Source organism: Polypterus senegalus, chromosome 4 (genome assembly GCF_016835505.1).
Source record: "Polypterus senegalus isolate Bchr_013 chromosome 4, ASM1683550v1, whole genome shotgun sequence".
In the NCBI taxonomy this organism is placed as follows: Eukaryota; Metazoa; Chordata; class Cladistia; order Polypteriformes; family Polypteridae; genus Polypterus; species Polypterus senegalus.
This window is the reverse complement of record NC_053157.1, coordinates 147,733,655-147,798,042: the sequence shown is the minus strand read 5'-3', so window position 1 is coordinate 147,798,042 and position 64,388 is coordinate 147,733,655. Positions and strand designations below refer to the sequence as shown.

The 64,388-nt window shown below is 38.1% G+C and overlaps 1 protein-coding gene across 4 annotated transcripts; it reads left to right on the top strand.

Annotated features, from left to right (window-relative positions):
- Nucleotides 1-6,695: 6,695 nt before the first annotated feature.
- On the top strand, nucleotides 6,696-29,781 carry LOC120527712. 4 transcript variants are annotated; one of them, XM_039751445.1, is made up of 6 exons: nucleotides 6,696-6,826; nucleotides 12,370-12,459; nucleotides 15,846-16,217; nucleotides 26,733-26,843; nucleotides 27,773-27,870; nucleotides 28,514-29,781. In XM_039751445.1, the coding sequence occupies exons 1-6, from the start codon at nucleotides 6,772-6,774 to the stop codon at nucleotides 28,595-28,597; spliced, it is 810 nt and encodes a 269-aa protein (XP_039607379.1). In that variant the 5' UTR covers nucleotides 6,696-6,771; the 3' UTR covers nucleotides 28,598-29,781. The 4 variants fall into 4 exon arrangements, with proteins under 4 accessions (XP_039607379.1, XP_039607378.1, XP_039607381.1 ...); XM_039751444.1 differs by having other exon boundaries at nucleotides 26,730-26,843; XM_039751447.1 differs by lacking the exon at nucleotides 12,370-12,459 and having other exon boundaries at nucleotides 26,730-26,843.
- The last annotated feature ends 34,607 nt before the right edge of the window (nucleotides 29,782-64,388 follow it).

The window sequence follows — 64,388 nt, the reverse complement described above, 5'->3', positions numbered from 1 at the left end:
TGAGAAGACAAACCTGATGGTTTTTATAAATATTTGAATGATAAGTTAATAAGAGAATCAGATTGCTTATTTTGCATAGTAGCTGGGATGGCCCCCTAATGCAGAAATGCCATGGACAATATAGTATACTAGACATTAAGCCCGTTACAATAACGGCCGCTAGAACAGTATCGCATAAACAGTATTAGGAACAGTCTAAATTAAATGGCAAGGGACCTTGACCTCATTCTGTTTGTTGTCTTAATTTTTTTGTTAAAAATATTTTTGCAAGAAGCCTAAAGTAAAATAATATTAAAAATAAAATAGAAACGTATATGACAATACAGTAAGTATAATTAATATTGCCTTAGTGTAAAACTTTATAACAATCTGTAATACACAATATCTGAAGCAGATATTTAGGAAAATGTTTTTATTTTTTTACCTCAGGAAATTTTTCAATAAAATTTCATTATAGACAACATTTTTTGTAAACACTCTTGTTCAGGACCATCTACAATGTTGACAACAACATCTGTAAAACTTCTAACTCTTGATAATGCAACATATAACTGACCGTGGCTGAATACTGGTTCTGGCAAGTAAATGGCAACTTTTTCTAAGGTTTGCCCTTGAGCTTTATTAATTGTTATGGCAAAGGCTAATGTAACTGGAAATTGTCGCCTTCATATGGTAAAGGGTAAATTAGTAGAGGATAGAGCCAAATCAATACGGGGAATATTCTGACGGTCATTTTCTTTTTTACAATTGATCTATTTGCTCGTATTTTTATTTGTCTTTCAGCCTTTCTTTTGTTGATGTTTACTTGCTGAGCTGACCGTTCTTCCAGGAGATGTTGCTTATATACGATTTCAGTGTCTGTGTCTTTTGTCCTACTTGAAATGTCCTTTTTTTTGGGTGGCATGTTGTTAGTAGATAGTTAGTTAGTAAACATGCACGGAGCAGCAATGGATTTTATGTGCGCGGCCGCGACTACCCAATCTGCACTCTCCCCAGCAATGCTGTCCTTTATTTGCAACTATACAAATTACAAAGATTATTCTGAAAATTAAAGGCTGCTCATAGAGGGTTTTTAATTAAATAAATGAAATGACGTAAACCCTTAATTTATCAAAAGGAACAGAAAAATGTTTAAATTTATTGAGTGTTTTGCACAGTAAGCCATTCCCAAAAGCCTAAATCAAATTTACTAGAAATGGGACTTATTCAAATAATATTGGGTAAACAGCCATTATAGGCCACACACACACACACACACACCTTAACTCTCACTCATAAAGGACCCGTTTTAGAGTCCTTAAATGTTGGGGTGTGGGAGATAAACACATGTAAACACAGAAAGTAAGTGCCAGGTCCACACAAACTGTGTTCTGACCCAAGACTTGAATGTTTGAGGCAGCAACATGAATTACTGAGCCAGCAGTTGACCTCCCCATCCCAAATACACAGCAATCTTATAATGGTTTACGTGTAATGGTCGAGCAAGATAACTTATTTACAAACTCAGTCACAAACAGAATTGGAGCAGCCATTTAAACCTTAGCTTTGAGCTTTACAATTCAAATAACATGAATGAAGGAAAAGCTTTAAATGCTAAAATATGATGGGCAAACTGTTTTGTTCAGAGACATTTGTGCTCATGTCTTTGTATCTTTAAATAGAACTAAACTACCTACTGTATATCAAAAGAGGTTAATTTATATATATATATATATATATACTAATAAAAGGCAAAGCCCTCACTGACTCACTCACTGACTGACTGACTGACTGACTGACTGACTGACTCATCACTAATTCTCCAACTTCCCGTGTAGGTAGAAAGCTGAAATTTGATAGGGTTATTCCTTACAGCTTCCTTACAAAAGTTTTGCAGGTTTCATTTCGAAATTCTACGCGTAATGGTCATAACTGGAAGCTGTTTTTCTCCATTTACTGTAATGGAGATGAGCTTGAAACCCGTGGGGGCGGAGTTTCGTGTGACATCATCACGCCTTCCACGTAATCACGCAGTACATAGAAAACCAGGAAGAGGCCCAAAAGCGCTGAAGAAAACATGCATTATATAATTGAGAAGGCAGCGAAACAATAAGAAGCGAGCGAGTGACATATACAACCATATTCATGAGTTCTGCTACTTCGGAAACAAAGCACGATGTAAACCTAAACTTTAAATTAAGTTCATAGACAGGCTGTCGCTTGCGTTTGTAATTTAGTGCCTACCCATATAAGGCCGTCTGTCAGCGGCAATCCAATAGCAAACTGCCACGGGTAAATATTCACGGGTAAAGGACTGTCCTTATGCAGAGGAAAATGAGATGGTCAGGGTGGTGTTTGGCACAAACTCAGCGAAACTGCGAGAGAAAGTTTTAAGTGCCGGGACTTCAGTAACATTAGATACAGCCATGGACATAGCACGAGATGGCACCAGCACAGCTGGGAAACTTCGATGCATGTACACGAGCGCTCACGTGAACTGGCGCAGTGCACTGATAAAAAGCAACAGTTCCAAAGAGCGCTGAACAAAAAACGAATTACACAATTGAAAAGGCAGCAAAAAATATGAAGTGTCTGATACATACAAGCATATTCATAAATGCAGCTACTGTGGAAACAAAGCACACGGTGGAAAAAGTCAATGTCCCGCTAAAGGAAGACAGTGTAAAAAAAACCCTGTGCATGCAGTGTGTCGGGTCTCAGATAAAGAAGAAGACGAGCTGTTTATTGATGCAGTAAGAAACGAATCGATGAATGAAACCTGTCATCTTTACAACGATTGACAAACACGGAATGTAACTTGAACACAACACATCCTACAAATACGAACCTGATTGAAAGAAATAATGATAATCAAATCCTTGATGACAGCAACACTCAGTAACACTCACAAAACAAATACTGTATATTGACAGTCATGTTACGTTATTTTTAAAATGTTCCCTTTTCTTTTTCATAGCTTCTTTAACACACTACATCTCCGCTGCGATACGCGGGTATATATATATATGTATATATATGTATATATATATAACCCGATCTACATACTCGAATAATGGATACTTTATTTGCCATCAATGATTGTTTTGGTAAAGCCATACTCAGTGTATTCATTAGATGAACGGTAAAAAAGTAAGAGCGAGGGGAGGATGACTTATTGAGGCATGCAAGCAAAACCACAATAGCACGCGGGCTCGATGTACGAAAAAATATATCTTTTCAAGTTCTATTTACTCCATATGTGTCAAACTCAAGGCCCGAGGCCACATCCGCCCGCGTGTAATTATATCCGCCCGAGATCATTTTATATACTGTATTATTGTTATTAATGGCCCGGGGATATGAAGCACTGGTAACACAATAAACTACAGATCCCATAATGCAGCGCTTCAGCTGCCTTGCCGAACGCTTACCGCGTCCCCGCTGTCTCTTCAGTCGTTTCCTTACTTTGCGAAGGAAGCAGCTTTCTCAGAGCTTCTGCACTGTTTTATAAACGAACGATATATAAGAAAGTCCTTTCTCCTTGCCAACTAAGTAGCCTTTTATTTAATCCACGGGTTCTCCGCTGTTTCATTGTTCATTTATTACTATTTTTATAGTTATTGTGTAGGTTTTATTTAATCCACGGGTTCTCTTCTGTGTTCACTGCGGTGTCTTCTTTCGTTTGCGACCTTCGCCAAGGAAGCAGAAACTTACAACCACCGAAACTTTGTAACGGCACAAGACTTCAGGTCACATCTCTACAAAACAACCTAATTGAAGCAACTATATTTACTGGCAGTGCCTCAGGTGACACAGTTTTTATTCCTCGCATCCCCGTTATACCATCTAATCTCCCATTTTAATTCAAACGCGTTCAATTTCCAGTAAGGCTCTGCTTCGCAATGACAATTAATAAGTCTCAGGGACAAACACTACAAAAGGTTGGCATTGATTTGAGGCAGGATTGCTTTTCACATGGCCAACTGTATGTTGCATGCTCAAGAGTGAGCTCAGCACACAGCTTAGTCATATTACAACCAGAGAGCCGAACTGAGAACGTGGTATACAGAGAGATCCTTAACAATTAATTTTTTCATATTTTCGTTCAGTCTAAAAATGTTTACTTTTTTATTAATAAAAATATTCATTCAGTATTTCACCGCTGCAAAGCCGGGTATTTTGCTGGTATATATATATATATATATATATATATATACAGTACATATACTGTATTCTTATCTCGCACAGTCTGGCTGACTTTACCATATTATGATTTTAGTTCACTTGTGGATGTAATAAATCAGTTCCATTATGTCTATGTATTTTAGAAATTACTAAATATAAAAGTATACTGAATACATTACCACAGTCTTAGCTGAGACTTCTGTCGGCCACACAAACAACAATCTCAAATGTCACTGTTGCAATGTATGGACCCCCCCATACCTTTATCTGGACACCAGACACCAGGCTGACACAGGGGATGGTGTTGCCAAACAGTGGTCCCAGCAGGGATTGATGGGAGTTCCCTGCCATCATAATGGGTGGAAACTTTGAGGACATCTTGACCCAGATGGTTAGTGTTCTTTTTCCCAAATGGGTGGCCAGGGCATGTCGGCTGCCTTCTGTACATTTATCATCCTTCTGTGCACTGGAGAGCAACATCCCTTCAGGCGAGTCGGGTTTGGATACCCGCAGGGCAGCATGGGAGTTGTGGCTCAGTACAGGTGCCCTGTTGGGTTCTTTGAGCGTCACCAGGTGGAGCTATTGGGAGTAGTCACTTGGAGTAGTTCCGCCTGACATGGAAGTGCTTCTTGGTCTCAGTGTTTTTGCACATGATGTATTCCTGGATTAGGTTCTACACAACCCAGGTAGTAGGAGTTGGGAGAAGAACTGGACAAAGCTTGCATGGGAGGAGTCCATCCATCCATTATCCAACTCACTATATCCTAACTACAGGGTCACGGGGGTCTGTTCGAGCCAATCCCAGCCAACACAGGGCGCAAGGCATGAAACAAACCCCGGGCAGGGCACCAGCCCACCGTAGGGCACGCACACACACACACAGACCAAGCACACACTAGGGACAATTTAGAATCGCCAATGCATCTAACCTGCATGTCTGTAGACTGTGGGAGAAAACCAGAGCACCCGGAGGAAACCCACGCAAACACAGGGAGAACATGCAAACTCCACGCAGGGAACCCAGGAAGCGAACCCGGGTCTCAACTGTGAGGCATCAGCGCTACCCACTGTGCCAACGTGCCACCCATGGGAGGAGTGAAGGAAGAAATAATAAAAGAGATTTGATTGTGGAAGAAGAAGCCTGATTAAAGATATTTTGGAAAATAAAAACAATGGAAACACTGTGTGACAGAATAATTCAAATCTATATGTCACTACATTGGGAGCTGTCAGTTAAACGGTGTCCCTTTGGTGTATATGGAAACAGTTAACAGGCGGTAGGATAGGACTTGTCATAAACACCTCATATTGTTCACAGCAATTAGGCACAGAGCTATTCATGTATCAAAAACCTTTTATTATGATATAAATTTTACTTATATTACCCTATCTATCTATCTAATCGTACAGCTAGAACATTCTTTTATTTAAGAGTATTATCTCTGAACACTTATCCTTATCCACAGCATCCTATGCTGCCTCTACATTTTACCCATTATAGTATCTAAAGTCTGCAGATTTCTTAATGCTTGAAACTGTAGTTTGCAGCTTTCAGAAATCACTGATTCTGAATCAGAATCTCACCCCCCCGCCCTTTAAAATAATCTCTTGCATAATGTCTGTCCATGAAGCTCTTTCCTTCCTGACCTTCAAATACCCACTATTGCGTTGGTGCACTTCACACCTGCCCTTCCTGCATTTACTGTACTTTCTGAAAATGTCCATACTCACATTCAGTTAGCTCTATGCTTTGAGTGCAGTGTATTAAATTGTAGCTGAATGTCAGGACAATGGCATTTGTGTCAGTCAACAGTGAATCTTAATTTTTCTTGTTTTTTAATGTTGATAGTTTCCTATTTTTATTATTGTTATCACAAGGACAGTAGGGTATCCCAGAACGTTGTCTTCATTCACAGCTGGGTGGAGTTTGCATGCTCTCCCTGTGCTCATTTTTCCTTGACAATTCTATCACATTGACTGGCCTGGTGAGGACTGTGTGACCAATAGAATGCCCTGTGGACTGACATCTTGTCCAGTGACGGTTCTCATCTTGCATACTGTTTTAAAGGCACATGAAATAAGGTAAGGCACCGTCAGAAAATGAAGGAGAGGAGATCATAGCTACTGCTACCACTTGCCTTACAATACTTTGATTCTGTTTGTACATAATAGTGCTATAGTGAAAGGCACTGTATAGAAAATAAATCAGGCAATCTGAACATTAAAACTGAGAACCTTTATACCTATGTGAACTTGGATATGTCAGAAATTAATAATAAATCTTATGTTACATATTTATAGCAAAACTTGCAAAGAATACAATATTCTGTTTGTATCAGAAAGGGTTACGGTTGATGCATTTTTCACTTCATTTTAAAGCAACTCATTTTGTGCTTTGTTAAGCATTAGCATCAATTAGTTTTAACAGTTGCTGCCCCCTCACACTCAGTGTGCGTGTGTGCAACTTCATAACTCATTAGAAGAGCAAACCACAAAAAACCTGCTGCAGTCCATTTGTCACCTCCTGTCATACTACTTCTTGTGACAACAGCGACCTCAGGACATTCACATACCGCAAGATGCCAAGCTGAGCAGCATGTGGGCACAATGTTGCAGCTCAGGTGTCTTGTTGGAAGCCTTCTTATATTTTATCTTCTTACAGGTGAGTACATTTACAATATTATTACATGAACCTTAGAATATCAAATTGAAACTTCACAACTTTACTCAGACAAACAAAGCAAAGTGAAAAAATGTTTCATTAAAGATGATCTCACCAAACTGACTTTTACAGAAACCGACAAAGGAAATGTCTATATTGGGTGTGAATACGTGGCACACCCTTCTAAATGACAAATGTTTTTTAGATTAAAGCACTATAATATACACTGTTGAAGCAAGGGGCTGTAAGAACATGGAATCAAGCCCCCTGAAGAGAGTTTATTAGGATTAACACAGTAGTGTGTTTTCTTTCTTAATAAGTCAACCCACCAGCTTGTTGTGTTTGACCAAATGGTAAGACGTCGTGAAATTGTGAATTATTTTCCATGTTTAAAATACTTGAAGACTGTCCCTCATTTGCATAATTTGTGATCATAAATCATATAGCTTGTCACTCGCTTATTTCTATATGGCAAAATAGGCTTTTTATGTATTAAGGCATGCTAAAAGCTGGGGATGTACTTCAGTTGTGGCCATTTAAATGCCAACAAGAGTTTGATGTTTTTTGTAATATTTGTGAAATTTCAAAATTGATTTGAAAAGATTTCTTCCAAAACAGAAGAAAACGTCTTGTGAAAGTTTGCTTGCACAAAGTATGTACTAGGAATGAGACTTTCTAAAAAATAACACAGAAGGTCATTGCAGTATTTTGTGCAATTTTTATGTATTGTATATTTTTATAATCATCAAGCATTAATTGACAAACTTTGACACATATCTGGGTTGAAGGTAAGTTTGTTATAAAACACTCAGTTCCCATTGCTGAGTTTACAACAAAATAGGTTTTGATACAAATGCAGAAGATCATTGTTAGGGTGTTTTCCTTTTATTTTATCCTGCTGTTAATGCACTTAAATAAAGTCAAACAAAACAATGAAAATGTCTCAGAAATTTCAACCTAGACTTTTACTGCAGTTTAAGCTAACATCAGCATGGGTGTGGCGTTTTGAAAAATGGCTGTTCTGCATGATGCTGGTCAGAAGCGTAAGGTGGCATGGCATTCATTTGCCAATTGCATTTAACTGTTTGGTGCACTCAGGCTATTGAATATATTAATACTAAGTGATAGCTTTCTATACAGCTAATTGTGTATTCCTTATTGCCAAAGTAAGACTTCACCGGTCAGCCATAAATGGAGTATTAATGGAGCCCCCTGATTAGCACACTGCCAAGGTTTCATGTGGATTTAAAAGTTTGTCTTCACAATTTTAACTTGATTACAGTGGCATATAACATATAGATTGTATAGATTGTCATCATGAACTTTATAATTGATTGAACTTCTAACAATAAGCATACAAACTGGAGATGTGATTATGCTAAAGCAATAAAGTGGGAATAGTGGCAAACTACAAGAAAAGAGAATCGCAAAATGTTCATTTTGAAGAGAAATTTTACAGTTATAAGTTGAGGGATGGGACTTTATGAATTAGAATTGATGGGTTTTAAATGCATTCTAATTTGATATATTTCATTTTGAAGTATGTTGTATTTAACATTTAAAAAAATAAGTATTGTACAAGTGAACTGAATGAGCTATGCCTCAGCACTATGGTGTATGCCTTATTATTTTATCGTCTCATAACCTTTCATAACTTCCCTTAACTAATCATCACTTTCTGCACACTTTGTTGTATTGCAAATTTAATTTTAAATGGATAAATTTGCCATTTTTGCTAATCAAGATATGATCAATAATCCATAATGACAAAGTGAAAACATTTTATAATGAATTTTCAGGCTTTCTTGAAAACATCTAATACTGAAATCTGTCATTCGTATAAGTATTCAGTATTTTGTAGAAGCCTCTTTGGCAGCTATTCAAGATTTGAGTCTTTCTGGGTAGAAGATCTGCACACTTGGATTTGGGCAGTTTATCGCATTCTTCCTGGCAGATTCTCTCCATTAGACTGGATGAGAAGTGTCTGGAAACCACCATCTTCGGGTATCTCCACAGATGTTCTATGGGGTTTTAGTCTGGGCTTTGGCTTGGCCACTTAAGGAGACCGACTTCAGTGTTGTCTTAGCTGTATGCGTCAGGTTATTGTTGTACTGAAAGGTGAATCATCGTATTAGTCTGAGGTTGTGTGCACTCTGGAGCAGGTTTTCTTCAAGGATCTCTCTGTAATTTGTTGCATTCATCCTTCCCCTTGATGCTGCCACCACCATGGTTCACCACCAGGATGGTACTAGGCAGTTGATGAACAGTGCCTCGTATTCAACAGATATACTGTTTAAAGTTCTGCCCAAAAAGATCAATTTTTGTCTCATCATATCACAGGATCTTTTTCCTCAAGCTTTCTCCTTTAAATGCAAACTCTGTCATATGTTTTTCACTTAATGGAGTGCTGCTAAGATGGCCATCCTTTTTAAAGATGCTACCATTTCAATAGAGATCTTCTGAAGCTCTGTTAGATCAGCCATCCGGTTCTTGGCCAATATGTCAGAAATTGCTAATAAACTTCCTATCATAATGTTTATAGCTAAACTTGCATAAACCCTCATTTTTCACCATGGCCGCCAAAACTCTTCTTGCCTATTTACTCATTTTTTTTTTATTTTATTGATTTTATTTAAATTCACACAACATTCCATGCAAACAGATCAATTTTTACAAAAGTAGGATCGAAAACAAATAAACCCCCTCCCCTGAGAATGACAGCATGGCCACCAGAGTAAAGCGTAAGTCTAGTAAAAAATAAGTAAACAGATAAATTAATAAGTGAATAAAGATAAATGGAGAAGAAAAAGAATTGGGGAGAGAATCTACTTCCTCAGTGCTTTAAAAGCTTATTCTAAAATATTATTGATTAGATCCTGCCAGGTTTTGAAAAAGTTCTGCACAGACCCTCTAAGTGAGAATTAGATTTTTTCCAATTTCAAATAATTTAAAACATCAGTTACCCACTGACTTAAAAGAGGAGAGTTAGACTTCTTACAGTTGAGCAAGATAAGTCTGTGTGCCAATAGTATAGTAAAGGCAATTGTAGTTTGTTTGTCCTTCTCCAATTTTAGCCCATCTGGAAGAACACCAAAGACAGCTGTTAATGGGTTAGGAGGGATTGTGACACCAAGGCTGTCTGAAAGGCACTTAAAAATTTTTGCCCAGAATGATGTTAATTTGGTACAGGCCCAAAACATGTGACCCAGTGAGGCTGGGACTTGATTTCAGCGTTTTGCAAGTTGGATCTTGCCATGGAAACATTTTGGACAATTTTAAACGAGACAGATGTGTTCGATATATAATTTTGAGTTGAATAGTTGTATGTTTTGCATATATGGAGCTCGATTGAATTCTCTGCATTTCTACCTTCCACTCCTTTTCTGAGATGTTGAGTGAGAGATCCTTTTTCCACTGTCCTCTTGGATCTTTGAAAGGGAGGAACTGTAAAATGGTTTTATATATTGCAGAAATGCTGTCTGAGTCCTTGAGACTGAGCAACATTTTGTCCAGCATAGAGGAAGGTGAGAGATGGGGAAAATTGGGCAGTTTCTGTTTAACAAAGTTTCTAATTTGAAGATAGTAAAAGAAATGTGCTGCTGGAAAGTTAAATTTGGAATGTAATTGTTCATAGGATGCAAAGACGTTGTCTATGTATAGATCTCTAAGTGATTTAATCCCAAATGTTTTCCAGACGTTAAAAACTGCATATGTTTGCGAGGGTTGTAAAAGGTGGTTCCACCGATAAAAGATTCTCCATCTTAAAATATTTCCTACATTGGTTCCATATTCTGAGTGAGCGAAGCACAATTGCGTTATTAGTATATTGGCGATAACTTGCATTTATTGGGGTGCAAAGCAGGGAATATAGAAAAGTACTGCAAGATTTTATTTCTATTGCGGACCAAGCCTGTGTATGTTCGTCTATTTGTGTCCAGGTTTTTATAGTTTGTATGTTTGCTGCCCAGTAATAAATTTGAAAGTTAGGTAGAGCCATGCCACCTTCTGTCTTTTGTTTTTGTAGGGTTGCTCTTTGGATACGTGGATGTTTTGAATTCCAAATAAATGAGGTATATATAGTGAGATGAATGGTTGACCATCTATGCAAGTCTTGCTTAATTTTTTACATACAGACGGCAACATTTTGTTGATAAAGAGCTTTATGTTTACTTATGATGTTTACCCTTAGGTATTTAAACTGCAATGATAAAAGGGAAGGTGTCCAATCTAATATTGTGTGCTTGAAAATTCACTGGAAAGAGCACACTTTTATTCAAATTACTTCTGAGACCAGAAATCTTTTGAATTTCTGTTAGGGCTGTTAGGACTGCAGGCACAGTATTTTGTGGGTCTGATATATAAAATACCATATAATCTGCATATAGAGAAATTTTCTGTTCAGGTCCTTCTCTGATAATCCCCTTTATCTGATAAGCATTTCGACAGTGAGCTGCCAGTTTGCGAATGCCGATTGCGAAAAGCAGTGGTAACAAGGGGCATCCTTATCTGGTACCACGTTCTAGTTTAAAGTAGTCTGAATTAATGTTGTTAATACAAACTGAAGCTTCTGGATTGGTATACAGTAGTTTGAGCCATGCACAAATGTTTCGGGCCAAACCCAAATTTCTCCAATGTAGTGAAAAGGTAGTTCCATTCAATCATATCAAATGCTTTTTCTGCATCCAATGATAATAATTTCTTTGGGGTGTTTGACTTTGCGGGTCAATATATTACATTAAACAGGTGTTGAAGATTGGAAGCTAAGTGTCGGCCTTTAATAAATCCAGTTTGATCTTGTGATATTACTGAAGGGCAGCACTTTCTCCACCCTTCTAGATAGGACTTTGGAGAGTATCTTAACATCATTATTCAGAAGTGAAACTGGTCTGTATGATGCAAAATGTAATAAGTTCTTATTTTGTTAAGGAAAGATGGTGATTAATGCTTGGCAAAAAGTTTGAGGTAGAACTTTATTGTTTCTAGCTTCTGTGAATGTGGCTAATAAGAGGGGAGCTAGCTGAGCGGAGAATTTCTTAAAAATCCGACAGGGTAGCCATCAGGGCTTGCTGCTTTCCCACTCTGAAGTAGCTTTATAGCATCTAGTAATTCTGGTAGTGCCAAAGGTTTATCCAATTCCTCTGCACTGAGAGTATCTATTTGTGGTATCTGTAATGTATCCAAAAACACATTAAATTGTGTCTTGTCTTCTTTAAACTCAGTAGAATATAAGGATTTATAATAGTCTCTAAATGTGTGCATTATATTTTTATGGCCAATGATTTTGTTTCCATTTGTGTTGTTGATTGCTGGGATTGCATTGTGAACTTCTTGCTGTGCTCTTGGAAACACTCAAAGCTTTAGAACAGGTTTTATACTCTTACTTTGATCTATATCTCACCATACTCTTCTCATAGAGGTCTACAGAGAATTCCTAGGACTTCGTGGCTTGCTTTTTGTCCTGACATATAGTGTGAGTTATGTGACCTTATATACACAAGTATGTGCCTTTCTAAACGATGTCCATTCAATTCAATTTGCCAAAGGTGGACTCCAATCAAGTTCTAGACCCATCTCAAAGCGAATTAAAGAAAACGGGATGCACCCGACCACAATATGGAGAGCCACATCAAGAGGTCTGAACTTATATAAATGTGAGATTTCAGTTTTTGATTGATGGGCAAAAATGGTAAATTTATGAATTTGAAATTAGATCTACAAAACAAAGTCTTCAGTACTCAAGGTTAATTTAAGACTAATATCCTATATTGTTATCAGTGCTATATAGCTGATAAATTGTGTTCTTCTATGCATGTCTCGACTGTCCAGAGTAGAAGTCCATCATGGTTTCTTTCTTCATGTCCGTTGGACTTGCGTGTGCCTTAGGAAATGTCTCACTACTCATTCAAATGATGTCTTCAGTCTCAGCTATATTTAAGTAATAAAATGGTGACACACAAATGAAAAAGAAAATAAAAATATAACTTTCAGATTGAAAATAAAGATAAGGTGCATATTTTATTTTAGTGTGTCAAAATCTAATATAGGAAATTCCTTTCCAAATATATTTTTACTCATTGCCACAGCTCATAGGAAAGGTATAAATTATATATATAAAAATAAACCCTGAGAAAATATATGTATGAACATCCATTTGATTTAATTTTGCAAATGTGATGCTTAGCACTGCGCCTAAGTTTGCTGCTGTTGACGACTGACTTGGTAATGACTAAATTAAATGAAGTTCACCAACATCTGTAAATAAATTCATGCTGAAGATGTATATGTTTATAATTAGTAGCTTACATCCTTCCATTCTTTTTTGCTATGTAAAATGAAGTGTAAATATCCTTAGGGCTGGGTGGTCTTGTGGCCTCGGAACCCCTGTAGATTTTATTTTTTTCTCGAGCCCTCTGAAGTTTTTTTTTCTGTTCTCCCTGGCCATTAGACCTTACTTTATTCTTTGTTGCTTAGCATTGCCTAAGCATATTTTTATATTTTTCTTTCTTCTTTCTTAATCTTGTAAAGCACTTTGAGCTACATCATTTGTATAAAAACATGCTATATAAATACATGTTGTTCTTTTAAAGGCATTGTTTCATTTATGCATAAATATAAAATTCTGCAACACCATATGCTACACTCTTCCACTCAATTCCCCCAATGTATAACTTTAAAAACGTTATGATCAGATGTGAACTCTGTAAACTGTATTTTTACAGTCTTTTTTTCATATGTTTGGAACTATTATAAGACCATTTTTTTTTTACTGTTTTTGCTTTGCAGGGCGGCACGGTGGCGCAGTGGTAGCGCTGCTGCCTCGCAGTTAGGAGACCCGGGTTCACTTCCCGGGTCCTCCCTGCGTGGAGTTTGCATGTTCTCCCGTGTCTGCGTGGGTTTCCTCCGGGCGCTCCGGTTTCCTCCCACAATCCAAAGACATGCAGGTTAGGTGGATTGGCGATTCTAAATTGGCCCTAGTGTGTGCTGGGTGTGTTTGTGTGTGTCCTGCGGTGGGTTGGCACCCTGCCTGGGATTGGTTCCTGCCTTGTGCCCTGTGTTGGCTGGGATTGGCTCTGGCTGACCCCCGTGACCCTATTTGGATTCAGCGGGTTGGAAAATGGATGGATGTTTTTGCTTTGCACCTTGAAAACAGAATTACAATATGGAAATGAATTATTACTATGTATTGGAGTGTATGAAATATCTCCTACTGCACCCTGTGACAGACGTGTGCCTCGTCCAGGTTTGATTCGTTGTCTTGAGTCTGATACTACCAGGACAGGTTCTGGATCATTGTGAGGCTAACATTGAATGGAATGGGTTTAATAATTGGTGGATGAATGAAGGAATGAATTTACTATAGCAGCCACTCACCCATTTACACTAATAATAATTGGTATTATGGGTTAGTAAAAGCTATATTTTAGCACTGTATTCCTATGTTACACTGGTTGTTCCTGATTGCCAGTGACCCTGACCAGACAAAAATTGGTAAAGAAGGTGAATTTATTGATGAGTGGTTTTTGTGGAACCTAATAAAATGATAACTGTTTATGTGTCTGTGTATCTGTGTGTCCGTCTAAATGCTGTATCTTTGTCATTTCAGCACATAGCAAATTAAAAACATTTGTAGTAATGAAATGCATTGCATTTATCATTCCAAAAAACATTAACACTGCTTTTACGAATCCTGTGTGATACATGCATTGCATTTGTCTTTACAACAAAGGCCGCATTACAAATATTTGTAGTAATGCATTTTATTACTACAATTATGTTTGTGACGCGTTGGAATGACAAATTCAACTCATTTTATTATTACATGTATTACAAAATACATTTCCATAAGGGTGGCACGGTGGTGCTGCTGCCTCGCAGTAAGGAGACCTGGGTTCGCTTCCCGGGTCCTTCCTGCATGGAGTTTGCATGTTCTCCCCATGTCTGCGTGGGTTTCCTCCGGGTGCTCCGGTTTCCTCCCACCGTCCAAAGATATGCAGGTTAGGTGCATTGGCGGTTCAAAATTGTCCCTAGTGTGTGCATGGTGTGTGGGTGACCTGCAGTGGGCTGGCGCCCTGCCCGAGATATGTTCTTGCCTTGTGCCCTGTGTTGGCTGGGATTGGCTTCAGCAGACCCCCGTGACCCTATAGTTAGCATATAGCGGGTTGGATAATGACTGACTGACTGACATTTCCATAGACAGTGCACTTTTATTATTTAGGTTTCAAACCATTTTAGACGCGTAGCACAGCTAGTAAATACATTTTATATAAATGCATGTACGTATGTAGCATAAAGAGTCCTAGGTAAGCCAGACTTACACTAAAGATGTTTCCGAAACAAATGTTTTAATTAATTAGCAGCATTACTGTAATATTGCTTGAAAGGAACAGATTACAGAAGAGATAATGTTACTCTGTTTAAGAAAACATGACACAGCATGACATTCTCAGGCCCATTTAATCCAATTCAGGGAATGAACTTATTCTAGTATCATTACAAGCACAGCAAGAACAACCGCTCAATAATAAGCCAGTCTATTGTAAAGTACATTCCAATAGATGAATGCATTACAAATGTTAACGTGACGTCTAGGTTCATTACTTAGAATTCAACCCGTCTTAGATGGGTAGCACAACTAGTTACTATAATATTTGTATTATTTAAAACTGTAGGTGTGGTCATCAAAGCTAATTTTTGTGTGAATGTTGTATGATAAAACTTTGAACAATATCATTAAAACACTGTAAAAACTGTATTCCATTCATTCAGCGTTTGAATGTGCTTGATCATGAGCATAGTTATAGTAATCTACAAAAAAAGGTTTTTATAACTAAGAATGCATAAAAAATCACATTCAGCACATGTTTCAGAGTAAAATAAATACATAACAAGTAGCTCTGATGTACTTTCTGCAGTACTAGTGCACCATTTTCAGGAAAGCAAGGCCAGCTTCCTGTGCAGTTATTAGATAATGATGTAACTACCATGTTTGACCTTGAGCCATTTCTTTCTTTGTTTTCAGAATATGTTATGTCCATCAAGGTTAGCCAGACTCCACTTCACATAACTGTTAAAGTGGGAGATTCAGTGGAAATGATGTGTTCCTGGGAAACTTCACAAACTCTTCCAAGAATTCAAGTAGAATGGAAGAAGAACAACATTTCACATGTTATATCCAAAAAGACTTATTTAAATACAACAGTGATTGAGGTAGTAAACAGGACTACTCTCAAAATTTTAAACACATCAGCTACTTTACTCATCTCCAACACTGAAAGAAGTGATGTGGGAAAATACTACTGCATCCTAATATACGAAATACCAATTCTAACAAGAGAATCTGGGAATGGAACTCAGTTAGACATTACAGAAGATGTGGCAAAGAGCAATACTGGTGAGTATAACAACAACTTTATATTTGTAGCATTCAGGCAAAAGTAATTTTTATAACTGGTGTTACATAACAGAATCCTTTTGCTCCTCATCAACAAGAAGAATTTTAATTGGCCTTTAAACGCTGCTTATTTAGAATACATGCCATTGTTAAAAACTGCTGAGTAGTAATGAAATGTGATTTGCAATTACGTTATTATAAATGTGGTTCTATTTGAAAAATAAATGTATTAATAAAATGCAAGTAGTATGGCGGAACAGTAGTTCAGAGCACATCTTATCTTTGTTGACTTTGCACATTTTCCCACAGTTGTGTAATGGTGTTGTCTGTGACTCAGATTTTCTTCCCATTTCACAAAAATGTACTGTACATGTAAAATCAGCAGCCCACTCTAAACTGGCACCATACGAGTGAGCGTGACTATGTGGGAATGTGCCCTGTCACAGAATGGCACTCTCTCTCCACTTTTTGTTCAGGCCTTATGCTCAGTGCTGCCTGGAGAGATGCTGGGCCCCAGAGCCTTAATATATTAAGCGTACGTGAAGATGAATGGATGCCTTTACACTTGGCTTTAACGTGTGTTTTGTATCTGGACTATATCCTGATATAATTTACCCAGAATTACATTCCCACCTGACAGTAAAATGCACCTCTGATACAAAATTTGCGTAAATTCTAAAAGGGACTCTGCTCTGTTGGGCCCTTGAGCAAGGCCCTTAACCTGCAATTGCTGAGTGCTTTGAGTAGTGAAAAAAGCGCTATATAAAAGCAAAGAATTATTTTTTATTATTATTAAAATTCAAATCATCTCTGATTCTGTTGTTCTTCTGCATGTACAGAAAACACCTTTGCACTTACGCTTGTGTTACAATTGTTGCAGTCTGTTTCTGACTACATGTGAATTTGATGTGAGTGATGTGATCACAACCTGATTACAAGTTGATAATCATTGACTCCTCATTTTTAATGTGGTCAAATAATACCTGACTGTGATTAGATCACCAGAAACACGTGTTAATGTCAGGTGTAATGGAGGCTAAGGTATTTATCACACTAGAATAAATTCTCAATTCTATAATTGTTATCTTATTTATCTTCTGATTGAACAATAGGTAAATGTAATTCTGTGGACAATATGAAGTCTTACTTCCAAGACAAAGCTATAATCCAGCTTGAGAAGGAAATCGTAATATGTGTGCACAAGCTGTAAAGCTAGGAGTGTGAAAAGCAACTGAGGCAAGATGGGCAAAGACATGAATGTAATCAATTGAAGTAAACTCATTTTTGAAAACTCCTTATATTTCCGCTGATGTCCAAATTATGTTACTCTGTCTAACACAATAACTCCAGGTTTGCTCTTTTCTCATCCAAGTGTGCTTCACTTTTCCTAATGAGATCTTCATTTTATTTTTGAGCTACTATAAATCTAATACCTGCCAATAATTTAGAGCAAAATGTGATCTAATGACATTATATGTTCTAGTCTTTCTTTCCATGGTTTTACATTCTTTTTTCAAAATGTCACTTTTTCTCCACATGAAGTTGTTCACACATCCCAGTCAGATCCACTTTTGTAATGTCTTCCAAGACACTCACATATTCAAAATTATTATTACGTATTTAGTATTTCTCAATATTATCATTTTTCCTTTTTTTTATATACCAGGAACGGCCCTACAACTGTACTTAATAATCCACAAAAGCAAAAATAAATGATATAAAAAATATCCCTTAAATTGCTTATTTTCATTACTATCTTTGCAGTCATCCAATACATACTACACCAGCAGAGCCCTTGGCCGTTTGCTTTTTTCCGTTTTTGTCCTACTCTAAAATATTATTTTCCGTCTTTCTTACATTATAATTCACGGAAAAACACACACATTTTTTTCAAACCTCCATTTTCTGAATCTGATTATTCCTGTTTAGCACTGAACACAAAGCAGTCCATCTCAGAACGTTCTCAAATATACAGTCGGCAAATTCAATCTGAATGTCTTTGGAATAAGGCAAGAACCTCAGCACTCAGGAAAACCCAACATAAAAAAGAAAGAGAGAAAGAACATCAGAATTCCTCAGAAATAGGGGCCAGGTAGCAGCTATAAGTAAATTAGATTCTTTAATGTTATATGGGTTGGAGACGGTGGCACTGACCAAAAAACAGGAGATAGAGCTGGAGGTGGCAGAGTTAAAGATGCTAAGATGTGCATTGGGTGTGACGAGGATGGACAGGATTAGAAACGAGTACATTAGAGGGTCAGCTCAAGTTGGACGTTGGGAGACAAAGTCAGAGAGGCGAGATTGCGTTGGTTTGGGCATGTGCAGAGGAGAGATGCTGAGTATATTGGGAGAAGGATGCTAAGGATAGAGCTGCCAGGGAAAAGGAAGGCCTAAGAGAAGGTTTATGGATGTGGTGAGAGAGGACATGCAGGACAAGATGCAGAGGACAGAAAGATATGGAAGAAGATGATCCTCTGTGGCAACCTATAACAGGAGCAGCCGAAAAAGGGAGAAGAATGTGTTTGCTTTTGACCTTTTTGCTAATGACCTTATAGCTATCGGCTAGATTTTACTTAAGGCAACTCCTTTCTGGTTAGATATTCATGTCACGTATGTTCTAGACAGCAATTATCTTTGTTCGTTTTTATTCCACCAAGAACGACTTGGTTGTAAATGCTGGACATATTTTAACAAGAGTTCATTAGTCTGGTTAAGTGATGAAAGAACATTTTTTAAATAGAATATATTGTTGCTGGACCATTTTTGCTAATAACATGTATTCTATTTCATGAGTGATCGTTTGGATGAAGAATGACATTACTCATGAGTGATTTGTTTCGAACCTAGTTTTGTAAAACTTTATTTGTTTGTATGGAATGTTATTTGATCTTAATAAAATTAATAAAACGAAAAAAAAAAGAAAACTTCAAGAATGACATTGCCAGTGGGGAATGTGGTAGGTAATATGATAGCACTTGCCCACTCTTATGGTTTTTCTATGACTTTCATATATTTTTTTTATCATTGTGTTTCCACCATTTCAAAACAAGGGCAAAATGATTGAATATGCCGAAAATGTATCAGAAGTTTATTTTATTTCTAATTAGCACAATATTATGGCATTTTTAGGTGAAGTCTCATTATAGACAGAAGCAATGTGCAAAACATGGAAGTACCAAGTCTGGGGCCCCCAAATGAACCATTTTGGAGCCTGAAAATCATAACGATAGGGAGGTTTTTGAAAATAAATGATCAATACATGTTTTAGTGTTCAAAGTCACTCAGTGTGTTTTCTCCGGGCACTCCGGTTTCCTCCCACAGTCCAAAAACATGCAGGTTAGGTGCATTGGTGATTCTAAATTGTCCCTAATGTGTGCTTGGTGTGTGGGTGTGTGTGTGTGTGTCTTACGATGGGCTGGCACCCTGCCTGGGGTTTGTTTCCTGCCTTGCGCCCTGTGTTGGCCAGCAGACCCCTGTGACCCTGTAGTTAGGATATAGCGGATTGGATAATGGATGGATGGATGGAAGTCACTCAGTGCCCATTACTGGGTTTGCGCAAAAGTATTGTAGCAGCCATCCGTCACATGCTGAACACAAGGCAGCTGATTGGGAGCCCCTCACAGGTAGGACGGAGTTAGATGTTTGAATGGCAACAGCCCATCCAGCATGGAAGAAGAGCACATGCTTTCATAAAGCTTGGAAGGATCTAAGAAAAAAAGATAATTAGGTGTCACCGGCAGCTTTTAGTGTTTGTCTTGGCCTTTGGAATGCTGTGATGGTGGAAAGCAGAAAGTGATGGAGATTGGGGATACTGTGATACAAGCACTGTTCATGTTGCAGGAGAACACCTCTTAACCCTCGAAATGATGTGCTGCCATCTTCCATGCTTCCAGCAGAACAGAGCTGCAGTGTGGTGAATTGGTCCACAGAGCGCAATTACCTCAGTCCACATTATAATATAGCGATTTTAGCATTGAAAACGCAGTGTTTAATTGCATATGTTTCTGAAAAGTGTCTGTTCTCAGTGATGTTGGTGTGAAGTTAAAGGTGGTGTAGCTTTTGTTTGTAGATTGCACATCTGTGCAGAATGTAATTAATCTACTTTAGATATGCTTGTCCTAACTGATGGCGGTCTCATATCTCGATAATTTATTGTTGATTCCATAGTAGCAGATAAAGATTTAAGTATTCAGCCAACATTAGAGCACAAACAAGACCACCTGATTGCCAAGAGAATTTCATACACTGACCAGAAGTATAGTAAAAGTTTGCTTAGCACACACAAACGCTGCTTATTGTTGCCATAATCTGAGGAGGGATTCCACTTCTGTCATTCCCCTACTATCATCTGGAGAAACAATAGAAAAGACTTGATGATGCCCTCTTTAATTAGGTCTGACCACTGTTGTAAACACAAGGTCGACCAGGTTAGTGATGTAAGTAGAATTAGATGAGCCCTAGTGCAAAATAAAAACAAAAAAAAAACAACTTTACCCCCCTCATGTAACATTAAATTTAACCCAAACACAAAATGACCCCCATCAATGAGCTATAAGCTATATAAAAGGAGGTCAGTAATAATAATTACGCTTTATTGATAATGGGAATAATAATACGACTGAGTTTTTGTTAACGACTGACATGTTGTTTATAAAGCCTAGTTGAATGAACAACCATATTGTCATCATGGGCTCTCCTGCCCCTTGACCCCTGATACAACTGTACCCCCTGCCCTGCTTATAGTTGTGCCACGGCTGCTGGTTATTTTTTATAAAGTTCCTTGTGTAAAACAGGCAAGCCTTTGCGGTACAATGATTATTTGCAAAAAAGCCAACAATATTTCTGTGGCCATATCTGAGGTCCAGTTGAACTGAAACATGATTTCTTATCTACTGTTCTTAAAAATGGTGTTTTGAAACTTTTAGTAAAATAAGGCCTATGCAACAATCCATCTCATAAGATATAATAACAATATTGGATTACTATTATATTTAATTAGTAAGAAAGCACTGTGGGATGATATAACTTTGTATACTTTTACTAGTTCCATAGTATTAGGCATTCCGTGACAGTCTGACTATAAAAATATTTACGTGGCAGTAGTTTGAACAGTGTTAGCCTTTCACAGGATATCTATTCTGGTAGACTGTAAAGACACACAACACACATTTTGCTGACTAAACGCTCAGTGTTCTGCTTTTTACTTTTTTTTTAAACAAAATTTACTAAAAGCTAAAATCCGGTATGGTTATACTACACCACATCTGGCCTTATCATCAGACTCATCTTTAGAGACTTTAAAACCAATACAATATGTAAGGACCTTGTAACATTTTGATTAATGTTATTATTATATGTAATTTTTGCAAGTGCATATTGATTTATTTTTTGTTATTTATGTATCTAATTTTAATTAGATTTTTCTTTTTCTTCAAGCTTTTTATTTGGCATCTCATGAGGAACTTTGAGCTTCACCCTGTGTATAAGGCAGGACAAAATTAAGGGTGTGGTGCAAGTCCATTGCAGGGCACATTTATGCTCATATGAACACATAATTAGGCTACAGGGACGTTTACTTATGTGTTCACACACAAGTGCATACCTTGCTTCATCCCTCTTCCTCCTGACTCCGGCTCCCCAAGTGAAGTGAAGTGGCTCCTTTTTCTAGTATTCCTGGGAGTGCTCCTGGTGGTTCATTAGCCAGATCTCGAATCACTCCCAGGTTTTGGTGGAAATCAAATGAAGGGCTCTGCAGCTCACCCTGGTGGCCCCCATGGAACCCAACAGTGCTGTACAGGTTTCCAACTCCCATGAAGCCCTGGAGAAATCTAGGGGGGCTGCCCTTTAGTGCTACCAGGGAAGCAGTGTCCTGTGCACATCTATTCCCCCGGTCCTTCCGATATATCACCCTCTCATCCGGGCAGGGGCCACAGCCGTCTGCCTCAATATTTAAATCTGGTTAAAGATTACAGTTGAGTAAGGATTAGGCATTAAAAATATAATTATTCATTAGGTTTCACATTCTTAAAGGATAAAAACAAAATTACAATGATGTTTATGCTTTGTGGTTTAATGTTTTGAACACTTTTATCAGTTGAAGTGGTTGAGTGCTGTTTACCGGCTTGCTTGGGTGAGTCTGGTAAGAGCTAACAATACAATCTTCTAATGATAACAGGCGTGCTGACTTTCCAAGATGAAATGCTTTGTAATTGTAAATGTTTACAGTTTTTGACCATTCTGATTTTTTAAAATGTCTTCTACCATTTTTCAAAGTACAAGAACAGTCAGTCCTCTTTTTGTCAAAATGTTTTATTGTTTCCTTTAGTCTTTATGTTTCAGAAAAATGCCTAGAGAATTTAATTCTAATAAATTTTTAGCTGGAAACGTTACACAGTATCCTGCAATCATTTTCAAGTCTGGTTAATCCAGACTAGGGTCTCATGCTAGAGCTCATCCAGCAAGTATGGGGTGTAAGGCAGGAATAATGCCCTGGACAGGGCGCCAGTCCATCTCAGGGAAGACACATACACACACACACACACACACGGGCATCGTAGTGGGGGAAAAAAGAGTAATGATTACCCAGTGCCCACTGGGTGTTGATCCTCAAAGCCTGGAATTTTATTTTTGAGAGGAAGGGACCCACTGAGATTGCATATGTATAGGGCCCAGAGGTCTGTGCTACACCCCTGCACACACACACACACACACCTCAACCACACACTTGGGCCAATTTAACGTCACCTATTCACATAATCTATATGTTTTAGGACTTTGGGAGGAAACCGAACAACCTGGTGGGAAACAACGCAGACACAGGGAGAATAAGCATGGAGGACGCAGGATGCAAACCCCTTATTGCGAGGCAGCAACACTACCACTGCGCCACCATGTTACCCTATCCTGTAATCATTAACAGTAAAATATATATTTTTCTGCACATAAAAAGAGAAACAGAAAAGAAAAATGATAACCTAAAAGAAAAGGAAAACACCATTGTGAAGATGATTAAGTATTATTATAATCACACAGGAAGAAAAATATTAGTGAAGTGGAAAAAGTAACAGTAGTTAAAGTAAAAAGAATGGATTTGGAAGGAATTTCAGTTTCTTCCATTTTAAATGTTCTCAGATTTTTCAGCCTAGCTTGATCTTGGAAGACTGTTAATTGCAAACGGATTTAAGTTCGTTTTGTAAAACTCTATTGTTCAGGATGGTAACGTGTATGTCAGTTCTCCCAATCATAATCATTTTAGTCTCCATTTTCTCCTTAGAAAGTGTACTTAGTCTTTTCATATCTTTCTTTGTATCCTTTATACTCACACCCATCAAATTCTGAAATTATGAAACATTACCTTTATTGTCATTTGTACAATTTTCCGGCATTCAGGAGAAAAAGATTAGATTAGATTATGTATTTATAAAAGCGCATTTGAAACAACAGAGGTTGCACCAAAGTGCTGTACAAAAAAGCATTAAAATAAACACAATACAAACAATCATGCAAAAGCAGATTAATAAAACAACCCATTGTAACATCCAACACAATCCCATCATACACAATGAAAGACAGAAGAAAACAAGTAGGTCTTAAGCCGACATTTAAAAACCTCGATCGAGGATGAAGACCTGATGTGCAGAGGTAAGTCATTCCAAAGCCTAGGAGCAACAACTGAAAAAGGTAAAGATTATACCTGTGTCAAAAAAAATTGAAAAGAATTTTAGAATTGCAACATTTTGGCTGTGTAACCTTTGCCTGATGAAGTCTAATTAGCCAAAACATTGTGTCTCTAATCTTCTCTTCTGTTTTTTTCAGCATGGAGAATAACCTTGACCTTTTTATTTTAAAAGTGCATGTCAACACAGCCTTTCTCTATCCACAACTGACTGGGGTTGTGGAAACAGATGTTGATAATCTCTGTGTTTGCTGAGTGAGATGAATATGATAAGACATCATTGCCAGCCAGCCAGGCTTGATTGGGACAAATGTTAGTCAGGTCCCTTTCATCATTGCAGTCACAGTGGTAAGGGCTTTCAGTTCCGTCAGTGTCCAGCTCCATTCGTGGTAAACTGTTTTACACAAAACCGAAGGAAGAACCTCAGCATCTTAATTGAACTACTCACCGTGGCCTGGTCATTCTGGCCACCCAATCATCCCCTGCCCATTATTGTCTAACTTCTCTTTCACCCCATCACCATCTTATAGCTAATGTGTGGTGAGGGTACTGGCACAAAAGTGGCTGCCCTCACATCATTCAGGTGGTTCCCCAATCCCTATGTAAAGAGCTCTGAGTTATATAAATTGAATTAATTATTATTATTAAGAACAATATTATATTTTTGTGCCCCATTGGAAACCTCATGAGGAGTATTAGAATACAAGATATTTTGAATAAATTAGGAATAATGAAATTAAACACTACTCTCGGGATGGGTTGTCTAAAGTGTCCATGCCTGACAAACAGACAATACCAAAATCCATGTTTACTTTGTATGCAGGAGTTTCCACCTCTATAACCCCTCTGTATCCTTTGTGTCTTGACCTATCTTTACTACAGCACAGATTGAATGTTCTTGTCAGGTGTATTCAAGATCCTTCAAAGTGTATTAGCAGACCAAAAAAAAAAGACTTAAAATATCATGTCAGCACAATTGTGTCACTTACCGAAAAAACCACCATGATCTGCTTAGTACATCTGGGAAGTTTCATTTTAGGACAACCTAGAGCAGTGCTTCTCAACCACTTGGTTGCTACTCACTTTGAGTTTCAGGCTGCTTCCGGTGGGTCGCAAGTTGCTATTGTTTATAACTGTAGTGGTTTACAGTGGGTCTTAATGGGTAGGGAGTGGGTCACACAGTGGGTCACTCATCAGACCTTCATTACTTCCCTCTGCTAAGCGGATGATCGTACTCGAGTCACCGAGAGGGACTGCTCTGTCAATATTGTGATGACCTCGGTGGGTAGCAAAGGCACTTACATTGAGAAAAAGTAGGTCACAACATCAGAAAAATGAAGAAATGATTGCCTAAAGGAGTTGGAAATATGATGCTATGCTATACTATAGACAAGCCATCTGTGCTTTTATATATAAATGTTTGGAAGATATAGAGTACCCTTTAGTCATTCTTAAATGTCAAGGAACCCAAAGTTACAAAAGACTCTATTATAAATAAAGGAAATGAGTGAGAACAGGAACAGTGGGAGCAATAAACAAAAGAAAATAAATACAAGGGAAGCCTTTCTGCCTCTTCATTTACAAGGTAGTCTTGGTATATCTAGTGGAGCAATCAGTCCACTCCTGTTCAGTCAATATTTAATCGTTTTTTATGAAGTGTATTCTCTGTTTATTTAATTTTGGTTATTGAAACATCATTTTATATATGTTGTCATTGATTGTTTGGTTTTCATTCATTTTGTATTTTATGTATTCTACGAGCAGTGATCAAAAAATACGGTGAATGTTTAAAAAACAAACATACATTGCAGTAAAAGATTTACAACTACTAGTCTCCCTCAAAATACTCTCCTCCACTTCGAATGCACTTATCCCAATGCTCCTGCCACTTTGCAAAGCAGTTCTGGAAGTTTTCTTTCAAGAGTGTCTTTAGTTGGGTTGTCGTGGCTGCCTGGATGTCCTCAATGGATTGAAATCATTTGATGTTGAAGGATGTCCTGATCTTTTCTCGTCTTCAGCCAAGTCAGATCCATTACGAAATCGATTAAACTACTTGTAAACAGTCTTAATTGTCAGTGCAGTGCCACCATAAATCGATTTTAACATCTGATGGGTTTCCTGAGCTTTTTGCAATTTGAAACAAAATTTCATGTTAATGCGTTGCTCGATATCCATTATTCATCCATCAAGCTTGAAAAACACACTTGAACTCAACAGTGGCTCACAAACGACTGACAGTATCAAACTAGGCTGTAGGATGGACGTCAGAACCTGCATTGAATTGTTTTGTGTTGCTCTTGGATGGTGCTCTGCATCCACATTCACCGTACGTTTAGTTCACACCTCGTATATTGTGTTGTCTATGTCTCTGTTATTGCATTATGTTTAATTATTTATTTAATTGTCTTTTTGTGGATGTGCCTTGTGAACCTAAAGTTTAAATGAATATGTCGGGCTCCCTAACACTACAGCTAAGAGACCACCTCCAGCAAATTGTAAGCCTGCAAAGCATGCAGGAGGGTCCTTTTGGCAATGACTTTCTTGGTTAGTGTTTCTCTGTAAGATCTGTTTTTGGGTTTCCTGGTTTTTAACTCCTCTGATATTGTTTGAGCTACGATTACTGGATTGAGAACTGATTTTATTTGTTTTTTTTTTTTTTTGTGAATTGCCCTTTTGCTGTGTTCTTATTCTTTTCTTTTTTTTTCTAATAAAGACTGTGTTGCTGCAATACTTGTTTCAAGCAGTAGGAGCACACATTAATGCAGCTGTCTTTCAAAGGGAGACAATAAAAATGTTTAGTAGATCTTTATGTAACATTCTGTATTCTATTTTCAAAGCAGAAAGCAGCTACATCACAACACCTACTGCAGTTTTATTACTGCTGCTGTTGGTATTAATCATTGTAACCTTGGTGTACCGAAGAAGAAGAAAGCCGACTTCAACAAGGCCAGGTATTATGTGATGTTTACTGTGTATTTTTTTGTTTTCTTATAATCAGGTGGGCATGGCGGTTTAACATTTGCTCAGGGAAAGTGGTTTAAAATCTCCGTCTGGGTGGATTTGCAGTTCGCCCTCATGCTGCATGACCTTTTGTTTGTTTTTTTCTTCTGACTTCCAAAAGATGTGGATGTTAAGTTAAGTAAGTTAAGTTAATTAGCAGCTGAAAGGGGGTGCATCACCCTGGGGGATTTCCTCAATCGAGATGATCAGAAGTTTACTATTAATGACTTTTGAGATCCTCAAAAGTAAAGTCATTAAGATTTGTCAGTCATTGTCCAACCCACTATATCATAACACAGGGACACAGGAGCCAATCCCAGCCAGCACAGGGCAAAAGACAGGAAGCTAGCCCACCACAGGACACACACACCAGGAACAATTTAGGATTGCCAATGCACCTAACCTACATGTCTTTGGACCGTGGGAGGACACACACAGAAACATGGAGAACATGTAAACTCCACGCAGGGAGGACCTGGGAAGCGAACCCAGGTCTCCTTACTGTGAGGCAGCAGTGCTACCAGTGCGCCACCGTGCTGCGTTGATTTGTACTTTTCTTTTAAATTAAACAAATGTGTGGTGATATAGTGGATCAGTAAATTATATTGCCGACTCACAGCTTAAGTGTATGGTCAAAGCACCCGTATGCATGGATTTACTCCCAACCTTATAGCAATGCATATTAGGTCATCTGGCAACTCTATCCTGACTGGTTTACAAATGATGGGCACTGAAATTGTGTCCCATCCATGATTAGTTTCTGTCTACAGTTATCATTTTCAATGACTATGCAACTGGATGTAAGTCTGAATTCAGGCACTTAATATGACGGCTTCTAATTCACTGTACATTGACTTTCTGTTTGCATCTCTCTCTGAAGAACATGACCAGGCTCTGGACATTGAGCTAGAGGAAATTGAATCACCTTATGAAGAAGTGAGGGACAATTCCTTATCATCTCGGGGATCAACACAATGGGTGAGTCTTCCCTTAAGTGTGATCCAATAAAATACGTGCAGCGCAGACCTGACCTTAGAAATTCTCTCTTTTGCGCGGTAGCCACTGACAGATCACTAGAGTGGCTTACACTTAGCATGCAAAATCTTAATTTAAACTGATTTTCCTATCCACCAAATTCACTTTTTTACAATTATCAATAATGGATTACATGTATTAACTCTTTCTGGTAACTTCAGATAAAGAAGCAAAGAAAACATAAAAATAAAAATCATATTACTCCTTTAAAGAAAGGTGAATAAATTAAAACTGAAAGTGAATAATATCCCAGTAATTCAGTAATCCCCATGTTACTTTTCTACTTTTTTGTGAAATCACTCCTGTCATTAGAAATTCCATTGCTGTCACTTATTGAAGCTGTTAGTGAAGTCAGCTTCAAAACTAATCAAATAAAAATAAAAGAAGGAATATTTAAAATTACAAAGTATTATAAACTGAACTAAACATTAATTCATTTTTATTATGCCTTCTGTAGACCAGACTACTGTAGTTGCAAACAATTTTGAGAGCCATTTATATGTCTCCCCCTGGTCTTTTAAAACAATTCAATTTGCATGCAGAAGAAAAAATAGAGTGACTGCTGTCTTTGTCTTTGTATTTCCAGGCCACATCAATGGTTTATGAATCTTTTGATTATTTTGCCGTGAAGGACAAAGAAGATGCAGCCGACATGCACAAGGAGAGCTAATACGTTTCTGCTGCCCAGTTCGATGTTAACTTTACATGTGACAATACTACTGGTACAACTGTTTGAAATCTGCAAGCAAGGAAAATCAGGATCAGAATCGCATTTATCAGCCATGACAGACTTACACATGATCGATCAGTACACACTGCAATAAATACAAGACAAAGAATATAAACACATGCATATAAAGTGCAAGATGTGCAAGAAATGCTGAAATAATGAATTAAGCGTTAGCTATATGTAAGAATATGTAACACTTTAGTGAGTGCCAATACTGAGCAAGGACAGCTGAATTAATAACTTGTGAGCTTGATGGCCTCTGGAAAGAAACTGTTCTTATATCTGCTTGTTGGTGTAGCTTGGTCTATAATGCCTGGCAGATGGGAGAAGAGCAAAGAGGTTGTGGCCTGAATGTGAGGGGTTGGTGATAATTTTCCCTGTCCGTTTTATGGTCAGTAATGTGGGAAAACTGCTGTCAAAGACCTTTTCAGCAGACCTGTCTATTCGTTGTAGTCTGCTCTTGTCATGTTTAGTGGCTGTGCCAAACCACACTGTAATGGATGAGCTGAGAACAGACTTGATGATTGCTTTGTCGAACTGGAACAAAAGTTCCTGTGGTAGATTGAGTTCCCTCAGCTATCACAGGAAGTACTGTACATCGGCTGCTGTGCCTCTGTTTATGATGAATCTCTGTTGGTCTTCCTTCTCAAATCCTTGGTGATTATAGACCCCAGAAGCATGTTGAGATACCAGAAACGTGAACTCCTTTATCCATTTTTTTTACAGATCTAGTGCACACATGCACAGAAGAAGAGGAATTTTCTGTCATCCTAAATGCATGACTTTAAAGGAAGAAAACAAATGTACATGTAAAAGGAGTAATAATAATTATAATATAAATATTAGCAGCTGCAATATTTCAAGTGTAAATGTCATAACCCCTATATTTATATTTGTAACACTTCATACTTCTCTATTCCATTGTCATTATTTTCTCTTTTCCATTCATCAATTTACTGATCACTCTTTTACATTTTAAAACAAAGTGCAACAACAAACCGAATTGTAATCAAAATAAAGACAATCTAGCAAGTCCAATAATATGTTAACTAAGAGAATTCAAGAGAAAAGCCAAGCAAAATGACACCTGTGTTTATACACACTAGGACAAGCAACAACATTGGTAAATCTTTAAATGAGAAATCTTAAATGTAAAAAAATAATAGATTCATTCAGGCTAGGGTTCATTTAACAAGAGAGAAGAACAATGTATGGTCAAGATCTTTGGATAAGATAACTGTCCAACAAAGTCTTTTGAAGTTTCTAATAAGTTTTTCAAAACAATGGGGATCTGTAGACAGGTTGTCTGTGTCATTTAAGATTTATCATTTAAAGATTTACCAATGTTGTTTCTTGTCCTAGAGTGTATATAAACACAGGGAACTCCAGTTTCTGTATTACATCTTGCCTGAAGAAGGGGCCTGAGTTGCCTCAAAAACTTGCATATTGTAATCTTTTTAGTTAGCCAATAAAAGGTGTCATTTTGCTTGGTTTTTCTCTACATTCATAATGGCTAATACAGTACAACACCCTAGTACTACAGACATACAAGACTCCGAAATGTACCACTACTACATGGAATTGAAGACCCGGTGGAAGAAACTGGCACACATGGACAGCGGCATCTTCTTACTATTGTTTCTTTTCCTAGAGTGTGTATATAAACACAGGGAACTCCAGTTTCTGTATTACATCTTGCCTGAAGAAGGGGCCTGAGTTGCCTCAAAAACTTGCATATTGTAATCTTTTTAGTTAGCCAATAAAAGGTGTCATTTTTCTTGGCTTTTCTCTACATTCATAATGGCTAATACAGTACAACACCCTAGTACTAAGAGAATTCAATAAACTCCCCACCTGACTGACAGAGCTCCATAATAAAAAAGCCCCACCTGAGGAGTTTCTTCAATAAAATTAAACAGCAAATAAAATAGAAAGATTCCACACAAGCCTAGTATGCCTATTTTACAATTAAATTAATGGGTTCTTGCCAGATTCTGAAAAAACTCTGAATAGAAAAGTTGATTTTTTCCAATCTGAGGTGATCCAGAACATCAGTTTCCCATTGAGTTATAAAGAGCGAATTAGAATTCTTCCAGTTGAGCAAAATAAGTCTGTTAAACCAGTATGGCATAGGAGAGGTCTGTCGGATCAGATATCACTATTCAAATATAATTCAGAGATAGTTAAAAAATAATCGCATTCTAAGCAACAGCTGACATAACATTGTAAAAAAACAGTTTTATTTTACTTCACACTATACTTGTCATTTTGTTACCTCAGACCGGCTATGCAACATTGCCTTATTTTGTAGATCTGGTTTTGCACATTACCTACCGTGATCAGTTTCTTTGTAATTTTAAATTGTTAGCTTGTTAATAAAACAGACACATACAACATATTTTTATTCCACTGCTCTGCTATTTTGATCAACAGGTGTACTAAGAATAGGATTTAAACACTTCTCAAGCACCCTAGAAGTATTGTTCTGCTCCTGACCCTGTTCCAGTTTACTTTTAAACCCGTGACTCCTGATTTGATGTTGTTTTATACTAACACCATTAAGCAACCATCATAGCAAACACAATCTGGTTTCATTTCTCATTAATTGTAATGGAAAATAACTGCCATATTTCTAATTATTATTATTATAACAGCTTTAAAATCACAATTTTAAAGAGTTTTTTTGGTGACCATCTAGCTGCCTCAACCAACACATTTCTTGACACATAATTCCTATAACAAAGGCATAAAGAAAAATAAGTATTAAGGTCACCTGAATTATTTTTTTGCTAAATCTGTATAAAGGGATAGAAGAACCCAAATTGTTAAATTTTACATGTTATTCGTTGACCACTGGGTTCCACCCGCAGCATCCCACTATTCAAACTTAACAAATCAGGTCCACACCCTCTGGTTACCTTCCACTAGATGCTGCTTTGTTTTTTAACTATAGCCTAACCTTCTTGTGATTTGCTCTAAAATGTTGTGTGTTGTCTTTTTATGTCAGCAGTAGAATGTGTAAGTTGCAGTGCATAAATGCATCTGCTAAAAAAAGAAAATAATCAAAAATATTAATAATAATGAAACATAAAAGGACACATGAAGAACAAATGTAGAGCTAATGAAAAAAAAATCACCCCATTGGAATTTTTCACATTTTATTTTTATACAACATTGAATCATAATGAATTTAAATGGGATGAGGAGGAACATGCAAACTTCACAGATGCACTGGCTAAGCCTGTACTGTCCTCCCCTTCTGTCACGTGATGCTCTGATTAATGGCCTTCCATCATAGTTGATCTTATGTGCTATAGTGCTGTTTAAGAGAACGATATTGGCTGAAGGCAAGTTTTGCTTTTTAATATAAAATGAATCATTAACATATGTAAGTGGAAAATTTGTAACCACAAAAATGCTTGGAGTTCACATTTTATTTTTTTATCTTTCTGAATATTTTACTGGAAGTTAAAAAAAAACAAATGAAAAAATGAAAAAATATAATGTTTCTGATTTTTTTCTTTATTAATAGTAACAATGCATATTTTTAAAGCAATAAAGCAGTAATATTTCTGAAATAATCAATATGTTTTCTTATTTACAAAAGTGTCTGCATAATGTAACCTTTCAAAGCACTTCTTACATAAAATTAGTGTTCATGGCTAAATACTTGCATATACAGTATCCACATTTCACTATTTACAAATATGCCGTACCCAGGTGTTGTTCCTGCCTTGCACCTGATGCCTGCTGGGATAGGTTCCAGTTTTCTCATAACCCTGCTCATGATATGGACGGGTGAATAGGCATGTGTACTCATGCACCTCTTTTTCATATGTGGAAAAATACATGTCCTTCACTGAACCTATTGAATATATATGTTGTGATAAGTAGGAGCTGTTGCAGCACTCAAAACCTCAGACACATCCACTATGATACAAGTCCCAGGTTCAAATACAAGGTTTATTTGTACAAATACCTAACAAAAGTCAGTCAGTCATTTTTCAACCCGCTATATCCTAACACCAGGTCACTGGAGTCTGCTGGAACCAATCCCAGCCAACACAGGGCACAAGACAGGAAACAAAACACGGGCAGGGCGCCAGCCCACCACAGAGCACACACACTAGGGACAATTTAGGATTGCCAATGCACCTAACCTGCATGTCTTTGGACTGTGGGAGGAAACCCACACAGACACAGGGAGAATATGCAAACTCCATGCAGGGAGGATCCGGGAAGCGAACCCAGGTCTCCTTACTGCAAGGCAGCAGCCCTACCACTTCACCACCGTGCCACTCTTACCTAACAAAAGGTTTCTTGTAATTTTAAACACAGGCACAATTCTCTTCCCCTCTCTTTTGTACTTTCTCCTTCCACTCCTCCAAGTGAGCTTTGTTCTCTTCCTCTCAACTCCAACTCACCTGGATAAGGTTGAGTGGTTTCTTTTATCATAGAACTGGGGAAACTTCCATTGTTAGGAAGTAGTCCATTGGAAGCACTCCTGGGTCAAGTGGTAGCTCTGCAAAGTAGGGATAATGGATTCCTGAGTCAACCCCTGGTGGCACCCAAGGATCCTACCTCATGGGACTACAGCTCCCAGCATGCCTTTTGGGCGTCTGTATAGGTTTGGATGCAGCCACTTAGCGTGTTGGGGGAGCATGTAGTCCTGTCAGTTTGTCTCCCCCTGTTCATCACACTGGCCTCTCGGCTGGGTACCATTCCTCGGTCCAACCCTGCCAGGATGCCAACATCCCTATTGTTATACTGGCATCTTTTGCACATCTCCTGGCAGGATGATCTATATCTTCCTTCACATACTTCTGAAGGGCTGGCTTCCAATCCAGGTAAAGAATCTTGCCCCATTCTGGCCAGGATGCCTACCCATGTCCAATGTCCATCAGAATGCTATATATGCTGTACATATACTATGTACTGTTTATATATACATATATATATATATATATGTATATATATATAATACTCTGTATGTGTCACACATAGAAGGAGTTTTGAATCTTTAAAACAACTACCATAGATTCAAATAAAAACAGTTAAGGAATCATTATTCAGAATTGATAAAATGAAGAGTAAAAAACATTCCAAAAAAGTCTGAGGTAAAAACAAATGCTAATGCATAAATTATGAAAACAGTACAAAACAATGTTAAAATGTAAAGATGTCTTAGGAACAATGCTGATTCAATTATCAGGAAGAACAAGCCACATCTTGCGCAAAGAAAGGGGATTGTGAGAAAAGCTACAGAGAAGCCGGTCACTTGATAAGTCACAGAGTTCAGCAGCTCAGGTTGGAGTAACAGGCACCAGCAGCCATGTCAGCAGCATTGGATAGCACTGGCCTACATGAAACAATAGCACAAAAAAAGCTATTACATTAAAAATAAGCATTAGAATGCATATCTGGAATTTGACAAAAACTACAAGACAGCCTGTTTTACTCTGCTAAATTAAACTTGTATTAAAGTTTACCTTCCATTAGAAAAATGGTTGTAAACACAAAGCCCAAGTGTCTCCATTTCTTACAATGGCCAAGTCAAAGCCCTAATCTTGATTGCAACTCTGTGACCCTGTTTAAAAATTGTGGTTTCCAAGTGTCATACTACTAACCTCAAAGATATGATAGAACCCTGCCTGGATGAATGGGCCAAAATCACCGTGTGCAAAGTTGGGACATCCAACCAAAAGCCTAAATTCGACTCTCCTGCAGTTGGTGGCTCTACTAAATATTAGCGTGCATAGATCGAATGCCTACACAAAAATCATATTTCCTTTTTTCACATGATCTTCTTGTTTCAGATTTTTTGATATCTATACTAATAAAAGGCAAAGCCCTCACTGACTGACTCACTCACTCACTCACTCACTCATTGACTCACTGACTGACTCATCACTAATTCTCCAACTTCCCATGTAGGTAGAAGGCTGAAATTTGGCAGGCTCATTCCTTACAGCTTACTTACAAAAGTTAAGCAGGTTTCGTTTTGAAATTCTATGTGTAACGGTCATAACTGGAACCTACTTAAGTACATATATACGGCCATAGCCTGCAGCTCGGTCACCGTGAGAGGAGGAGTTGCGTCCCCCATCATCACGTCTCCCACATAATTGAGTGCCTGCCCATATAAGGCCGTCTGTCAGCAGCAATCCAATAGACATGCTGCCGCTAAATATTCGTGGGTGAAGGACTGTGCTTATGCAAACGAAGATGAGATGGTCAGGGATAGACTAGTGTTTGGCACAAACTCAGCGAAAGTGCGAGAGAAACTTTTAAGTGCCAGGTCTTAGCTAACATTAAATAAAGCCGTGGACATTGCAAGAACGCACGAGAGAGCACAAGCACAGCTGAGAATCTTCGATACATATACTCCGAGCGTCTCACGTGAACTGACTGTGAACGCAGTACGCAGAGAACAAGCAAGAGCTCCAAAGAGCGCTGAACAAAAAACGCAATACACAATTGAGAAGGCAGCAAAAGAATATGAAGCGAGTGACGCATACAAGCATATTCATAAGTGCAGCTACTGCGGAAACAAAGCACTGTGTAAACTTTAAGTTTAAATTAAGTTCATAGACAGGCTGCCGCTGGCGTTTATCATGCCTACGACGAATATGATATTTGTGAGACACAAGTTTAATGAGAAGACGCAGGGTATAAACAAGACTTTTGATCACTTTGTAACGGAGTTAAAATTGCTGGTGAAGGACTGTGCTTATGCAAACGAAGATGAGATGGTCAGGGATAGAATAGTGTTTGGCACAAACTCAGCAAAAGTGTGAGAGAAACTTTTAAGTGCTGGGTCTGAGGTAACATTAAATAAAGCCGTGGACATCACAAGATCGCACAAGATAGCACAAGCACAGCTGAAAACCTTTGATGCATGTACTCTGAGCGGCTCACGTGAACTGACTGTGAATGCAGTATGCACACAAAAAGCAAGACCTCCAAAGAGTGCTGAACAAAAAACGCATTACTCAATTGAGAAGGCAGCAAAAGAATATGAAGCGCGTGAAGCATACAAACATATTCATAAGTGCAGGTACTGCAGAAACAAAGCACACGGTGAAAAAAGTCAATGTCCAGCTAATGGAAGACAGTGTAAAAAATGTGGTAAATTGAACCACTTCGCTAAAGTTTGCAGGACTGGGAAAGGCAAACCCGTGCATGCAGTGTGTGATGTCTCAGATAAAGAGGAAGACGAGCTTTTTATTGATGCAGTAGGAAAGGAACAACCCTCTGAATCTGAACAAGCCTCTGTAGACATATCAATAGGAAAGCAAGGTGTAAAGCTTAAGTTTAAATTACGTTCATAGACACGATGCCGCTAAATATTTGCAGGAAAATCCACAGCTTAATACCGGGAATGCCTGTTAAACATCTTAGATTCACGAGTACCGATTTGGGTAGTGATCACTTCGATGAATGAAACCTGTTATCTTTACAACGGTTGACAACGAAGATTAGATGGTCAGGGATAGACTAGACAAACACGGAATGTAACTTGAACACAACACATCCTCCAAATACGAACCTGATTGAAAGAAATAATGATAATCAAATCCTTGATGACAGCAACACTCATAACAGTCACAAAACAATTACATTGACAATCATGTTACGTTATTTTTAAAATGTTTCCTTTTCTTTTTCATAACTTCTTTAACACACTACTTCTCCGCTGCGACATGCGGGTATTTTGCTAGTAAGTATATACAGAACAGCACCATTAGTGTTAACATAATTTTGCCTCACCCTGTACTGTGAAGCTCCAAAGAGTACAAAAGGCATACCTAACTTGATGTTATTTTGGAAGAATTAGATGGATGGGACTGGTGAGCTTTTTTGAGTGGAATGGCCTGTTTTCGTCCAGATGCTTCTAATGTTCATACAATTCCCATTAAAGGCAAATCCTAAAGCAAATGAGGTCTTAATATGAATTCCCAAGAATGGTCAAAATACAGAGCAAAAGGTCAAAAAAATCCAGTAAATCACTAAGCACAAGCACAGCAAAACACAAGAACTCATCACTCCTAAGTGCATTCAAAATGAACCACCAAGAACTGTGGGAGACCATCCAGATTTATAGGATGGTGGGCTGTCCCTGGCAGTGATTGGCAGGTGGCCCTGAATCTTGGGAGAGCAACCAACAAAACACATGGGACGTCACCTAGGCAGGTTCCATATAAACTCAGAAGTCAAAAACTAAAAATAATGCACATAATCAACAAACGTAACACAAATTAAATAAAAGGGTCAAGAATAAAAAAACAGACATTTGAACACCAGCTTGAGTGTAAATCCTGGCTGAAATATAAAAGTCTAGTGCATGTTGTTCCCCATCCTTTAATTTCTCAACTTCCATGCCATCCACATCTACTGTGCCAAAACCAGTGATTTTAAGCCACATTGCCCTAATGTATAAAGTAGTAGTATAAAGATTAAAATTAAATATTTTATGTAGTGTAAGAAAAGCCACAAACAATCTTAAAGAGTTGTGGCACCCGCAGGCAAACTCTTTATAACTGAAACAAAATGTGAGCAATAAATGCATTGAAAAGAAAAGAAACATCTTCACAGACAGGAGTCTAAGGTGTGACATGCCTTATCTTCCAGTAATAAGAAAATTCTAGCAGGAAGAGGCGGATGCAGGATGATGGGTTCAGGAAGTGATGCCAAGGCCGGTGAAGCCATCGATATTCCAGTCTGCAGAGCAAGCAAGAGACAAGGCGTTATAGCACCACCCTGTGTTCTGGTGGGAAATTACCATCTCCCGAGCCCTTAAGCTGTCCCCAATACACATGCGCATAACAGTAGATTAATTGTGTCCCAAAGGATACCTGGAGGTCCCAGAGTACAGCGGGCTCAAATGCATAAGTCTGGAACTGAAATTAAGAATCAAAGGTGACATGTAAACAGGCAAGCATGTGGAATATAACACAAATCCACAAGCAAACTATAAGTAGGTATAAATCCCCCAAATCAGGTGATACCAAGCTCTTTTGCAGAAAATACCAAGATGGTTCACTGGAAGATAATCAAAAATCATTACAGAGGGACTTGAACAGCATAAAGGCTTGGGCAGATTTGTGGCAGATGAAATTTAATCTCAGTAAATGTAAAGTATTACAAGTAGGAGTAAAAATGCTAGGGTTGAAAATTCAATGGGAGGTCTGAAAATCGAAAGTACATCTTATGAGAAGGAGTTAGGAGTTGTACTGGACTTAACACTATCATCTTCCAGGCAGTGTTCTGAAGCCATTAAGAAGGCAAACAGAATGCTAGGTTATATAGCGCCCTGATGTGTGGAGTACAAGGAGAAGGAGGTTCTTCTCAAGCTATATAACACACTGGTGAGGTCTCATCTGGAGTACTGTGTGCAGTTTTGGTTTACCAGCTACAAAAAGGACATAGCAGCGCTAGAAGAGGTACAGAGAAGAGCGACGTGGCTGATTCCAGGGCTAAAGGGGATGAATTATGAAGAAAGATTAAAAGAGCTGAGCCTATACAGTTTAAGCAAAAGAAGATTAAGAGGTGACATGATTGAATTGTTTAAAATTATGAAGAAAATTAGCACAGTGGATCAAAACTGTTATTTTAAAATGACTTCATCAAGAACATGGGGACACAGTTGGAAACTTACTTAGGTTAGATTTCGCACAAACATTAGGAAGTTTTTCTTTACACAGAGAATCACAGACACTTGGAATAAGCTACCAAGTAGTGTGGTGGACATAGTAGGACTTTTGGGACTTTCCAAACTTGTCTTGATGTTTTTTTAGAAGAATTAATTAGATAGGACTGGCAAGCTTTGTTGGTCTGAATGGCCTGTTCTCGTCCAGAGTGTTGTAATGTTCTAATTTTAAAAGAAAGGAAGCAATGATGAGTTGAAGAGATACTGTCAGTTAAAAATTACACTTCATTGAATTTAGAATATTCCAAAAACTACCAGATTGTTCTCACCAGTTTACTTGTAAAGTGTAGCTAATCTGTGTTACTCTTTTTCTTCAACTTTTGGGTGAATGTGTGTATTCACTGGGTCAGTTCAGGCCATTTTCTAGTGATGTAGTAGCATCTGCTTGTAAGGATGTTTACAGACTGTTAGCAAACCTTTGTGTTTAGAAAGCCCTGTGGACCGTTTTGAGAATCTGACTTGCAGAATCAGAATTTCAGCTTCATATGACTATAACACCAACTACACATGCAGGCAGGTTAAATGCCAACCAGTAGAGAGAAACAAGGCCAAAAATCAAAGACGGGTAAAAGAACAAATACAAACTCATTGTGTGACACAGGAAATGTGGGGAGGGTTTAGGGTCTTAAAGCATGCATTATTTGGTTAGGCGACCAGATGCATGAAACTTGCAGCCTTTGTAGCTTTTTCACTTAAGAAATATGTAGGTGATGCTTTATGTGTAGCCTTTGCAGAACTCCACACCACCATACATTGGCCAATAATGTATTTTCAATCTGAAAGACAAAACTAAAAGTGAAATTAACAAATAAAAAAATGTTTTTAAAATTGTAGAGAATGCCAAAATCTACTTTACAAGATATTCAAAAAGCAAGATAGAAGGATGAACAGAACTAAAGTGAAAACAAATCAAGCCACAGACTGAAAGATAACAAAGGAAATGGGAAAGTTCAAAAGATGATATATCTTCATTAAACAGCTCAAAACAAAAGCAAAAGTTTTACTGAAAATTAGGCAAGAAGAAGTGAAAAAAATACAATACTAGAGCTGACTTTAGCAAAGTAAACTGCTCAACTGAAAATGAAAGAGAAAAAAATGAAACTGAGATTCTTTAAAGTGAACAAAGATATAAATCACAGCTATAACTTTACCAATAATTTAAGCTAACTGCAGGAGGTCTACCCCAAGAGAGAAGGTTAACTATGAGAACCAAACATGATGCTAAAAAGTACTGCGTTTTAGTGGATCATTTCTGGTAATTCTGACTTTTAAATCATAAAAGAGGTTCCCTTGTTCTTTATGGATAAAGCTGCAGCTTCTCATATCTCAGCCAAGGTTCCTCCCCAGACAGGAGTTCAAATTCATATTTTATGTCTGTGTTTGATTCTTGTTCTTATGTTAAATGGTAATTTTGTTGATTATGAGCATTCAACAGTGTGTGTATAGTGGGTCGTCCCCAAGTAAATCTGCCCTGCTAAAGTAAAGAAAAAGGGCTGCTATGTGCACCAGCCCAAGAACTCAAAATAAGCAAAATAAGACAGCTACCAGGCTGAACAATCATAGGGTTCTGGTACGGATGGAAGGAGCTCTTCCAAGAAGTGGGGGAGCAGAAGGGGCGGAGTCAGTCGCTCTTACTGAGCATCTTCTCTGTACTGCGGTGGGAGCAAAAGAGAAAAAAGGTTAGCATGTGCTCCCTCTCTAGTAGTGCCCCCCTGAGAGGAGCCTGCAGAGTGGTCCACAGACACACATGCGTGACTGTATGTAAGTCGCCTGTATACATGTGTTTTGTGGATGGTTCCCCAAGAAGCAAGGCCACCTGCCAATCAAGAACTCTCCTCTGCCCTCTAAATCCAGAGGGTCTCCCACAGTTCTTGCTGGTTCATTTCAAGTTTTTTTGTGTTTTTTGGTGAAGTCTCCTAATTATTAGATCACTGACATTTTTACTTGCCTCATGCATAACGCCGTGCATAGAACTCACACTATAACATGACGTAAGCACAAAAGCCGAAATGTGCTTACGCACAGAAAAATCCAGATGCAGGAATCTGTGCATTCGCCAACTTCCGCGTCCTTCCTCTACATAAATCCTGGCCAGCGTGAAAAGTAACGCTCATGCACGTGCGTGCTGTTCCGCCCCAACTCCTCCCAGAATTACACCTCTTTGAATACGCAAATCAATATAAATAGCCGTTACGCTCAGCCTTCTGTGAAAAGACAATGACAAAAGCAAGAGGGAAAATGAAAGAATTTCAGGGAATACCAAGTGGAGGCAAAGAAAAACGTACTATTTGTTGGTTTAAACAGTGGTATAAACAAGAAAAGGAAGTTGATCGACTGATATAGCGTATCAGAGAAACTTGAAAGTTCAAGTTCACAAAGTCGCACAGTGCCCAAAATAAAAAAGAAGCTGTCAGATATCAAAGTCGCTGTGAAAAGGCGAGTCATAGCCCACCATCTGAGCGTCACATGAAAGCTTATTAGGGCACAGAGAAAAAAAAGGCACACAGTGGGGAAAAAGCACGAAATGTCAACTTCAGTCTCGAAATGTCCAATTTAATCATGTAGTTTATTTTGTCATTAAAGTAGAACATCATAAACTTCATCTTAAAATCGTTTAATTAACTAGTTTCTCAAATCACATCGTGAGTAATGTAGCACATTAAATGCTTTGTTTTGTATGTGTTCTTCTATGTACTCTGTGTGTGTGAATCACTACATGCTTCTTAAACCGGCTTTCTTTACCTCTGACAGGACACAGAATCCATTACTTTCATGATATTACAGCTCTCTGAATAACTAAAATACTGAGATGTATACGTGATATAATTGTCATGATGATAGGAGTTAAAGCATGTTATTAAACATGTGAACACGGTGGCGCAGTGATTGTGCGCGACCTTCGATGAAATAATTTATTGCAGCAGTACTCAGGGGCGGCTCTAGGCTCGTGGCGGCCCTGGGCAGAGGAAGAATCGGTGGCTCCTTCACCCACCAATGTCAATATGGTATCTTATGCACGGCGGATGGCCACATCCGTTGCGGACACTGCATAACCGCCTCATGCTCATGACACAAGCATTTAACTTTTGCCAAAATTTGCCGCTGCATTTTTAGCTGTGTCGTTATTTTCTCTTTCTGTTTTATATTCAATATATATTGGTGTGGCAGCCCTTGTGATTTGGTGGGCTTGTGCAGGTGTACAGTTTGTACATGCCTAAGGCCACCCCTGCAGTACTGTCTCTTTCAAACATACTAACCTCCAATTCCTGTCCTTACTTTTCTTTCTCCAAGTAACCGATCACCACACAATCAGCTCTGTAATGGACGTTAAGCCATCTGTAAGCTTATAACGCCAATTCTTCAAAACTTTTAAGGAAAATTGAAATATCTTCGCCAGTCCGCATTCATGATTGTTCCTGGGGCTGCTTATCTTGATAAACAGAAGCACGAGTCAGCTAGAAGGGGAGTAAAAAGAAAAAATAGACGGGAGGTTGAGTGAGTGAGAGAGAGAGGGCTGCTCATCTTGATAAACAGAAGCGCGAGGTGGCTTGAAGGGGAGTAAAAACAAAAAACGGACGCGAGAGAGAGAGAGCGAGCGAGAGCGCACATGGATAAAGTGGCTGAAGCAGGCAGAGCGAAGGTCAACTGCAAGTAGGGCGACTCCAGAGTTGGGAAGTAGGCACCGGACTTCTTGTTTTTTTTTTTTTAAAGAATGCTTCCTGCTTTTAACTTCGTTGTTTTTAAGAAGACTTTTTTCTATTGTTTTTAACCTCCACGTTTCACTTCTGATTTTATGGATTATTTATTGGAACTTTGGAGACTGCACTTTAATGTGAACACCTTGTTTTGTTAATTGTTTTAATAAAAGCACTTTGCACTTTTTCACCATCCCCTTGCTATGTTATTACCGATGAAGTTAGCAGTGAGGCACATTACCGATGGTGTAGGATTCAAGGGCTCCCCAGCAGCAGATGGGAGCATACAGCAAACCTGCATCGTCACAACGTGATTTTGTGTTTTTTTCATGTAAATTTGAATTGATTGTTGAAAAGTAAGAAGGTGGTATGCGTATCCAGGACATGGCTGTTGCATACCGTTTGCCGAGAACAACAGTATCTACGATTGTGAAAAACAAAGATGTCATTAAAAAGTAAAGTGAGGTAAAATTTTGATTTATTTCATCTAATTGCTTTTGTATTTATGTATTTTAGTATTAAGCAGTGTATAAATTATTTTATATATCTTCATCAATGTATAATATGCCAATAGCAATAGGATTTTTTTTTTCATGGGAACGAATTAATCATTTTCCCATTATTTCTTATGGGAAAAATTTGTTTGGTATACGTCCTGTTTGGTATAAGTCAAAGGGTCTGGAACGGATTAAGGACGTATACCGAGGTTCCACTGTACACTCTTTTTTAAGTGGCTCAGGTTGTGCAATATTATAACTGTACTGAAAGTTTACAGTGAGGTAACTGTACTAATAAGTACTAACAGTTCTACAAGGAGCAGTTGATGGACTGATTGACTGATTTAGAGCTCTTGGGATGAAACTGTTTCGGAACCGCGAGGTCCGTACAGGAAAGGTTTGAATTGTTGAGAAGCAATTCAAATAGGAAGCATGGCTGAGGCAGCGTATGCTTGATGCTGTATACCAATAATTCTCTTTCCGATCAGCTGCTCCAAGTGGTGCAGTGAGAGTAATATGGAAAAAGATGATCTGCTGTGGCAACCCCTAACAGGAGCAGCTGAAAGAAGAAGAAGAAAGTGCAGTGAGAGTAACAACGTTAAAGCAGCTATGGTATTTAGAATAGTTTGACCATTCCGTGGACCATTATATTGTTACTGGTTAATTACAATCAGATGCATTAAACTAATAAACAATATGCGGTTAATTTCAGTGTATTTATAGAGCCGCGTCAGGAAAAGAAAGGATAACCACACAGGAACAGTAGCACTGCTTTGACGCTGGGTGCCGCCAGTCTATAAAACCGAGTGGAGAACAGGGTACAAGGTACCGTGGAAATATGCGTGGCTTTACACCAGCCAAGTTTAGGTTTTATACATCGCAATTTGAACGTGGAAACGTTCTTATGCAACATTTCTGTGTGTACACACTGTTTATACATGAGGCTCCTGGTGTTTTGAAAAAATGCATGTCAGATGTTCCAATACTCCAGACAGTGTCTTTCACCATCTTATAATGCGGTGATTGCAGCCATTCCCCAACTCTCTGTGAATGGTACTCATGGCCATTGATCAACAGACAATTTGCATATCATTGATCACACGGCCAATTGTTAGTCAATGGTGCTAGTTCAGTCATTAGGCCAAGGTACTGTTTATAAGGTTGGAGAAACCTGCAGTCAACTGAGACTGAGGAAGTCACTTGGATGAGTGATGAAATATACCAGATGAACAGAATCAACTTTCTAGAATTTCCTAACCTGGATTATTGAGCATGCATCAAGACATTTTGACTTACTTTGGCAAGAACTGCACAAGCTTGTACGTGTGTATGAGCAAACAGCACGTAAGATGGCAGATTACAGGAACCACCTGAGATTCAGCCTCAGATGTAAACAGAGCGGAATTACACCTAAAAGTCTACAGATGAAATCGTCAGTGAAGGGTCTCCGAGCGAATAAAATCATACAGAAGGCACAGAGCCAGCTGCTAAACGAACAGGTGAGACAAACTAACTTTACTATTGATGTTTTGAAATACACTCACCTAAAGGATTATTAGGAACACCTGTTCAATTTCTCATTAATGCAATTATCTAATCAACCAATCACATGGCAGTTGCTTCAATGCATTTGGGGGTGTGGTCCTGGTCAAGACATTCTCCTGAACTCCAAACTGAATGTCAGAATGGGAAAGAAAGGTGATTTAAGCAATTTTGAGCATAGCATGGTTGTTGGTGCCAGACGGGCCGGTCTGAGTATTTCACAATCTGCTCAGTTACTGGGATTTTCACGCACAACCATTTCTAGGCTTTACAAAGAATGGTGTGAAAAGGGAAAAACATCCAGTATGCGGCAGTCGTGTGGGCGAAAATGACTTGTTGATGCTAGAGGTCAGAGGAGAATGGGCCGACTGAGTCAAGCTGATAGAAGAGCAACTTTGACTGAAATAACCACTCGTTACAACCGAGGTATGCAGCAAAGCATTTGTGAAGCCACAACACGCACAACCTTGAGGCGGATGGGCTACAACAGCAGAAGACCCCACCGGGTACCACTCATCTCCACTACAAATAGGAAAAAGAGACTACAATTTGCACAAGCTCACCAAAATTGGACAGTTGAAGACTGGAAAAATGTTGCCTGGTCTGATGAGTCTCGATTTCTGTTGAGACATTCAAATGGTAGAGTCAGAATTTGGCGTAAACAGAATGAGAACATGGATCCATCATGCCTTGTTACCACTGTGCAGGCTGGTGGTGGTGGTGTAATGGTGTGGGGAATGTTTTCTTGGCACACTTTAGGCCCCTTAGTGCCAACTGGGCATTGTTTAAATGCCACGGGCTACCTGAGCATTGTTTCTGACCATGTCCATCCCTTCATGACCACCATGTACCCATCCTCTGATGGCTACTTCCAGCATGTTAATGCACCATGTCACAAAGCTCGAATCATTTCAAATTGGTTTCTTGAACATGACAATGAGTTCACTGTACTAAAATGGCCCCCACAGTCACCAGATCTCAACGCAATAGAGCATCTTTGGGATGTGGTGGAACGGGAGCTTCGTGCCCTGGATGTGCATCCCACAAATCTCCATCAACTGCAAGATGCTATCCTATCAATATGGGCCAGAATTTCTAAAGAATGCTTTCAGCACCTTGTTGAATCAATGCCACGTAGAATTAAGGCAGTTCTGAAGGCGAAAGGGGGTCAAACACCGTATTAGTATGGTGTTCCTAATAATCCTTTAGGTGAGTGTATAAAGAGGAGCAGATCCGACAGGCTTTCATCGCTTTTAGATGAGATAAAACTTCAACAGGTGATTAAATTCACTAAGAAGACTTGTCTAGCACAGCACAAAAAGTGTAAGACCAGGCAGCAGAGGAAGTTTGATCTACTTGTGGTTTGCCAGAAACTTCAGCATACGATAGGGAGTGTCCTCTACAGCCAACAGAGAGAAGGATGCCAGATGCAAACCGAGGACAGACAACTCACCCAAGCAGAAAAAAACATCCTTGCTAAAGGGTTAAATTTGCTGTCACACAGAAAGAGTCAGAAATCAAAAATAACAACATTGTAGAGGTGGAAGCAAAGTATCTGTGGATAAAAGTTTCAGCATGTCTCAGCAATGCTAAGCCCCCTGCATCCAATATCAGTATCAAGGAGAGGAAGGCTCACATGGCACTCAGTAAGGACAACATCATCATCGACCTTCCGGCAGACATGGGGAGGTGCACAGTGGTGCTAAACCAGACGGACTATCATGAGAAAATTTTGTCTCTGCTTAGTGATAAAAACACTTATGAACTCCTAAAACGAGATCCAGGTAGTGGTTGCAGGAAAAAGATAGACAGATAGATAGACCTCATACCACAGATTATACCCAGGGGAAGCTACACCAAGTCTGTATGGTTTACCGAAGATACATAAACAGGATGCACCGTTAAGATCCATTGTCTGCATGATCAATTTGGTTACATATAACATCTCTAAGTTCCTGGCCGCTGTCCTCAACACATTGGTAGGCAGCTCAAAACACCATATTCAGAACACTTTGGATTTTGTGGAGAAGGTGAGAGATGTCATTATGGAGGCAGATGACACTATGGTCTCGTATGATGTTACATCTCTATTCGCTTGCGTTCCAGTTACGGAAACAGTGGAAGTGATCCGTAAGAGATTACAGGATGACCCCACACTCAGAAAAAGGACCATTCTTAGCACCGACCAAGTGTGTCTGCTCTTGGAACTGTGTCTTCAATCCACATATTTCATATACAAAGGCCAGTACTACTGCGCCACCGTGTTCCCATGTTTAATAATATGCTTTAACTCCTATCATCATGAAAATGATATCACGTATACATCTCAGTATTTTAATTATTCGGAGAGCTGTAATATCACGAATGTAATGGATTCTGTGTCCTGTCGGAGGTAGAGAAAGCCAGTTTAAGAAGCACGTAGTGATTTACACACATATAGCTCATACGGCATTTAACGTGCTACTTTAGTTACGATGGGATTTGGGAAACTAGTAGATTAAATGATTTTAAGATGAAGTGTATGATGTTCTACTTTAATGACAAAATAAACTATGTGAATAAGTTTTAAATTTCGAGAATGAAGTTGACATTTCATGCTTTTTCCCCACTGTGTGCCTTTTTTTTCTCTACCATACCATAATAAGCTTTCATATGACACTCAGATGATGGGCTACGACTCGGCTTTTCTCAGTGACTTTGATATGTGACAACTTCTTTTTTATTTTGTGCACTGTGCGACTTTGTGAACTTGAGCTTTCAAGTTTCTCCAACACGCTATGTCACTCGATCAACCTCCTTGTTTTGTTTATACCACTGTTTAAACTAACAAATAGTCAATTTTTCCTTCCCTCCACTTGGTATTAGCTGAAATTCTTCCATTTTCCCTCTGCTTTTTCCATTGTCTTTTCGCAGAACACTGAGCTTAAGGGCTATTTATATTGATTTGAATATTCAAAGAGGCGTAATTCTGAGAGGAGTTGGGGCAGGACAGAAGGCACGTGCATGAGCGTTACTTTTCACGCTGACCAGGATTTATGTAGCGGAAGAACGCGGGAGTTGCCGAACTCACAGATTTATGCATCTGGATTTTTCTGTGCGTAAGCACATTTCAGCGTGCTTACGTCATGTTATAGTGCCAAATCTACGCATGGCGTTATGCATGAGGCCCCAGATGATTGAGAACCTGACTTACTCAATCAACTCAATCAAGTTTATTTAAAGTGTAGAATCAACATTCTGCATGGTACCAATAAACAGCACAAAGTAGAAGATTACATGGGAGACGATACAAAGTAAGCAAAATAAAAACAGAACAGCCTTGTCCACTCCCTTTCATACCGCTTGCCCAATCATTAATCCTACTGTGCACATCGTTTCTTTGTACCACCCCATGACACTCTCAGTTAGTTATAATGGAATTAGCACAGTCAGTTATAAAAAGCAAATTATCCATTCAAGAATGTTGAATCATAGATCGCGGTAGAAAAAGAGCAGCAAGAGCTGGTAATAGATGTCAAAAAAAAGAAAATTAACAAAAAAGAGATGCATATAATAAAAATCATGAACAAAGAGAATTGTCCAATAACTTAGAAAGAGAAAAATATCCTGAACAATATGTGAACAGAAATGTAAAAAAGCAAAGTTTATAGAATGTAAGTTAGAGGATAAAAATAATTCATAATATTGTTTTTGACAATTCGTTAATGTAATTCAACGTTTTATTTATTTTTTATTATGTTTTACTTTTTTACTTCTACTTTTTTACTTTGTTTTGTTTTATTATTCATTTGTATTTAAAATAGACAGTTGCAGTGTAATGCTCAAGTAACTGATTTTCTATCTATAATAACTAATGACCAAACCGTCTTCCTCCCATGTCCCAAATACACTTCTATATACCAACTCTTTAAATATAATCACTTTCTTTAACCAAGGGTATGCGACTCAGACAGTGGGTGCCCAGTGCCCAACCCCAGGCATTGCTGAGTGAAGTGAGAAGGATACTAAGCCCCCTAGTAATAAAAATAATAATAATAATAATTTAAGCTTTTAAGGAATTTTTCAAAGATGATAGACCTGACCGAATTCTAAGGCACATTGTAATGAAGGGAATACAGGTAGATTTATAGTCTTCTTTAGTGTTTCTTTTACACAAGCAGTAATGGAAGGCCATTCTAAAGATAAGGTGCACAATAGGCAAATGCTCTTTGACCATTAAGAGAGTGAAGAGGACATACTGGAGTGTATGGTGTAATTAACTCAGTTAGGTCCATGCAACAACTTGTATGTTAAAAGAAGAACTTTAAAATCAGCTCTCGCTTGTGCTGGTAACCAGTGAAGAGAAGCTAGAATGGGTGTTATGTACTCAATTGTTTTTATTTTTGTCAAGCTGCTGCATTCTGAACAAGCTGATGACCTCTAGTAGCACAACTAGGAAGACCAAAGAAAAGGGCATTACAATAATCAAGTCTAAAACAAACAAATTCATATATTAATGATTCAACATTATGAAAAGATAGAATAGAATGGATTCTTTCAATATTACTATGATGAAAAATTGCTATCTTTGTAATAACTTTGATATGCGACTGGAATGTGAGACGGGTATCGAAGATCACTCCAAGATTCATGCCTGGCCTTTATTTTACTGGAAGTGTTGCCAACTTGGATAGTTTAATTTCAGACTTGTTTCTTCAGAGACATTCTTTTCTTCACTGAAAAACATTATTTATTTGCTTTTAAAATATGCAGGGTTACAGTGTTGCCCCAAACCTTTGTCGAGTCTTTGTCCTCTTTTACAATTGCTTATTGTAGCTGAGAACATGTACTGTACATGAGCATGTTTCTTTAATTCTTTAGTTCATTCATATCAGTTTTATGTGTAAAACTATTAGCTAATCAAATCACAGTGAGGAATTCTAACAAAGAGAAGATCAGCTGTTGACCGCTTTTTCTTATATGTAGCCGCTGATGTATGGCAAGGTCAAGCATGGGTAAAACGTGTGCCAAAAGAAATCTCTCAATCCAAAAGTTTGTTTTAAAAATATTTAGTGAAAATTAAAACCAAATAATCCACACAAGAATAAAAGGAAAAATAGTTACACACGTAGCATAAAAGGCAAAAAAAAAGAAAAAATGTACAGTATCTTCAATAAACTTAGCTTTTCTTGAGAAACTTTAGTTATTTCTATACTTAAAAGTTCTTTACTTCTTCTTTCTATACTTAAAGGTTCTTAATTTCTTATATACTAAAAGATTCTTAGCTTCTTTTTTCTATACTTTAATTTTTTCTTCTTCTGTATGCGTTAAGCATAGGGTTCAACACGTAAATAAGTGCTGTTTTACAAGTTACTTCACACTCAAAAGGCCCATAGGCATGTGCCCAGGCACGGTTTAAAACCTTATGGCTTCAACACCTTACACAAGGCAAGGCTGGTCACTAAGTGAATAACATTGTTCATTCTGTTAGTTCAAGCTGTTAGAAATGGCAAGAATATACCAATACATTTACGGGGGTTATAGGAACCTCTCATAGATTATGCATTGTCATCTAATAAAATATTCATGAATCTTATAGAACTAGGAAAATGGCTCTTACATTACATATAACACTCAAAGGTAACTGCTGAAATTAATTCTGCTTTGCTTGAAAGCTTTGGAGTCTGGTGCCATGATAAACATTGCTGCTTTATGTGGCCAGTGCCCTGGGTTGGACTCCACACATGGATGTTGTCTGCTTGGAGTGTACATGTGTCTGTGTTTTCAAAGACACACTGATTATGTTAATTTGAAACTCTGTATTGGCAGCATGAGTAAGGGGACAGGCTGGTCCCCTATCCAGGCCAACTACTGGAACAAGCCCTGGTCACCTCAGACCTTGGGCTGGAGTTGTATTTTGCTCTACAATGGATGCTTTACTGGTAGTTAGAACTATTCATTGATGCTACCAGTGTCCTGGGTTCAAATCCCACACTCAACTGTTGTGGTTTCATGTATGGCCTATTTATGTGATTGCATAACTGAATAGGTTTCTAATACTGAACCAATAACGAAGAAAAAAAAAAAAAAGATGATTTTCTGTGTTTAAGCTATAAACACTGAATATTTTGCACATTTTCCAGGAGAACCTTCTCACTTTTTTCATATTAGTATCCTCTGATCATCATGACTCTTGGAAATCCCATCAGTCAATGTCACATACTGTGCAAAATAACAAAAGCCACGTACGGCAGCATTAGGCTTATCATTGATGAGAGCATCAAACCGATTACTTGTAAATGCAGAATGAAATTTGACAGACTGGAACAAAGAGATGACTGTTATGCTCTTGGAAGTTAACGTCCAAATACCATTTCACTTATCACATACTCTGCCCATTGATTATGCAATCTATACATACTTTACCTTTTTGACTGAGATTTTCTCTAATACCCTGGTTTTCCTTATACATTCCAAAGATGAAGAAAAGAAAATATATTTTTTAATATTTTATTTCTGATATATATATCAATTTTGCTACTATGGAAACAGATGATCCGCTGTCGCAGACCCTAATGGGAACTGCTGAAAGAAGGAGAAGAAGAAGGCATATGTGTATATTGATATATTGCCAACAAAAGACTCCAGTTAAACACTCCTTAAAAATGGCTCTGGTTAGAGTTTCTTTTCTTTAACACTTTGTGATAGCCACTAACTTTCCATTCTTTATAAGATGATTAACTGTTCTCTGGCTGTCATGATGTATGTTTCTTATCTACATCTTCGTAAACTCAAAAATCTATTTGTCTACTCAGAAAAGCTTAAGCAGAACTGACCAGTTTTGCCTTCTATCCTTCTACAGATCTGTTGCAATAAAAGAAACTTAGATGAATCATTACAGAGGGATTATTTAAAAAGAAATCCACAATAATATGGAAGATTGGTTGGCTGAAAACTCAAGTGTGCACTTAAGTGTGTCCTGCAAGACTGAGACCGATGCCTCACCCAGGGTTGAGCTCTGCCAAGGTCATTGGCCAGTGCTGGTGCAGAAAATGGATGAATGTATAGGAAGCTATGGTATATAGCACTGCTTGAATATGGGACAGGCTGCTCAATTGACAGAAAGTCAAAAGAAAAAAAAATACTCAAGATAGAAGTGGACCTTCAGAAGTACCCATGCTGGTGAAATGAATGTGAGTTAGAGAATGTCACTAAGACTGTGAGACCGTTGACTGTGATCTGAAATCTGAAAATGAATCCCTGAGACACTTGCCTTTTGCTAGCCCTACTCTCTCTTTTCAATTTGTACTGTGGTTGGTACCAGGGTCCTACTGGCCAATATGGCTATAATCTAGGTTGTGGTCCTAGTGTCTAGTAGCCTTTTAACTCTGGGTTGGAGAGCTGGAATGCCTTAGGGACTTTCTAAGGTATGCTTTGACCACATAACACAATCCAGCCATGAACAAGATATGAATCATGGAAGAGAATATAAATAGCCATTGAATCTGGGGGTGACTTGGTGCAGAAACTGACGTGTAAGAAAATCAGAGAAACAGCAAGGAAGTAAAAGAGGAACAAACCCTAAAGTGTAGATCTTTGCATTGCAGTGCATCTCTGGATGATTTATGGTTTTCTTTATCTTTTTGTTCATATTCTATGAAGTCATCCGTCTGGTTAAAAATAAACACTGAGAATTTCTCAAGTTCTAAGGCTGTCATTATTGCTTGTATTTATTTTTATGGCTGATTTTTTTAAACTTTTTTTTACCTTATTTAATTATACTCTGATGCAACCGTAGAAGTGTTATTAAGAGAAATTTACAAAATAAGCTTGAAAAAAAATGAACAAACCTAAAGCACAAAATAAAAATAACCTAGCCAACAAGCTGCCTATTCTGAGCCTACCTTTTAGAACTGCAGCTCTATTTACTATGAAAAATGGTTCACCATTCTTGCCAGCCCACATGTATTTCTTCCTCTGTCTCTCTGTTTTGCTCAGTGGTGTGTCTACATTAAGAGTGAATGTGGCACCACCCCACCAGATGTTGAGCAAAATAAGTAATAAGCTTCTCTCAACTTATCAATAAAATGTTTAGAACAACCCACAACTTTATCTTCATAGGCATTTTATTTTCCAATTTTCTACCATATACTGTACTCAATGTAATTACTTATCTAGAAAATCTTTACTTTTTGCAGCACGTGAAACTGTTTTCATGCCAGACGCTTCAAGCATGTTTCTGGATAAGGAGGTTGAGTAATTGGCCCTGCAGTGTTCTCTACGCTCTGGAGAGTGTGTGTGCATGTGTTACCTGGACTTGCTAGTTTAGTAATAAGGCCTGAAGGTAATCACCCATATTAAAACAGAGCTGCTTGCTATTTTTAATTTATTTTGTGCATCCAGTTCAAGCATTTCCCAGTTGAGGTCATGCAGCACCCAACAGCAAAGAGGTATGAAAAGTCCAGCATCATATGCTACCTTAAAGGTAGCCATAGTAAAGTGAAAAAAGAAAGGGGATGAATATTAGGAATGCATCATTCATAAGACATTACATTGGACTCACTGGTGAGGAGAACTGCTTTAAATCTGAAAAAGCCCCCTAGGGAGCCTATGTATGTTCCCCCCATTTTGTGGAAAAGAAGCTAGCAATATGATGCTCCTTTTCAAAGAAGTGCAGAATCCAGTGTTTAGAAGCCATTAAGAAGGCTTACAGAATGATAGGTTAATAAGTACAATGTGAAGAGTACAAATCCTAGGAGGTTATGCTCAAGCTTTACAACAACAACAACATTTATTTATATAGCACATTTTCATACAAACAGTAGCTCAAAGATAAAAGACACAATAAGAAAATAAAATAAGTCAACATTAATTAACATAGAATAAGAGTAAGGTCCAATGGCCAGGGTGGACAGAAAAACAAAAAAAAACTCCAGACGGCTGGAGAAAAAAATAAAATCTGTAGGGATACCAGACCATGAGACCGCCCAGTCCCCTCTGGGCATTCTACCTTACATAAATGAAACAGTTCTTTTTGGATTTAGGGTTCTCACGGAAGGACTTGATGATGATGGTCACGTAGACTTCTGGTTTTTAATCCATCCATCATTGTTGGAGCATCATGATGCTTTGAGTAGGAAAACCGGAAAAAGAAACAGAAGAGAGAGTAGGGGTCAGTACGGATTTTAGAGCCACCATGAATAGTTATTATGATGAATTGAACATACAGAGTATCAGGATTAAGTTAAATTGAAGTTATAAATAGGCCATGTTAAAGTAATGTGTTTTCAGCAGTGTTTTAAAGTGCTCTAATGTATTAGCCTGACAAATTCCTATTGGCAGGCTATTCCAGATTTTAGGTGCATAGCAGCAGAAGGCCGCCTCACCACTTCTTTTAAGTTTTGTTCTTGGAATTCTAAGGAGACACTCATTTGAGGATCTGAGGTTACGATTTGGAATATAAGGTGTCAGATATTCCGATATATAAGATGGAGCGAGATTATTTAAGGCTTTATAAACCATAAGCAGAATTTTAAAGTCAATCCTGAATGACACAGGTAACCAGTGTAGTGACATTAAAACTGGAGAGATGTGCTCGGATTTTCTTTTTCTAGTTAGGATTCTAGCAGCTGCATTCTGCACTTGTTTATGTCTTTTTTGGGTAGTCCTGAGAGGAGTGCGTTACAGTAATCTAGTCGACTGAAAACAAACGCGTGAACTAATTTCTCAGCATATTTCAGTTATATAAGAGGTCTAACTTTAGCTATGTTTCTTAAGTGAAAAAATGCTGTTCTAATGATCTGATTAATATGCGATTTAAAATTCAGATTACAGTCAACAATTACCCCTAAGCTAAGTACAACACACTAGTCAGGCCTCATCCGGAGTACTGTGTGCAGTTTGGGTCTCCAGGCTACAGAAAGGACATAGCAACACTAGAAGAGGTCCACAGAAGAGAGACTAGGCTCATTCCAGGCTGCAGGATATGAATTATGAAGAAAGATTAAAAGAGCTGAGCCTTTTCAGTTTAAGCAAAGAAAATTATACGAGGTGATATGATTGAAGTGTTTAAAATTATGAAGGAGATTAGTACAGTAGATCGAGACATTTATTTTAAAATGAGTTCATCAAAAATACAGGGACACAGTTGGAAACTTTTTAAGGGTAAATTTCACACAAACATTAGGACATTTTTCTTCACGGAGAACCATAGACAAATAGAATAAGCAGTGTGGCAGCCAGTAGGACTTTAGGGACTTTCTAAACTAGACTTGATGTTATTTTAGAAGAAGTAATTGGATAGGACTGTCTTTGTTAGGCTGAATGGCCTGCTCTCGTCCACATTGTTTTAAAGTTCTAATTAATCTTTCAGATATTTACTGGCTTTGCGGTGACCAGCAGATACCTGCCCATATGGTGATTAGTGTGGTGTGCAGTTCGAGTCGTGCAGTGTATGGTCCGTGTATTCTTTCCGTGTTTCTACAGCGTGTCCATTTTCACCTTCAACAAAAGGTGTTGAAGTTGCAGCTTAGCCAGTACATAGCCAACAGATTTTCCTGAGCAGCATGTGGTTGTGAGGCTCTCACTTTACTTAGTGTTTACATCTCTATGGATGAAGATGATGATGACGATGATGGTGATGCCAGAGGGCATCACAGTAATCTAATGCTAATAGAGAAAGACCAGGCACCAGCAGATTTGATTGATTTTTTTTATGACTTTGAACTTGCGCATTTCGCTGGTCATTGGCAGAAGAGGGAGAGATAGTATTAATAGGTAACGTAATGCTTACGTTAGAGAAGTCTGCAGACATGACACATACCACTTGAGATCTTGTTCATTCTCCTGCTTGCTCTACATTCAGCCAAGTCATAGGATAAATTTGCCCTTAACCTCTTTGCTGGGTTCCTTTATAACTTAGCCTCAGAATCACTTTCAAAGTCAGGGTGATTGTCAAATAGGGAAATGGACACAAGACTATAATTCCCCATAGTGACCTCTGGCACCCCTACACCATGAACCTTCAGTATGCCACTGCTGACATTAAATTTCTAAGGCAATTCTCATGGCTACGTGTTCTTGTTACATGGACAGAAGGTTTCTTGCTGGAATGATATACCTTCTCATGCCCAGGAGGTGTGTTGCCTTGTCTCACCTCACTCTCTTTAGCAGCTCTTTCAATTAAACAATGACTTTCCTGCTCCCTTTATATTTGGTGTCCCATTACACCCCCTCCTCCTCACTTTTGTGTATGTGTCCATGCTACTGCTTTCCTGATCCATTTTGCACCGGGAATATCATCCCCCCGGGCAGTGCCCTTCTTTCCACATGGATGAAAGATGAGATGTCTCTCCTTTTCAAGCTAAGCCCTATACATGCCTTGTATTGTGACATTTTCCAGTTCTCCTGTTCACCTGCAACTATACTGCTAGATGCTTATATTATGATTTCCATCCATCCATCCATTTTCCAACCCGCTGAATCCGAATACAGGGTCACGGGGGTCTGCTGGAGCCAATCCCAGCCAACACAGGGCACAAGGCAGGAACCAATCCTGGGCAGGGTGCCAACCCACCGCAGGACACACACAAACACACCCACACACCAAGCACACACTAGGGCCAATTTAGAATCGCCAATCCACCTAACCTGCATGTCTTTGGATTGTGGGAGGAAACCGGAGCGCCCGGAGGAAACCCACGCAGACACGGGAGAACATGCAAACTCCACGCAGGGAGGACCCGGGAATCGAACCCGGGTCTCCTAACTGCGCCACCGTGCCGCCCTATATTATGATTTGCAATATAATTTTATAACATCTTATTTTTATTTTATTTTTAATTGTGTCCAAAGAATGTAAGATTGATAAGCTGGTTAAACTTACCTATATTATGAAAATCAGCTACAGATGTCATTTTAAAGGAAAACGAATAACAAAAAGACATTTAGTGGAAACACTAGCCACTTTAGATTATTTAAAAAAAAAAAAATAATAGGTCACAAGCAGGAAATGGAAACATGGTCTGACATTTCAAACAGAACACACAAAGCCAATAGCCTCCCTGTTGTGGCCAATGAAGTTCTTTTCTAACGTCACAGTAAGCCAAGCCTGCAAGCTAACCTAACAGGCCAAATTAGACCCCCAGACACATTCTTATAAACACTCAGGGTGATCAAAATTTTTGCACACGGAGACGAATACAAAACTCAAAAATGTCTAAATGGTGCACATCTCTGTCATCTCGCATTTCCCTAATCTGTGATTTTGTAAGTCACTTATCTGACAAATACAACTAATGTTAACCTTAGCTGACTCTAGTCTGGTGTGGTGAAGTGGTGCCATTGAACTTTCAGACTCTGATGCTTACTGTCCCTTTTTTACCAGAGGTAGCCGGTGGCTTTCACTGGATGTGTACATTCCATTGGCTAACTGTGTGAACACTGACAAGCACCATGGCTTAATCCAATATTAGTTAGTTACTAACAAACTAGTCACTGAATTCAAACAATAGCATTATTAGAACACACTTTAGGAATGAAACCTCAACGTGTCTGAAAAAGAGAGACAGATCAAACGGAGATTTCAAAGAAACATTCTGCAAATATTGTATAAGATCAACGCAAGTTCCCCATATTGCTCAATTATGGCAAGTGTTCCTTTTACAGTATAAATTGTTTATTGTAGCAAGTGTCCTTTACGTCTTACCACAAATTAAAAGAAGCCTCTTAAATTTTATTGATGTGTACTTCATTAAGTGCTGGACTCCATAAAAAATAATGAAGACAGGAAAAGGATGAAAATAGGTGTCCTGTGTACGTAAAACATGTATCATAACAAATAAGTTTAAATATTAATTAGAACATGTAAGAATGTGTTTTAATTAACTAAACTTCATTAAAGTGTGATCTAGTGGCCAAAGTCCTGGATTTTATGCTACAAGGCTGCCAGTTAAGTTCTAGCAAGACTGACTTTCTTGTAATATGTTTCTGTAAATAAATGTGTTAGATATCTGTACTCAAAACCTTGGCATGATATTCAATATTGAAAGACTGTTTCTTTGTAAGTGGCTTATCATTTATTTGTGATGTTAGAAATTCTTTGATATTTGAAAGCTTATCTTCATGCCCATCAGTAAATTTCTGATCCCAGTCATTCTACTGCAGTATAATGGTATGGCAGGGCCTATCACAGCAGCAATCAACTTTATGCTGAAACAAATAATGGGTTTGGCAGCAGTTCACTGAAAGGCACACCTATGCTTCTTAACTTGCAGTCTCATTAAGGTAATTTAGAACTACCATTTTATAAGGGTTATTATTTATATTTGACTGACAACAAGGTGACTTAAATGATCAGAACACAGTATAAATTAAGCAGCAAACTTGTGGTTTAAAATCCATTACCATTGACACCTTAACACATACACAACCCTGACAGATGTGGAGAAAGCCTATTCAGAATATTCAAACTAGACAGAGACGGTGTCCAAACCTCCAGCTGAGTTGAGGTCTATGGTGCTGTAAGACATTAGTTTTGCAAAGCATCAGTAAAGTGTTTCTGCAATATGACCTACTAACAAAATGTAACTTTGATGTGGTCTGAGGTGGCTTAAGTGAAACAAATTTCTATTGATATTGCATAATTAATTAAAAAACCTATGAACCTTTCATATTAACAAGTCATTTTGCCAGCAGATCAAATGGTAATATGCCACACTGAACAGAGATGAATAACCTATATACTGATGTTTATAAGTATACTGAAGAACAAAAGAAGCCTTTGTTAATGTCTTCTTACATAAAAGTAAATGGACAATACATTAATTTTTACAGTACCTAAACTAAAGTGTTACCCAAAAGTCCCCATTGCACAGTTTTTGGTAACTTTTTAAGCCAGAGCAATTTATAACGAAAAAATTGGCAGCCCTTTTAGCAGTGTTGCATGAGGCCTCGAACTATCCTCTGCAGATTCAATCTTGTTGGCAAAGGGTTCTCCCTTCAGCTTCTCTACTTTCATTTTTAAAAGTGCTGGCATTTCAGCCAGGAACACCAACCTTCAAAAATGTTAAAATTAGTACCTAGGCTATACCCCACCTCTTGACGATGATAAGCTACTGTATGTGATAGGGCAGACCTCAGACTGTCTTTGTCAAGGAACTTTCCTTCATATGTTTTGGGGATGTCTTATTGTTGCGGTCTTTTGTTCTGGTGTTGCTACCTTTATGTCTTCAACCTGAAAAACTCCAGTTATCTCATAAGAACATAATAAATTTGACAAACAAGAGAAGACTATTCAGTCAGTCAAGCCAGTTTGTTTAGCTAATAGCTAAGCTGTCCCAATATCCCTTTCAGATTCTTCTTAAAAGGTTGTCAAGGTTTCTGTTTCAACTACGTGTCTCTGTTGTTTGTTCCAGAGTCCCACAACTCTTTGTGTAAGGAAGTGCTTCCAGGCTTCAGCCCTAAAAATACTTCCCCTTAATTTGAAAGGATTCAGCAGGATCTACTTTATAAATGACTTTAAGGATTTTGAAGACCTGTATTAGGTCCTCATGTAGTCTCCTATTCCCGAGACTAAACAGGTTTAATTCTCTAAGTCTACTAGATTAGGACATTTCCTTAAATCCTGGATGCACTTATTTGCTTTCTTCTGTGCAGTTTCAAATACTGCTATGCCTTTTTTTGTAGCCTGGTGAGCATCAAACTAAATGCAATACTCCAGATGTGGTCTCACTAGTGCATTATATAATCTAAGCATAACATATAACGTCACATTTTATTTGTCTTTTTAATTACTTCTGCACATTGCTAAGATGATTAAAATGTTGTGTCTCTCTGTTCCTGGACCATTATATCTTGCAGTCACTCATGTTTATTTGCAGTATATATAAAATATATTGAAGTTTTTACTTGCAAGGACTACAGAGGTGTCTGGGGCCAATTTTGGCAAATGGCAACACCTGGTGGAAGTCATACAGCATTGGATAACCGGACACTCTCAAAAAAACTAGAGTGGTATCCCATGGGCCAGCCAGATTTCCTCTCTTCTCTCTTCTGATGAACACCTTGGTGATCTTACGACACACACATTTACAAATTAAATTTCATTAGAAACATCGTTCATTGTCAATATCAGGTTGGGTTTTCAGTTAACACACATATATATGTATATATATATATATTTATATATATAGAGAGAGAGTATATATGTGCTGTATATACGGTATACATATATGCATATATCTGCACCCCTGGTCTGGTTACAAAATTACCTAAAATGACATAATTTAATATACATACACACATAAGCATGAAACTGGAGAAGAAACACCTACCTGAACATTTTATTACACATTTTAGTTAGTTTGCCCCCTGATTGCTTAGCTCTCCAACACCCCTGGCCTGAGCTATGCACAAGCCACTTTGCGTCTCTGCTGCTCGCATTGTGAAGAGGGGGCTGAACGCACCCCAAGGAGACCCTGTCACTCCTCCGAAACCACCTCTTAAATGGTAATGCAATAGGAAACAAATAGTTTTTTTACCTCCTTTTTGCTCGATCAGCTGCTGGCTTGCTGCTGCTGCTGTGCCACGTGATCTGCATCTTGCATGGCACTTCAAACATTTAAAAGCCAGTACAGCAGCTGTCCTACTCTTTGTCTTTTATATCCAGCCCCAGGCATGGTTAAATCTCTTGGCACAAAGTCTTGTCTTGCGGGATGTGCGTTCTTGATATTTTTTAGTTTATAATTTAAAAACGGAATAACAATCTGAAAATCTAACAACATCACATGTTCGATATTTTAGGACTTTATATATATAGAGTAGATGTATATATAGAGTATATATATATACTAGCAAAATACCCGCGCTTCGCAGCGGAGAAGTAGTGTGTTAAAGAAGCAATGAAAAAGAAAAGGAGACATTTTGAAAATAACATAACATGATTGTCAATGTAATTGTTTTGTCACTGTTGTGAGTGATGAGTGTTGCTGTCATATATATATATATATATATATATATATATATATATTTACACACACACACATAAACATATATATATACATATCTATACATATACACATAAATATACACACACACATATATACATACATATATATATCTACATATATACACACAAATACATATATATATACATACACACACATATATAAACATATATACATATACATACATATCTACATATATACACACACAGCTATTTCGTATCAGTGCAATACGCTGCTTGTTAAAACGGATAACTCCCGCTCTTACGTGCAAGTCTGCGTGGATATTATGAACTATCGTATTTGTTCAAGTTCTATTTAAATTTTAAATAGAAGGAATTTTTATTTAGTCGACAGAAATATCTTTGGTAGGAATGGTAAAACAGACAGGAATATTATTCGTGAATAAATCAACTCAAACCTTAAACAACTTATAATATTTTGCTCTCCATAAAAATATATCCTGTCTAAATTATACAAGTTAGAAATAAAGTAAACGTTAAAAGAACAAACATTCAAATTTCTTTACTCTTATGTAATTTTATATAAAAAATAAACTTAGATTTTAAATATCCCAAAAGATTTTGCTCTCCATAAAAATATATCCTGTCAAAATTATACAAATTCAAATATGAACATGCTGCATAACAAAACCTGGAAATATAAATAAAATGTGTTCCTTTCAGCAATAACAAATCAAATCATTCAGTTGTCTTTGCTCATATGTCATTTTAGAGCTGGACGCCTGGCATCTTTTTGGCAACAAGTTCGTTTCTGTTTGGTGTGAGGTTCTGTGTTGTGGAGATTCTCAGGATGGATTGCAGGTGCTCATCAGTGAGGCGACTCCTGTGTGCTGTTTTGTTAGTCTTTATCACTGAGAAGAGCTTCTCACACAGATATGTGGTACCAAACATGCACAAGGTTCGAGCCGCATGTAGACGGACTTTTTGTTCTTCAAAGTCACCAAAGCGCCGTGCAAACTCAGTGCGCTCAGTTTATCAGCAAAGTGCGATTTGGGAACACCGTAGTGACGACTTGGTTTAACATTACTTGGCAACAGGGAAAGTGGGGCAATGCACTGGTGCATTTGTGTCTCCCATAAAAGCAGCTTCACTTGAAATCACTTTGTGATTGTGCACGGTAAAACGTCCGCTGAAGTGTCAGATTCTTATTTAATTATTCTGCTTTCTGTATCTTCTGCATTGCATTCAGGTTACCCTGATGTTTTGTCTCATAGTGCCGTCTTAGATTAAATTCTGTATATTAGCTCCACAAATGAGACACACGGGTTCAGTAAACATATACTCAGCCTCCCATCGGTTTTTAAAGGCTCTATTTTCAGAATCAACTTTTCTCTTCAGCATCGTGTGAGCTAGCCGCAATAACTTGCAGCATCATAAGCTAGACTTGATTAACGCGTAAGTGTTGGCAAGGCAGCTGAAGCGCTGCATTATGGGATCTGTAGTTTATTGTGTTACCAGCGCTTCATATACCGGGCCATTAATAACAATAATACAGTATATAAAATGATCTCGCGGGCGGATATAATTACGCCGGGCGGATGTATGACCCTTGAGTTTGACACATATGGACTAAATAGAACTTGAAAAGATATATTTTTCAAATGTGATCGCAATTCAGATAGAGTTGGCGCACTACAGCCTGCATGCCTCAATAAGTCATCCTCCCTCGCTCTTACTTTTTACCGTTCATCTAATGAATACACTGAGTATGGCTTTACCAAAACAATCATTGATGGCGAATAAAGTATCCATTATTGAGTATGTAGATCGGGATATATATATATACATATATATATACCAGCGTATCATAGCGGAGAGTAGTGTGTTAAAAAGCTAGAAAAGAAAAGGGAACATTTTAAAAATAACGTAACATGACTGTCAATATACAGTATTTGTTTTGTGAGTGTTACTGAGTGTTCCTGTCATCAAGGATTTGATTATCATTATTTCTTTCAATCAGGTTCGTATTTGTAGGATGTGTTGTGTTCAAGTTACATTCCGTGTTTGTCAATCGTTGTAAAGATGACAGGTTTCATTCATCGATTCGTTTCTTACTGCATCAATAAACAGCTCGTCTTCTTCTTTATCTGAGACCTGACACACTGCATGCACGGGTTTTTTACACTGTCTTCCTTTAGCGGGACATTGACTTTTTCCAACGTGTGCTTTGTTTCCGCAGTAGTTGGATTTATGAATATGCTTGTATGTATCAGGCGCTTCATATTTTTGCTGCCTTTTCAATTGTGTAATTCGGTTTTGTTCAGCTCTTTGGAACTGTTGCTTTTATCTGTGCACTCGTCAGTTCCGTGAGCCACTCGGTGTACATGCATCGAAGGTTCCCAGCTGTGCTGGTGCCATCTCGTGCTATGTCCATGGCTGTATTTAATGTTACCTTAGTCCTGGCACTTAAAACTTTCTCTGCAGTTTCGCTGAGTTTGTGTCAAACACCACCCTGACCATCTCATCTTCCTCTCCATAAGCACAGTCCTTCAACCGTGAATATTTACCCGTGGCAGTTTGCTATTGGATTGCCGCTGACGGACGGCCTTATATGGGCAGGCACTGAATTACAAACGCCAGCGGCAGCCTGTCTATGAACTTAATTTAAAGTGTAGGTTTACATCGTGCTTTGTTTCAAGTAGCAGAACTCATGAATATGGTTGTATATGTCACTTTCGCTCGCTTCTTATTGTTTAGCTGCCTTCTCAATTATATAATGCATGTTTTCTTCAGCGCTTTTTGAGGTCTTCCTGGTTTTCTATGTACTGCGTGATTACGTGGGAGGCGTGATGATGTCACACGAAACTCCGCCCCACGGCGTTGAAGCTCATCTCCATTACAGTAAATGAAGAAAAACTGCTTTCAGTTATGACCATTACGCGTAGAATTTCGATATAAAACTTTTGTAAGGAAGCTGTAAGGAATGAACCTGCCAAATTTCAGCCTTCCACCCACACGGGAAGTTGGAGAATTAGTGATGAGTCACTGAGTGAGTGAGTCAGTGAGTGAGTGAGTGAGTGAGTGAGGGCTTTGCCTTTTATTAGTATATTAGTATATATATATATATATATATATATATATATATATATATATATATATATATATATATATATATATATATATGTGTGTGTGTGTGTGTTTTTTCTTTCCAGACAGGACTGTTTAACATCACACCCTTGGTTTATTATATTAGGTGTGTGCTATCATATGTTATCTACATCTCCATGGATACTTTTTAACATTATACCCTGAGTTTATTCTTTCAAGTCTATTTAAAATCATATTCTAGGCTTATAGTATTTGGACTTTTTTGCCAATAGATATCTCTAGATATTCCTTCTACACTGCTGCTTGAGGGCTTGTTTTGTTGTGGACGTGTTCTGTCTCTAGGCATGTCAGAGGACTGGGACTTTGTGAAGTGTGAAGTAGCCTCACTTGGGGAGGCAAAAAGGAGGGTAGGGGGTTTTGGGGAGGAGAGAAAGAGAGCAGCTATTTCTGATCTATTCTTTTCATCCCCACAATTTTAAGTGCCAACACAATATGCTTCATAGCCATAATTCCCTGAAATATTGGAAATTAAGGTTAAACCTATCATATGTAATAATTTACAAGCTTAATTCAAAATTATAAAATGACGACAAACATTCAGAAGTAATGTCTCTATGACCAAACAATAAACTTTGTGAGCTGGAATGTCAAAGGTCTCAATCACAAACTAAAAAGGAAGAAAGTATTCTCTCACCTAACAGATCTAAATGCCAAGATAATATTTTTACAGGAGACTCACTTAATCAACAAGGATCAGTTTTGGTTGCAAAGAGAATGGAATGGCCAAATATTCCACTCCAGCTATACAAAGAAAACTAGAGGTGTGGAAATCTTAATTTACAGAACAATTTAATTTGTATTATCACATGTAGTATCAGATCCTGAACGGCAATACATGATGGTTATGGGTAATTTATTTAATTGAAAAGTGATTTTGATAAATATCTATGCACCCAAATGTGAATGATAGAGACTTCATCCAAATATTTCCATCCATTCCTAACTTGAACACTCAGAAAATTATAATGGCCAGAGTCTTTAATTGTGTTTTAAATCCAGACCTGGATAGGCCTTCAGTTACAGGGGTGACAGTATCTAACAATTCAAAAATAATCCTATAGTTTTTAATCTATCATAATTTATCAGACCCATGGAAATTTCTAAATCCATAGTTAAGAGCATATTCCTTCTTTTCACCAGTACATCATTGTTACTCAAGAATTGTTTATTTCTTTAT

What these genes read in the sequence shown, in the direction of transcription:
- LOC120527712 (XM_039751444.1), top strand. Translation starts at nt 6,772, where the DNA reads ATGTTGCAGCTCAGGTGTCTTGTTGGAAGCCTTCTTATATTTTATCTT. An exon ending in TATATTTTATCTTCTTACAG is followed by an intron (nt 6,827 to 12,369) that starts GTGAGTACATTT and finishes AATTTGCCAAAG; the next exon opens with GTGGACTCCAATCAAGTTCT. An exon ending in TGTGGCAAAGAGCAATACTG is followed by an intron (nt 16,218 to 26,729) that starts GTGAGTATAACA and finishes CTATTTTCAAAG; the next exon opens with CAGAAAGCAGCTACATCACA.